Source organism: Lolium rigidum, chromosome 4 (assembly GCF_022539505.1).
Source record: "Lolium rigidum isolate FL_2022 chromosome 4, APGP_CSIRO_Lrig_0.1, whole genome shotgun sequence".
In the NCBI taxonomy this organism is placed as follows: Eukaryota; Viridiplantae; Streptophyta; class Magnoliopsida; order Poales; family Poaceae; genus Lolium; species Lolium rigidum.
Window position 1 is genome coordinate 124980879 of NC_061511.1, and position 62924 is coordinate 125043802.

At 44.9% G+C, this 62924-nt stretch overlaps 1 protein-coding gene across 1 annotated transcript; it reads right to left on the reverse strand.

The window, feature by feature from the left end:
• Positions 1-31296: 31296 nt before the first annotated feature.
• LOC124705542 (long-chain-alcohol oxidase FAO2-like) lies at positions 31297-36613 on the reverse strand. Its single transcript, XM_047237243.1, has 3 exons — positions 36254-36613; positions 35567-35848; positions 31297-33195 (listed from the first exon to the last, which is right to left on the reverse strand). The coding sequence occupies exons 1-3, from the start codon at positions 36539-36541 to the stop codon at positions 31441-31443; spliced, it is 2325 nt and encodes a 774-aa protein (XP_047093199.1). The 5' UTR covers positions 36542-36613; the 3' UTR covers positions 31297-31440.
• Positions 36614-62924: the final 26311 nt, after the last annotated feature.

The window sequence follows — 62924 nt, forward strand, 5'->3', positions numbered from 1 at the left end:
TAGATCGTGTATGTTTTTTCCGACTAAAACCGCAGAGCTGGATGTTTTCCGCCTAGGCGTGTATAAAAGTTGTGATTTCTAAAATCGTCCTTTAGGACGTAAGCTTAAGTTTTCTCGATTAAGTGGTTATCTCGTTGCGAACTCGTGGATTCCTAGTAGCGATTTCCGGCACCTATGCCCGGGGGCTTGTTTCCGCGGTTATGGACGGATTGCCATTGGGCTTCGCTGCCGCCGGCGAGCGTCTCCGGCTAAGGTTTTCCGGCTCGCGGAAGGTCAAGCGGGCAAGCCGGAGAATAACGAGATCAGCACTTGCTTTCCGACAAAAAACGAAACATGCACATAATATTAAACGGATAGCAGGATAAGTTTTTCCGCCCCATGCATAATCGTTTCGTTCCTAGCTACTTAAGAATTTAGTCTTATTACAAACCCTCGCTGGGGCCAAAATGATGCATTGTTTTTCCCGCAGGAATAAAAGTTCTCACTCCCCCTAGCCGGAGAAGTCTTGCCCTCCGGATCCTGTTCCTTGGCGCCTTCGGCCGGAGAAGACACATCTTCTTCACTTTCTTTTTCGAGAAGCAAGACCGGTCTTGGGTTCCTCTTGGGGAGTTTCCTTGGAGCTGGTCCAGGTGAATTGGGTTCCGGATTCCGCAGGTCGCGCCTTGGCAGCAAGCTCCTTCTGAAGTTCAGCTTCTACGAGCTCGTCAGCAGGGAGGACGACCTTGTCGTAGAATTCCTCATGCCGGATCCTGCGCGCGATACGGGTGTCGTAGCCGCTCACTGCATCCAGTAGCGCGTTGACATCCGCATCCGGAGGAACGCCCGTGGTCACTTCATCAAGATCAAGACCCGGAGCATGTGCCAGGCACATGGTTAAGGCCATTGCAGCTGCGCCTCGGGCTGAGGATGCTTGCAGATCTGTCACCAGCTCCGGCAGGACATCCATCTTCCTAATAAGTTTCCGGACGTCGCAAGTGCGGCTCCTCTTGATGGATAAGTTGTAACATATCTTGCGGGAGGCGGAGATAAGATCTTTGCAGTCATCGCCTGCAAGTTGAAGAAGGTCGTCACGGGGGTACAAATTCCGGCGCTCTTCAGAATAACCAAGCGGCTCTGCATAAAACAGTGAGGATATAAGCATACAGTTTTGAGCATAAAGAAAAACGTCGGAGCAAATATCTGGGCAAGGTGCTAGTATTGGTACCCATGATGTTCTCATTGAGCAAGTCCCAGTGCTGTTCCGCCGTCCTCATAAATTTCCGGAGTCCATCAATCTCTTTCTGTTGCCTCTTGATGGTCTCGCTATCAGCATTCTTTTTTAACACCAGCTCGCCCTTTTCCCTGGCATGCTCGGAGTTTTTCTCCGCCAATTGCTTTTCGGCTTGCTCCCTCTTAAGTTCCGCCTCCTTTAGCTTCGTCTCCAATTCTTGGAACGAGGAGCGCAGGTTCTCAAGTTCGGTTGAGGCTGTAGCAAGGGAAGAGGATGCGCCTATAATGGTATAAGTTAATAATAAGTTCAAAGTCGGAAATTGGTTAATGAAGAAGAAGGCGGAAACCAACCTTGGGCGTCCGCCGCTTGTTTAGCCAATTCTCGCTTTTTCATCCTTCGTGGTCCGGATGTTCTCCGCCCGACTCGGAGTAACGCGGCGCCGCAAGGCAATGTTCTTGTGCAGCTCGTAGTGCAGCGCCTGTTGTTCCCGTAAATTTTAAATAGTGCAGGAGTAAAAATTCCGCCTCGAAACAAGTGGTTTCTCTTAAAGCATCATTGCCGGAACCTTTCCGCCATGATGCTTGGGGGCTACTGGTTCATTCTAAAAAACTTTCCCGGAAGTAATCTTTCTCTAAGCATTTAAGCGCTAACTACTTTTTCAGTTTCCGCTTACATGCTTGGGGGCTACTGGGGAGTACCTTTTGTTTGCAGATGAGTTGGTCGCAGAACTGGCCAACATTTTTCTTGAAGTCCTGGATTTCCGACGTCCTGGAATCAGCTTCCCCGTGCATTGTTCAGCATGGCGTTAGCAGGTCTTGTTGAAGTTCCCACTTTTCCGCCTCAGTCAGCTTGTTGAAAAATTTAGTGGCGTAGGCCTTTGGGGTGGAAGTGATGTCAGCCGGATCTCCAAAGTTCTTCGGAAAAACGACCATGTCGCCAGCACCTTCTCCAGCTTTCTCAGAAGAAGTTACTTCCACCTCTCCTTGTACTTGTTTTCCCGCCTCCTCTTGGGCTGGGCCTTTGGCCTTAGGATCTTCATCACCCACATTCTCGCTGCTAACCGGAATTATTTCTGGTGGAGTGTTTGCAGCAGGTGGGGGAGACGGATCCGCCTGAGGGGGCGACGGTTGGGGAGTTGGGTGGGTGACGCTTGGTGGAACTGGGGTAGAGGGACCAATAGCCGGAGATTTCTTCATATATTTAGTGATGGGCTCTTGGCTGGTGGTCCGCGTGGCAGTGACTTTCGGATTCCTGCGAACAAGTGAAAGGGTTTAGACAAGAGATAATTTCGTTAAGTTAAAATCGCGTCATGACTCGGAAACTTACGGGGCGCCGGGGATGATGGGGCGCGTGCCTTGGCCGGCCGTCGAAAGCATCCTTATGCGTGCACGCTCCGCTTTCCTTGAGTCTAGCGGAGGTGGTTTTACCGTCTTCGGTTTCTTGGCGGAGGCCTCGCCGCTGGCTCCGGCTTCGTAGCCGGAAGCCTTGGCGCGGGGACGCTTTGTAGGACGAGGGGCCGCCTTGCGAGGGTGCCTCGTTCCTCTTCCTCCTCATCGTCATCCGGAACCTCCTCCGCCGTGTCTTCGGTGACGGGGACGCGGAGAATGGCGCGAAAGTCCTCCTCCGCCAAAGCGTTGAGCTGGAAGGAGGATGGGTAAAAGCTAAGTTAAAACATCTAAAAACTTGTGAAGTTTGAAGCACTGAAAGGAGCAAAGCTTACCGGAGGGCATTGGTCGTTTGTAAAGATGTCTTTGGTCAGTTCCGGGACTTGTTGGCCCCTCGGAATCTTCACCAGTGTCTTGATCCTTCTTTTCAGAGAATCGGCCGGAAGGTCGTGGCGGGTTACTCGGAGAAGATCATCCGCCCCGGTATAGGCGCACATCGGCGCGCGTTATAGCGTAGAGGCTGGATTCTCCGAGAAAACCAGCCGAGTGTGAGCTGGGCTCCGGTTAGTCCGTCGTGGACTAGCCGAGAGATTCTCCGCGCAGCCTTCTCCGAATTGGGGTCCGGGCGAGCGAAGGGACGAAACTCCAGCCTTGCAAGCTCTTCCGGAGGCTCGTTGACAAACCGGGGAGGCCTTCATGGACCTTCGGAACCGAGGCGTTCCTCTCATAAAACCATCCGGCGTTCCAGAGACCGGACGGATTCGTGTGAGTCGTGAGGAGGGTACATGCGACTAGGGCGGAGCATAAAAGTCATGCTTCCGCTAGCTCACCATAGCTTTCTCCTTGGTTTCTTTCTTCACCCGGAAAAAGAACTGCCACAACTTGACGTCCGGCCGGATCCCAAGATGTCCTTCGCGAGAGTCACGAAGTTGGACAAAAGAAGATATGAGTTCGGGCAAATGTTGTGTGGCTGGAGCCCGTAGGTGCTGAGGATGGAGAGGAAAAATTCCGAACAGGGGAGTGAAAGTCCGCGTTCCACCCAAGCCTTAGTCATAACAACTTCTCCGGCTTCTGGCTTGGGGACGACGGAGTCACGTGTGAAACTCCAATGAGAGGAGATCATTCCTTCGTTCTGGAGCTCTCTAAGCTCCACGTCGGTGGTTTCGCAAGGCCACCATTGACCCCGTTCTCCCTCACGGATCCGGGCCTTGGACGCCTTCTTGTTTTCCGCCTCCTGTACTTTAGCTGCCATCCGAGCTTGCCCTTCGAGTTCTTCTTGGAGCTCTTGGAGGGTAGGAATCCGGCTTGGAGCGGTGCCGGAAGATGCGGAAAAAGGTTGAGCTAGTCCGATGTCGGAAACATATGGTGGCAGTGAATGATATGGGATCCGGGCATATGGGTTCTATCTCGATTGGGATCCGGGCTACTCGAAGAGCTACCAGTGCAAAGTGAAGATTCGAGTGGCATGCTTCCGGCTGCACCCATACAAAGTATTTGAGTACCCGGATCACTAAGCCTAACCTCTACACTAGGTTGTCTTCTACAAGGCCGGCGTACTTACCGCTAATGGCGCGGTGGCTCGACGGAGCTCCGGCGGAGAAGAGGTCGCCGAACTTGGAGGAAATCAACCCGCGTGACCACGAATCGGCGGCGGAGCAAGTTTCTCGTTCAACCGTGAGGATCTTGGTGCGAGGGGAGCCTTGGTTCGGCGGCGCGCGAAGTTCGCTGTAGCGAAGGTCGCCGGAGTTGAGATCTGGCGAGCGGCGCTGGCGCGAGGAGGAAGACGATGTGGTGAGAGGGGGTGAAAGAATGATTTTTCACCGAGCCGCGGGGTATTTATAGGCCGCGCTCGGAGATTCGGGATCCGGATCCAACGGTGGAAACTGAACGGTCACGCCGTTGGATGGATGACACGTGTTTAGGTCAAATGCGGTAAAACGACGTGGAGGTAATTTAACCATGCACTCCCGAAAATTCCGGCTGAAAATTTGCGTCTGCGAAAATTTAGCGCGGGAAACAAGGAAGTTGTGCGCGGGAAATGCGGAACTTCCGTTGTTGCGTGTGATCTGAAGATGAAGGATTTCGGAAACCGTTTTGAGTCTCTTAAGATTCCGGGTAAATAAGTTGTCTCTCATTCGAGCAGGGAGTAACCCGGAGATGTTCATTTGAACGTCGATGGATGAAGTCCCGCGGGGTGGGAACATTTTTCGACTGTAAGTTGGAGAAAAGAAGAAAATGCAAAGTTGGAGCTCTTCAAGTTTCTCCGCGTTACCAACGTTTGCCGGAGATTATTATGAACCAGCAAGGCGGAAACTGCAGGTGAAACTCGGAGAACTCGGGGGCTACCGTTGTGGGTATACTTCATAGGTGTACCATCGACGGTGCCTAGATCCGGCAAGCCCGGGTGGCCCACGGACGGTGGTGAGGCATGTGGCCCATCGGGCGGCCCAGGCTGCCGTTGATCATGAAGGAAGAAGGCCAGCCCAGGATCAGCAGGCCGGATCCGTACCGACATAGGAGTAACCCGGATCCATGGAGGCCCATGAGGAACCCGGATCCAGTACGACGTATATGGAAGGCGGATCCGTGACGTGCACGGCAAGATATTGTACCGTAATTAGGCTGTCTGTAATCCGGCTAGGACTCTCCATGTAAACCCTAGATCCGTGCGCCTTTATAAGCCGGATCCCGGGAGCCCTAGAGGCACAACCACAACTCATTGTAACAACGCGAAAGCGCCCAGATAATTCCAGACAAGCAGCAGTAGGCCCCCGTCATCGTGCAGGTGTTCCGAAGCTGGGTAACTCGCGTACCACCGTCCCGTGTGCACTCCGCCCTATGGCCCCTACTTCTTCTTCCCCTCGTGAGGATCCCTCCTCCGAGGTACCGTCGATTAGGCAACGACAACGGAGATGCAGGAGCTCGCCGACCTTGAGAGCGATCTCAAGGTCTTCTTTGCTAAGCACAAGGACGTGCGCCAGGTAACACTAGCCCCCAAGCATTGGGTTAGACATTTTTTCCGTGTAACATGTGTTAGCCGATGCTTTCTTCAATATGTACCTTAGGCGGAAATTTAAAATTTTATTCCTCCAAGACTTTGAACTCCTCGCCAGCCCCCAGAATTTTGAATATCCGACTAACTCCCGTCCGCTTCTCAGAACACGCGGAAGCTGCATGAAGATCTGCGCATTCACGTGCTGGAGCAACTAACGGAGATTGAGGGGCTGCGCCAGAACGCGGAAAATGGCCAGAAGGCTACTAAGCACTTGGAGACCCGCCTTCAGGGTACGAACTCCGAGTTGGATTTGTATCTTGCTATAATCTTTCATGATGCATAACATGTTGTGACTTTCTGCCTGCAGAAGAAACTGCCAAGCATTCCGCCTTCGATGACCTGTCCGCCAAAGTCAAAGTGCTCGAGGCGGAGAACGAATCCCTCAAGGCCTTTATCAAAGATTCCTCCGACAAGGAGAATTTGGCGAGGAAGGAGCTCTCCGAGAAGCACGCCCGCGACGTGGCGGAACTCACTTACAAACTGAAGAGGAGCCAACAAAGGCTAACTTCCTTAGTGGCCAAAACAAGGTTCAAGAAGCGGAGGCGAAGGCTATCGACAAGATGATCTTCCGTAAGCGTCCTTTTATGTTGTAATTCCGACTTCGTCATGTATTGCTTTGTCCACGAGGAAACTGACCCCCAATCTCTCCAGCGAGCCTTGGCTTCGAGTGGACCAAGGAGTCAGCCCTGAAGAGGATGGAGGCATACGATGAAGCGCGAAACTCCATCGACGAGCTGTTCGCAGCGTGTCGTGGAATTGCCAAGACCATGTCCTTGAAGAGGGCCAAGACCACAGTGATTGACACTATGTCAAAACTGATGAAGCAAGTGCCGAAGTTCATCAAGGACTGGCAAGAATCTTCCGCTCGCGGAGTCGCCTCCCTTGTCCTAGCCACCTGCAAGGCGCACTTCCCTTCCCTGAACTTCGCGGATATTGCGCGCGACACTCCCAAGGGTGCCAACATGCGCTCTATTCCGGCGGAGACCAAAGGGTATGATCAGCTGTTTGTCAGGTGAGTTAACCACTCGTTCTGGTACCACAAGTATGATCTGCCCAAGGGTTTCTCCGACGCGGAAGATGAGGAGGAAGGCGAGCCGGAATACTATGCGGAGGGCTCCGGGTCGAGCGTTGAGCTATCCGAGGAAGGCTCTGACGAAGACTCCGACATGGGCTCCGGCGACGGCGACGGCGATGGCTCCGCCTATGTGGAATCTGAGGAAGAGCAGTCCTCCGAGTAGAATTCATGTGAAACAATGAAACAGTGTTGCATCATTTTGGCCCCGGAGTGGGTTTGTAATATAACTTATATTCTTAAGTAGCTAGGGACGAAACAGCTATGCATGTGCGGAAACAACTTATCCTGCAATCCTTTAATATTATTTCATGTTTCGTTTTGTTGGAAAGCAAGTGCTGATTTCGATGTTTTCCGGCTTACTCGCTCGACCTTCCGCGAGCCGGAAGACCTTTAGCCGGAAACGCTCGCCAGCGGCGACGAAGCCCAATGGCAATCCGTCAATAACCGCGGAAACAAGCCCCCAGCCAAGGTGCCGGAAATCGCTACTAGGAATCCACGAATTCGCAACAGAAAATATTTCCACCAGAAAACTTAAGCTTACGTCCTAAAGGACGATTTTTGAAAATCACAACTTTCATACACGCCTAGGCGGAAATATCCAGCTCCGCGGTTTTAGTCGGAAAACATACACGATCTAAAAATGAACAATTAAAGGAGGTAAAAGACTCAAAGAGTGAACCAAAAGCTTTATTTCATTGATCATGTATAACTATTACAGAGTATATAACTCGGAAAATTGAGCTAAGTGTGGAAAGGATGTAGCTGTGCAATATTCCAGGGGCGATCTGTTTCGTCGTAGATGTCATCCGGATCCTCTCGCTTGCGTTTCCGGTACCAGTTAGCAGGTCTATCCTTTAGCTCCCGGAAATCGACAAGGTAGTATGATCCGTTGTGAAGTACTTTGCTAACGACAAAGGGTCCTTCCCATGGAGATTGCAGCTTATGGTCTTTCACCTGACGGAGGCGGAGGACCAAGTCTCCGGTCATGAAAGAGCGATTTCTAACTCGACGGCTGTGATAGCGTCTGAGTTTCTGCTGGTATATGGTGGAGCGTTGGTCAGCTAGGTTCCGAGCTTCTTCTATCAGGTCCACAGATAGCTGTCTAGCCTCGTCAGCATTTTCTTCATTATAGGCGGAGACTCGCGGCGAATCATGGATGATGTCAGAGGGGAGCACGGCTTCGGATCCGTATACCAGAAAAAACGGGGTAAATCCAGTTGACCTGTTAGGGGTAGTTCGCAAACTCCACAGAACAGAGTCTAACTCCTCCGCCCAAGCTCCGACTGCGCGTCGCAGCGGTTCTTCAAGGCGTGGTTTAATTCCGGATAGTATGAGGCCGTTTGCTCTTTCGACCCGACCATTGGATTGTGGATGAGCCACCGATGCTAGGTCCAATAGGGATCCCTACGTCATGGCGGTAATCCTTTAATTCTCCCCGTGCGAAGTTTGTGCCATTATCCGTGATTATGCTGTGTGGGATGCCGAATCTCGTCACGAGGCTGCAGACAAATTTTAGTGCCGTAGCACCGTCGGCCTTTCTCACTGGCTTTGCCTCGATCCACTTACTGAACTTGTCAACATCGACCATTAGGTACTCAAAACCGCCAGGAGATGATTTCTTTAGTTTGCCAACCATATCGAGCCCCCAGACCGCAAATGGCCAGGTGATAGGGATGGTTTTCAGCTCTTGGGCTGGAGTATTTGGTTGAGTAGCGTAGTACTGGTAACCTCGGCAGATCTTAACAAGCTTGTCAGCATCTTCTTTAGCTGTGAGCCAGTAGAACCCAAGCCGAAAAGCTTTTGCAACGAGCGACCTGGGAGCGGCATGATGCCCGCAATCCCCTGCATGGATCTCTCTTAGTATCTCAATACCATCTTGGTTAGAGACGCATTTGAGAAATACTCCTGTTGCGCTTCGTTTGTAGAGCTGTCCGTCAACGATTGTGTAGGATCTTGCTCGTCTGATGATCTGTCGCGCGAGGACCTCGTCCTCAGGCAACTTCTGATCGATGAGATAGTCCAGGAAAGGCTGCGTCCAGGCTGGGGTGATTGCCATCACTTCTCTAGCCGGAGATACTGCCACATCTGGGTTTTCCTGGTTAGCGCCCTTCACCGAGGGTATCCGTAGATGCTCCAAGAAAATATCGGGCCGAATTGGTTTCCTGCCGGATCCGAGCTTGGATAGCATGTCTGCCGCTGCGTTGTCATCTCTCCTGACGTACTTGACTTCGTATCCGAGGAAGCACTTGGCGATCTCATCAACTTCATCTCTGTAAGCCGCCATGACGGAGTTTCTGGCGTTCCAGGTTCCGGCTACTTGCTGTGCCACCAGGTCGGAATCTCCGCAGCAAATAATTTGCTTGATCCCTATCTCCTTAGCGATGCGCAGACCGTGTAGTAGAGCCTCGTATTCCTCCATGTTGTTTGTAGCTTCGAAGTGGATCTGCAGAACGTACTGCAGTTCTTCTCCGGTAGGGGACTTCAGGGTGACTCTGGCTCCTGAGCCTTGATGCTGTTTGGATCCATCGAAGTGCATAACCCATGTCTCCGGTTCCGGCTCCGGATTTATATCCGGAGCTTCGTCCAATCCGCAACAAAATCCGCCAAGATTTGGGATTTAACCGCAGTCCTGGCTTTGTAGTTGATGTCGAAGGCGGATAATTCAATGCCCCATTTTGCTGTGCGTCAGCGTTATTGAGAATCGTTGACAGCGGAGCTTTGCTCACGACTGTTACTGGATGCTCCTGGAAGTAATGTCTCAGCTTCCTGCTACCCAGGAATACTCCATAGGCTAGCTTTTGAAAGTGAGGGTATCTTTGTTTGGATTTCGTCAGAAATTCACTGATGTAGTAGACTGGTCTCTGGACTCCATACTCGTGTCCTTCTTCCTGTCGCTCCACCACGATGACGAGGCTGATGACTCTGTTGGTAGCTGCCAGGTAGAGGAGCATAGGCTCTGACTCTCCTGGCGCTGCTAGAATAGGTGGGGAGGTGAGTATTTCCTTCAACCCTTGAAGCGCTGCATCTGCTGCCTCGTCCCAGACAAACTTGTCTGTCTTCTTCAATAGATTGTACAGGGGTAGCGCCTTCTCGCCAAGACGGCTAACAAACCTGTTGATTGCTGCAACACAACCAGTTAGTCGTTGCACATCTTTGAGACAAGTTGGCCTTTTGATGCACACGATTGCCTTGATTTTCTCCGGGTTAACTTCAATGCCCCTATTAGAGACGGTGAAGCCAAGGAGTTTTCCGGCTGGAACGGCAAAGACACACTTCAACGGATTTAACATCATCTTGTACCTTCGGAGATTCTCAAAGGTTTCTGTAAGGTCGCTGATCAAGTCGGATCCTTTCCGGGTCATGACCGCGATGTCGTCGACGTAGGCGTGTACATTCCGACCAATTTGGTCCTTCAGGCACCGCTGCATCGTACGTTGGTAGGTGGCACCTGCGTTTTTCAAGCGAAAGGGCATAGTAACATAGCAGTAAGTGCCAAATGGGGTGATGAACGAGGTCGCCTTTTGGTCGGACTTCTTCATCCAGATCTGATGATACCCGGAATATGCGTCAAGAAAACACAGAAGTTCCGCCCCTGCCGTCGAATCAATGACTTGGTCAATGCGCGGCAGGGGAAACGGATCCTTCGGACAATGCTTGTTCAAGCCGGAGTAATCGATCCACATTCTTAGTATTTCAGAATTCTTTTTGGGTACAAGGACGGGGTTTGCGACCCAATCAGTATGGATAACTTCTATTACAAAACCTGCCTCTAGTAACTTTGCTAATTCCATTCCTATGGCGCGGCACTTCTTATCTCCAAAGCGTCGCATAGCTTGCTTCACCGGTTTAGCCCCCGGGTTTATGTTGAGGTAGTGCTCGGCGAGTTCCCTTGGTACTCCGGACATGTCAGAAGGCTGCCATGCGAAGATATCCATGTTAGCACGGAGGAACTCGACGAGCGCGTCTTCCTATTTGGGGTCCATGTTGGCTCCGACCGAGACCTGTTTAGCAGCATCCCCTTCCTTGAAGTTCATTTTCTTGGTCTCTATCGCGGCCTTGAAGGAGTTTTTCTGTTCGGAGATCTGTTTCTTGGTGGTCTGCATCTCAGTCGGATCCACCGCGGCTCTATAGCCTTTCAGCTCCTCTCCAGATATCACAGACTCTGCGAAGGCGGCTTCGCCCAACTCGCACTCATGAGCCTTCTTGTAGTCTCCGGATACGGTAATCATACCATTTGGACCCGGAATCTTGAGCTTGTTGTAGATGTAGCACGCTCTTGCGTGGAACTTGTGGTAGGTGGGCCTGCCGAAGATGACGTGGTAGGAGCTCTTGAAGGGCACGACCTCAAACGTGATCATCTCTTCGCGGAAATTATTGATGTCGCCGAAGGCCACGGGAAGTCTGATGCTGCCAAGGGAATTCGCCTTTTTACCCGGAACCAGACCATGAAATTCAGTGGTGCTATGCTTAAGATGCTCATTGGTAAGGTTCATCCGCTCCAGAGTCTCCAGGTACATGATGTTCAAGCTGGCTCCGCCATCCATGAGGCACTTGGAGAAGTCATACCCGTCAATGCGGGGACTTACAACCAAGGCGTAGCATTCTTTTGGCGCAATTGTAGGGTGATCCTGCCTATCAAAAAGTGCACGGGACTTCCGACGACCTGACATACTGCGGCACAGCCGGAACTGTGGCGTTCAGGATACGGAAAGCTGATTTTCTTGCGCGGACTGTTGGGGTTCCGAGGAAGGTGTGGTACGCGCCGACACTCTTTTTGCCAAAGGGGTTAGATTTAGCTGCGGATCCCTCTTTAGGTTCCGGCGAAGCGTCATCCTCATCCATCGCCTCGGAACTGTCTTCCTCTTTGTCCTTGTTCTTGCCCTTGCCTCCTTTGCCGCGTGGGCGGTGCTTCCGGGCTCGCTTGTATCCTGCTTCCGGGTCGTTTTTCAGATCATTGACGCACTTGCAGTTGCGGTTAGTATGAGTGGACTTCCCTGTAGCCGGATCCAGGTGGGCCAGGCAGGGCATGTCTCTGTACTCCTCGTATGTTTGGGGAGCGCGGTTTCCGGCAGCGGTGACCTCGTCACCACGCTGCTGGCCCCTGCCGGCTCCGCCTCCGCGGCCGCGGTCTCTTCCGCCTCCTTGACCTCCGCGTTGGAAAGCCATGGCGACCATCTCGGATCCGCCAATCTTCTGGTCATCAGGTGGATTTTTCCGCTTAGTGCCGCTGGTGTTGCCGTTATCATGATTCTTCTTCTGCTGGTGCAGGGGAATTGCTGTGGCTGCGAGGTCTCCGCCTGCGTCGTCATCGGCGGCGGTGTGGTCACTGGCAATGGAGATCATGTCATCCAAAGTCAATTTGTTTGCGTTAGCCAAGCAAGTGAGCTTGTGCCGCAGCAATCCTCCCCTCTGCAGTCCACCTATAAAGGCGTGCATAGCAGTCGTATGATCGACATTTTCACACTCGTTTCTGCATGCCAACCAACGGGTGAGGAAGTTCCTTGATGTTTCTCCCTTCTTCTGGATACATGCCTGTAAGTCGCTTGTCGTGGCAGGTCTCTTGTAGGTGCCCCTGAAGTGCTTTTCGAAGGCGGTCTTCAGGTCAAACCAACAAAAGATGGAATTCTTCTCGAGGTCGCTGAGCCAGATCCGGGCTGGACCCACAAGGTACAGCTGACGCATGCGGCAGGCGATATTAGGGGTTCCTCCGGCAAAGGTTACTGCATTATAGTAATCCTCAATCTAGGTATCCGGCCTTTCCGTGCCATCATAGGTCTTCAGATCCGGGTAGCTTGAGGTTCATCCTTGGCGTTGGTTCCTCTCGAATCATCCTGCCGAAGCACTTTGGGCCTATGTAATCAGTTCTGTATTCATTGAGACGTTCCCGTGCGTCCCGCGAGCCGTGGCGGGGGGATTTTGAGCGTGAGCGAGATCTCCGGCCGCCGCCTCCGCCTCCACCTCCGCCTCCACCGCTAGGTGGTGGTGAGGGAGACCTGCGAGGGGGCCGATGTGACCTCTTGCTTCCGCCATCCGATTCTCCCCGTCCTTCGCGGTGTTGACTCCGGCTTCGATGGCTGCCTTCACCATGGTGCTGGTTGCCTTCATCGTTCCGGCTTCTGCGAGGCTCCGGGTCACGCTCCTCGTTCCGACTCCTCCTAGGCTCCGATTCTCGATCGTTGTTCCGGCTTCGGCGGGGTTCCGGCGTACGCTCTCTATTCCTCGGAGGCGGCACGTTGTCGCGGATGTTGATTCCACCTGGACCGTGAGGCCTGGTGTTTCCGACTGGACTACGGCGGCGAGGGAGTGGAGGACGCGGGTATCCGTTGGGTGGAGGTGATGGATTCTGATACTTGTTCCTACCAGTGTACATTGCATCCTTTCCCTTTCTCGGATCTGACGGAGGTGTCTTTGATGGTACGGGGATTGGATTTGGGTGTTCTCTGGTTTTCCTTCTGCGTTCCGAGGATCCGGTTCTCGATTCGTCATCGCGATGGCGATTGTCGTAGGCGTCCTTCGCGCGAGCGAGACGCAATGCTCCGGGTTGGATTCCAACCTGCGCGAAGTGTCTGCCTTGCTCTGCTGCTTCATTGCTGAGGTAACGAGCGTACGGACGTATTCGATGTCAATCTCCTCGGTCTTTTTCTTCAAGATCTCCGCAGCCTTCTTCATGTTATCCTTTGGAGTTGCGAGTGGCTGTTGCTCAGTGGGGGTCGCGAAGGTGACCTTTGGAGGAACCCGGATCCATGAAGGCCCAGTAGGAACCCGGATCCAGGACGACGTATAGATGCAACTAAGTGGGGGTCGCGAAGGTGATCTTGCGGTTCTGGCGAATTTCTGGGCTGTTGCCAGCATCTCCTGTCTTTTAGCTTCTAGAGCCTCTGGATCTGCGGCATCGTCAGGGGTTATGGGTTTGTTGAGAATATCCGAGTGTGCGATTGCCTCCATGCCTGCTTGCTCAACCAGCTCTTCTGGGGACAGTACTTCCTTGTGCGGACGTTCCCGCGAGAGCGGAGATCCCGCACGAGATGGTTGTGGATCGGAGTAGGTGTTGTCATCCTCTGATTCCCGTTGATCCAGCGCCGCCAAGGTTGCAAGAACCTGTTTAGGCTGGGCGGATTCAACTTCGGGTTGATCACCGTATCCGTATTCCTTCACCTTGCGATCGAACTCCTCAGTATCCATGGAGGGGGCATCCCCGGAAATTGGGCTTAGCTTACCCAGGATCGACTCTTCAACCGGATTTCCGCTTTCTCCGACAGCCTCTTGCTGATCCGGAGCAGCGTTGTTTTCCGGTGCCTCGACCTGCTCGGGACCAGCTCCGGCTTCTTGAGGGGCGGTTCCGGCGGTATGGGCCAAGAAGTGCACGAAGTGACACCTTTGCTTCTCTAACACCTGGGAGACCCAGGCGGATCTGCATTGGTCTTCCACCTTTACTTCCTGCTCAGGGGCGGAATGGGTGGGTTTTGATTTTTTCAGATCTAAGGCGGAATCTTCCTTGGAAAGTTCCTGCGTCTCAGATCAGATCTTCGCGACTGCGTCCCGCTCAGCGGCGGTCGCGTCAGCGCTACTTACCAGTGGGTTTCCATCGGAATCGACGGTTTCCCCGATGAAGATGTGTATGCCGCCAACTGGGACGATGGAGAGCTTGACGGGGTCGGTCTTAGCCGGAATCCAGCACTCATCCAGAGGGACGATTGGCATATTTCTGGCGTAAAGGACGCGCCCCACAGCGATGGTGTCGTCGTAGCTTCCCATGGCGGAACCCTCCCGGTTCCGGCCTCTAGACGCCGCTGGCCCCACGGTGGGCGCCAACTGTCGTTGCCTAATCGACGGTGCCTCGGAGGAGGGATCTGATACGTCTCCAACGTATCGATAATTTCTTGTGTTCCATGCCACATTATTGATGTTATCTACATGTTTTATGCACACTTTATGTCATATTCGTGCATTTTCTGGAACTAACCTATTAACAAGATGCCGAAGTGCCAGTTCCTGTTTTCTGCTGTTTTTGGTTTCGAAATCCTAGTAACGAAATATTCTCGGAATCGGACGAAATCAACGCCAAAGATCTTAGAATCCCCGGAAGCATCCAGAACACACGAGAGGGACCGGAGGGGGGCACGAGCCCACCACACCATACCCCGGCGCGGCCTAGGGGGGCCCGCGCCCCCTAGGGTTTGGCCAGCCCTTCGACCCCCGGCGCCGCCTCTTCGCCTATAAGAAGCCCCCGGATCAGAAAACCCGATACCAATTGATGAAACCCACGAAACCTGCCGGAGCCGCCGCCATCGCGAAGCCAAGATCCGGGGACAGGATCTCTGTTCCGGCACGCTGCCGGAGCGGGGAAGTGCCCCGGAAGGCTTCTCCATCGACACCGCTGCCATCTCCACCGCCATCTTCATCACCGCCGTTGCTCCCATGAGGAGGGAGTAGTTCTCCATCGAGGCTCGGGGCTGTACCGGTAGCTATGTGGTTCATCTCTCTCCTATGTGTGTCAATACAATAATCTCATGAGCTGCCTTACATGATTGAGATTCATATGATGATGCTTGTAATCTAGATGTCATTATGCTAGTCAAGTGAGTTTTACTTATGTGATCTCCGGAGACTCCTCGTCCCACGTGTGTAAAGGTGACAGTGTGTGCACCGTGTGGGTCTCTTAGGCTAGATTTCACATAATACTTATTCACCGTTGAATGGCATAGTGAGGTGCTTATTTATATCTCTTTAAGATTGCAGCATGTTGTATCACAATTTATCCATGTGCTACTCTAGTGATTTGTTATTAAAGTAGTTTATTCCTCCTGCACGTGTGTAAAGGTGACAGTGCGTGCACCGTGTTAGTACTTGGTTTATGCTATGATCATGATCTCTTGTAGATTATGGAGTTAACTATTGCTATGATAATATTGATGTGATCTATTCCTCCTACATATGCATGAAGGTGACAAGTGTGCATGCTATGCTAGTACTTGGTTTAGTCTCGTTGATCTATCTTACACTAAAGGTTACTTAAACATGAGCATTATTGTGGAGCTTGTTAACTCCGGCATTGAGGGTTCGTGTAATCCTACGCAATGTGTTCATCATCCAACAAAAGTGTAGAGTATGCATTTATCTATTCTGTTATGTGATCAATGTTGAGAGTGTCCACTAGTGAAAGTGTAATCCCTAGGCCTTGTTCCTAAATACTGCTGAGTTACTACCGCTTGTTTACTGTTTTACTGCGTTACTACTGCTGCAATACCACCACCATCAACTACACGCCAAGCACTTTTCTGGCACCGTTGCTACTGCTCATACTTATTTATACCACCCGTATTTCACTATCTCTTCGCCGAACTAGTGCACCTATTTGGTGTGTTGGGGACACAAGAGACTTCTTGCTTTGTGGTTGCAGGGTTGCATGAGAGGGATATCTTTGACCTCTTCCTCCCCGAGTTCGATAAACCTTGGGTATCCACTTAAGGGAAACTTGCTGCTGTTCTACAAACCTCTCGCTCTTGGAGGCCCAACACTGTCTACGTGAAAAGGAGGGGAACGTAGACATCAAGCACTTTTCTGGCGCCGTTGCCGGGGAGGAAAGGTAAAAAGGCACTCATACTACGGTCTCATGTAAAGTATTTTTCTGGCGCCGTTGTGTGTGTGCTCAAAGCTATTTCCTTTAGATCCTGCAATTGCATCTTGTTGTTTCTTGTTTACACTAGTTTGGCATAATGTACAAGAGTGAGCTTCTTATTCTATTTCCTGATTTAAAACATGGATTGTTTGATGCGAAAATTAAAAAACCTATGAAATCTTATTTGCATGCTGGTAGTAATATTAGTATGAACGCTTTGAACACCATTGTTGATAATGATATAGAAAGTTCTAAGCTTGGGGAAGCTGGTTTGCATGATATTTTTAGTCCCCCAAGCATTGAGGAGAAAATTTTCTTTGATGATACTTTGCCTCCTATTTCTGATGATTATAATGATAGTGGTCTTTTGGTGCCACTTACTGCTGAGAGTAAATTTTGTTGTGATTATACTATGCCTCTTACACTTGATGAGAATAATAATGATAGCTACTTTGTTGAATTTGCTCCCACTACAACTAATAAAATTGATTATGCTTATGTGGAGAGTAATAATTTTATGCATGAGACTCATGATAAGAATGCTTTATGTGATAGTTATATTGTTGAGTTTGCTCATGTTGCTACTGAAAGTTATTATGAGAGAGGAAAATATGGTTGTAGAAATTTTCATGTTACTAAAACACCTCTCTATGTGCTGAAATTTTTGATGCTACACTTGTTTTATCTTCCTATGCTTGTTACTTTGCTCCTCATGAACTTGTTTATTTACAAGATTCCCATGCATAGGAAGCATGTTAGACTTAAATGTGTTTTGAATTTGCCTCTTGATGCTCTCTTTTGCTTCACATACTATTTCTTGCGAGTGCATCATTAAAACTGCTCGAGCCCATCTTAATGGCTATAAAGAAAGAACTTCTTGGGAGATAACCCATGTGTTATTTTGCTACAGTACTTTGTTTTATATTTGTGTCTTGGAAGTTGTTTACTACTGTAGCAACCTCTCCTTATCTTAGTTTTGTGTTTTGTTGTGCCAAGTAAAGTCTTTGATAGAAAAGTAAGTACTAGATTTGGATTACTGCGCAGTTCCAGATTTCTTTGCTGTCACGAATCTGAGCTCACTGCCCTGCAGGAAGCTCAGAAAATTATGGCAATTTACGTGCATGATCCTCAGATATGTATGCAACTTTCATTCAATTTGAGCATTTTCATTTGAGCAAGTCTGGTGGCCTAATAAAATCCATCTTTACGGACTGTTCTATTTTGACAGATTCTGCTTTTTATTTCGCATTGCCTCTTTTGCTATGTTGGATGAATTTCTTTGATCCATTAATGTCCAGTAGCTTTATGCAATGTCCAGAAGTGTTAAGAATGATTGTGTCACCTCTGAACATGTGAATTTTTATTGTCCACTAACCCTCTAACGAGTTGTTTCGAGTTTGGTGTGGAGGAAGTTTTCAAGGGTCAAGAGAGGAGGATGATATACTATGATCAAGGAGAGTGAAAGCTCTAAGCTTGGGGATGCACCCGGTGGTTCACCCCTGCATATATCAAGAAGACTCAAGCGTCTAAGCTTGGGGATGCCCAAGGCATCCCCTTCTTCATCGACAACATTATCAGGTTCCTCCCCGAAACTATATTTTTATTCCATCACATCTTATGTGCTTTTTCTTGGAGCGTCTCGTTTGTTTGCTTTTGTTTTTGTTTTTGTTTGAATAAATTGGATTACATCATGCTTGTGTGGGAGAGAGACACGCTCCGCTGGTTCATATGAACGCATGTGTTCTTAGCTCATAATATTCATGGCGAAGTTTCCTCTTCGTTAAATTGTTATATGGTTGGAATTGGAAAATGATACATGTAGTAATTGCTATAATGTCTTGGGTAATGTGATACTTGGCAATTGTTGTGCTCATGTTTAAGCTCTTGCATCATATACTTTGCACCCATTAATGAAGAAATACATAGAGCATGCTAAAATTTGGTTTGCATATTTGGTTTCTCTAAGGTCTAGATAATTTCTAGTATTGAGTTTGAACAACAAGGAAGACGGTGTAGAGTCTTATAATGTTTTCAATATGTCTTTTATGTGAGTTTTGCTGCACCGGTTCATCCTTGTGTTTGTTTCAAATAACCTTGCTAGCCTAAACCTTGTATCGAGAGGGAATACTTCTCATGCATCCAAATACTTGAGCCAACACTATGCCATTTGTGTCCACCATACCTACCTACTACATGGTATTTCTCCGCCATTCCAAAGTAAATTGCTTGAGTGCTACCTTTAAACAATTCAAAATTTATTACCTCTTATTTGTGTCAATGTTTTATAGCTCATGAGGAAGTATGTGGTGTTTATCTTTCAATCTTGTTGGGCAACTTTCACCAATGGACTAGTGGCTTCATCCGCTTATCCAATAATTTTGCAAAAAGAGCTGGCAATGGGATTCCCAGTCCCAAATTAATTAACAAAAATAGACACTCCTCCATGGTATGTGATTGTTGGACGGCACCCGAAGGATTCGGTTAGCCATGGCTTGTGTAAGCAAAGGTTGGGAGGAGTGTCATCATAATAAAACTAAAATAAAAAGGCACTCCTTCATGGTATGAGATTGTTGGCAGGCACCCGAGGATTCGGTTAGCCATGGTTTGTGAACGAAAGGTTGGAAGGAGTGCCATCCAAAAATAAAATAAAATGGGAGCCGCTCTTTGAAGGTTTGTCTGGCAAGGGGGTTAGAGTACCCGCTACCATTCGTTGACAACAACATACACCTCTCAAAACTTTATTTTTATGCTCTCTTTATGTTTTCAAAATCAAAGCTCTAGCACAAATATAGCAATCGATGCTTTTCCTCTATGAGGACCATTCTTTTACTTTCAATGTTGAGTCAGTTCACCTATTTCTCTCCACCTCAAGAAGCAAACACTTGTGTGAACTGTGCATTGATTCCTACATACTTGCTTATTGCACTTATTATATTACTCTATGTTGACAATATCCATGAGATATACATGTTACAAGTTGAAAGCAACCGCTGAAACTTAATCTTCTTTTGTGTTGCTTCAATACCTTTACTTTGAATTATTACTTTATGAGTTAACTCTTATGCAAGACTTATTGATGCTTGTCTTGTAGTGCTATTCATGAAAAGTCTTTGCTTTATGATTCAGTTGTTTACTCATGTCATACACATTGTTTTGATCGCTGCATTCTCTACATATGCTTTACAAATAGTATGATCAAGTTTATGATGGCATGTCACTCCAGTAAATTATCTTTGTTATCGTTTTACTCGCTCGGGACGAGCAGTAACTAAGCTTGGGGATGCCGATACGTCTCCAACGTATCGATAATTTCTTGTGTTCCATGCCACATTATTGATGTTATCTACATGTTTTATGCACACTTTATGTCATATTCGTGCATTTTCCGGAACTAACCTATTAACAAGATGCCGAAGTGCCAGCTCTCGTTTTCTGCTGTTTTTGGTTTCGAAATCCTAGTAACGAAATATTCTCGAATCGGACGAAATCAACGCCAAAGATCTTAGAATCCCCGGAAGCATCCGGAACACACGAGAGGGACCAGAGGGGGGCACAGGCCCACCACACCATACCCCGGCGCGGCCTAGGGGGCCCGCGCCCCCTAGGGTTTGGCCAGCCCTTCGACCCCCGGCGCCGCCTCTTCGCCTATAAGAAGCCCCCGGATCAGAAAACCCGATACCAATTGACGAAACCCACGTAAACCTGCCGTAGCCGCCGCCATCGCGAAGCCAAGATCTGGGGGACAGGATCTCTGTTCCGGCACGCCGCCGGAGCGGGGAAGTGCCCCCGGAAGGCTTCTCCATCGACACCGCTGCCATCTCCACCGCCATCTTCATCACCGCTGCTGCTCCCATGAGGAGGGAGTAGTTCTCCATCGAGGCTCGGGGCTGTACCGGTAGCTATGTGGTTCATCTCTCTCCTATGTGTGTCAATACAATAATCTCATGAGCTGCCTTACATGATTGAGATTCATATGATGATGCTTGTAATCTAGATGTCATTATGCTAGTCAAGTGAGTTTTACTTATGTGATCTCCGGAGACTCCTCGTCCCACGTGTGTAAAGGTGACAAGTGTGTGCACCGTGTGGGTCTCTTAGGCTAGATTTCACAGAATACTTATTCACCGTTGAATGGCATAGTGAGGTGCTTATTTATATCTCTTTAAGATTGCAGCATGTTGTATCACAATTTATCCATGTGCTACTCTAGTGATTTGTTATTAAAGTAGTTTATTCCTCCCGCACGTGTGTAAAGGTGACAAGTGCGTGCACCGTGTTAGTACTTGGTTTATGCTATGATCATGATCTCTTGTAGATTATGGAGTTAACTATTGCTATGATAATATTGATGTGATCTATTCCTCCTACATATGCATGAAGGTGACAAGTGTGCATGCTATGCTAGTACTTGGTTTAGTCTCGTTGATCTATCTTACACTAAAGGTTACTTAAACATGAGCATTATTGTGGAGCTTGTTAACTCCGGCATTGAGGGTTCGTGTAATCCTACGCAATGTGTTCATCATCCAACAAAAGTGTAGAGTATGCATTTATCTATTCTGTTATGTGATCAATGTTGAGAGTGTCCACTAGTGAAAGTGTAATCCCTAGGCCTTGTTCCTAAATACCGCTGAGTTACTACCGCTTGTTTACTCGTTTTATTGCGTTACTATCGCTGCAATACCACCACCATCAACTACACGCCAAGCACTTTTCCGGCACCGTTGCTACTGCTCATACTTATTTATACCACCCGTATTTCACTATCTCTTCGCCGAACTAGTGCACCTATTTGGTGTGTTGGGGACACAAGAGACTTCTTGCTTTGTGGTTGCAGTGGTTGCATGAGAGGGATATCTTTGACCTCTTCCTCCCTGAGTTCGATAAACCTTGGGTATCCACTTAAGGGAAACTTGCTGCTGTTCTACAAACCTCTGCTCTTGGAGGCCCAACACTGTCTACAGGAAAGGAGGGGGAACGTAGACATCAGGATCCTCACGAGCGGGAGAAGAAGTAGGGGCCATAGGGCGGAGTGCACACGGGACGGTGGTACGCGATTTACCCAGCTTCGGAACACCTGCACGATGACAGGGCCTACTGCTGCTTGTCTGGAATTATCTGGGCGCTTTCGCGTTGTTACAATGAGTTGTGGTTGTGCCTCTAGGGCTCCCGGGATCCGGCTTATAAAGGCGCACGGATCTAGGGTTTACATGGAGAGTCCTAGCCGGATTACAGGTTTGCCTAACTACGGTACTATGTCTTGCCGTGTACGTCAAGGATCCGCCTCCCTCTATACGTCGTCCCGGATCCGGGTTCCTACTGGGCCTTCATGGATCCGGGTTCCTCCAAAGGTCGGTCGGATCCGGCTCCCTTCTCCTGGGCCGGACTTCATCCTTCAGGATCAACAACAACTGGGCCGCCCGATGGGCCACATGCCACATCACCATCTATGGGCCACCCGGGCTTGCCGTATCTAGGCACTGTCGATGGTACACCCATGAAGTATACCCACAACAGCGGCCGCGATGGAACTTTTTGTGGATGGAGGCTCGGGTATTTAGTTTTTTCCCGAGATTGTGAATAAATAGGCGGAAGGGTGAGGTCGGTGGGTGCCTAGGGGGCCCACACCACCCCATGGCGTGGCCAGGGCCTGGGCCGTGCCATGGCCTAGTGTGGCCGCCTCGTGGCACCACATCCTCTCTCCTCCGGACTCCGCCTTCGTTACAGTAAAATAGGAACTTTGGCTTTTGTTTCGTCCAATTCCGAGAATATTTTTTGTATAACTTTTCTGAAATACAAAACAACAGAAAATAGGGAACTGGCGCTATGGCATCCTGTCAATAGATTAGTTCCGGAAAATGTATAAAAGTGCAACTAAGTGTAAACAAAACATATATACATTGGTGTAAAACAAGCATGGAGCATCATAAATTATAGATACGTTTGCAACGTATCAGCATCCCCAAGCTTAACTCATGCTCGTCCTCGAGTAGGTAAGTGATAACAAAAATAATTTTTGAGGTGACATGCAGCCAACACAATCTTGATCAAGTTATTGTAAAGCATTGTGAGCTAGGATCAAATTAATCTAAACATATGCATGATAGATATAATTCTAACAATAGAACTTAGCAACTATGATACAACATGAAAAGTAACTCAAACAAAGGATCATGAATAAAGTGCACTGAAAGCAAATGTTTGTTTTTGAGCATAGAGAAAACATAGCAAAGTGGTACTCAGCTTGTCCTTTAAGAAATAGAAAAACATAAATGCTAGGACACCTTTAAAGTTCAAAGGGTGACTAGATACAAGTAATTTAAGAACAAGCAATAGCATAATCACGAATCAATCAATAATAAATTTTGGGACTATGCACATAATACTCAGAATGACAACTATGCTCTCTTAATTGTTGCCTAAAGCAAGAAGATGAATACTCAACATAAAAGTAAAAGAAAGGCCCTGCACAGAGGGAAGCAAGATTACTCATGTGTTAAATCTTTTTATTTTGAATGTAATAGAGGTGAAAATATATTTTGAGAGGTATGGATGTCTATGTCAACGAATGGCATCAAATGATCTACCATCCTTTCATGTTTAGTGGCTTCAAGAGCGGCTCCCATAGAGAGAACAATAAAGTTGCTCTTCTCCTTTGTTTGAACAAGCAAGTTTCATGATTTCTCAACTACATACTGTTAGGACATTTAGATTATTGGTTCAATTTATATTTTGTGGGTGGGCACCCGCGCCTGCTCTTTTGCAAAATGAAGAACTAGCACATGATGCATGCTAGTAAAAGATTGAAGCCATAATAAACATGAAAAATATGATAAAGAATTCAACACTTACTCATGAGATAAAACAAAACACAAAAATGTAATAATCTTTGAAGGTTTAAAGGTAGCACTCAAGCAATTCACTTTGGAGTGGCGGTGAAATACCACATATAGGTAGGTATGGTGGATACAATTGGCAAACTTTGGTTTTTGGTGGTTGGATGCACGAGTAGAGCTCATACTCAGTACATGCGAAGGCTAGCAAAAGACTAGGAGCGACCAACTAAGAGAACAATAATGGCCATAATCATGCATAGCGACAAAACATTATTAATCAAAGCATGAAGTGATATTACAAGTAAAAAAATAAATGATCATAGGGGCTTTAGGTGACTAGTTTGTAGTCATAACATGATGTAAACATGTGCCAAGTCAACCCAATAAAGCATGAAAGGAGAATACCACAATATTATGCTTTTTATGATGGAAACAACACATGATTCTTTCAATGACACATTAAGAACTCTCAGCTATTTGAGGAAATTCATGCTATAACAATAAATACTAAGAATATGATAAAAATAACATCCAACATGACATGCCAAAGTCTATCCCACAGTCTAGACAAGCTTGCGTTTGCACCACTATAAGCATGAAATATTTTACTCGTCTCCAACACCAATCAACTTATTTGAAACAAATCTCATAGATAATAATTAATAATTACCAGAGAGCTAATCATACCTTACTAAAGAAAACTAACAAGCTCTGAACAAAATTCGAGTGGAAAAACCAGAGCTAAATGCATTACTAGCAAAAGAGAACACTCATAGAACAATAGGATTGAAAACTAGAGTGTTCTATGCAATTAAAATGGAGTGTGTCATTCTCCAAAACAAATATGTTGGGATCCAACCATATGCTACATAAAACAAAACAAAATAAAACTAAAAACAAAAATAAAGACGCTACAAGAACAACACAAAGCATATGAAGCAATAAAAATATATTGTCTAGAAAAATGACCTGATGCTTTGTTGATGAAGAGGAGATGCCTTGGGCATCCCCAAGCTTTCACGCTTGTACCTTTTGGATATTTCTTGGGGTGACATGGGCATCCCCAAGCTTGAGCTTGTGTCCATACTTCAACTCATTACATTATTCTTCTCTCAATACACTTGAAAACTTCCTTCATACAAAACTTCACACAATTCTCATTAGCAGCATTATTGCAATCAAAATAATAAATCCACTTGGGTTCAGTTCTAATATATATCAAACATCCATTAAAACATTAGCTACTATAGCAACTTCTTAAAAAAGCTATTCCCTCAAAAGAACTAAAAAAGAAATAAATTAAGAGGCAAATGCAAATAGTGACAGAAATCTGTCAAAACAGAACAACAAGTAAAGATAGATTTTTTAGAAACTCTTATGCTACTCAGATCGAAAAGTTCTCAACCAACGAAAGTTATATAATAACCTGGGTCATATGCACAAAAATTGGCAGCTCAAAATTACGTTCTTGTTGGGAATACGAATTTTTTTGGTGACAACACTGAATCTGTTTCAGGACAGCAATTTCTCCAAATCTTACTTTCTTCCTATTAAAGGCTATTCTTGGCACAAAAATAAAATAAAAATGATAAGGAGAGGTTATTACAGAGGTAATAACTTCCAAGACTCAAAAAAATAAAAATTACAGAAATAAAACATGAGTTATCTCCCAAGAGTGCTTTTCTTTAGCGCCTTTCAGCTAGGCGCAGAAAAAGAGTTGGCATCAAGTATTTTCAAGTAGAGAAGAATCAAGATCAATGCCAAACGTTTTTTCAACAAGGAATTGTATTTTATCCATATAAGTTTTAGAGTACCCTCTCTCAACACTCTTAGGTTCACTACTTTCATCAAATGGGTTTTCAGGGACAATCCAATCAAAATTCTTTTCCAAAGCTTCATGCATTCCTACGAGTTTAACATGTATTGGTATTTTGATTTCCTCCCTATTTCAGGTTTGGTTTTGTCTATCTTTTAAAGTGTATCAATAACATCTACGCATGAGCCAAGCATCTTAAACCGAACAAAGACTTCCCTAGCTTCTATAACAACATCTCTAAATTCTTTAAGCAAAGTTTTCAGGATAAAATCTCTCTTTTCATCATCCTCAACTTCTTGAAGTTTAAGAAACATTTGCTGCATTATGGGGTTAAGGCTAACAAACCTAGCCTCTAATATTTAAACTAAATAAGCTGCAGCAGTTTCATAATTAGGAGCAAGTTCTACTAAGGATCTATCCTCAACATCTTTATGCTTACTAACATGATTAAATAATTCTTCAATGTTATCTCTCCCAATTATAGAAACACTACATATTGGTAGGTCTTTCAGAACGTACTTAGGGATCAACATAATGAGCTAAAAATAAGGCAACGGAAATAAAAGCTATAATAGAAACTACTTTTTGTGTATTTTTGACAATGTTGAGGAAATCGCTTATCGGTGTCAACTCGGTTGGCTGGCGATTAGGGATTAGTAGGCAAATCGGCCGATTAATCGGGCGATAAATAAGTTAATCGGGTGCTAAATGAGTTTATCGGCTAATCGGTGACTATCAAGTAGCGATTAATCGGCAATTAATCATTGAATCGGACGATTTTTAGAACAGTGGTTTTTGATATAATGAAGCAAACAAGATAAAGTAAAATAAACTAAGCAAAACAATAACAAAGTAAAGAGATTGGAGATGGGAGCCTTTGAAGAAATCGTCTTTCTCCCCGGGCTTGATGACGCAGATTGCACACCGTTGGGGAACCTAAAGAGGAAGGTATGATGAGCACTGTAGCAAGTTTTCCCTCAGTAAGAAACCAAGGTTTAATCGACCAGTAGGAGAAAGGAGTGACTTATGAAGGTGTTGGTAGCTGAGTTGTGACAGGACGCACTACCGACGTCAGCAACAACGTGGAATCTGTACACAACACAACCAAAATACTTTGCCCCAACTTACAGCGAGGTTGTCAATCTCACCGGTTTTGCTGAAAACAAAGGATTAACCGTATAGTGTGGAAAGAGATGTTTGTTTGAAGTGGAATTAAAGAGAACATTGCTTGCAGTAAGTAAACAGAATATGATGATTTTATCAGTGTAAAAGAAAGGACCGGGGTCCACAGTTCACTAGAGGTGTCTATCCATAAAGATAAATAACATGTTGGGTGAACAAATTACAGTTGGGCAATTGACAGAATAAAGACCATACATGACAAGATGATTACTATGAGATTCGTTTGGGCATTACAACATAATACAAAGACCGTAATCCAATTGCGTGTATGTTTAATAATGCACCTTCCGGTTATCATCCGAACCCCTTCCAGTATTAAGTTGCAAGCAACAGATTATTGCATAAGACAATGTGTGTAAAGTAAACAATAGAATTACCCTTAGATAAAGCATTGTTGTTTTCTCCCTAGTAGCAACATCACATCTACAATCTTAGAAGTTATTGTCACTCTTCCAGATTACTAGAGGCATGAACCTACTATCGAGCATAAATACACTCTCTTGGAGTTACAAGCATATACTTGGCCAAAGCATCTACTAGCAACGGAGAGCATGCAAGATCATAAATAACACATGACAAGTATATAATCGATATCAACAATAGTATTCAATATTCATCGGATCCCAGCAAACACAACATGTGGCATTACATAAAGATGATCTTGATCATGATAGGAAGCTCACAAGATCTAAACATGAAGCATAAATTGGAGAAGACAACCATCTAGCTACTGCTATGGACCCGTAGTCCAGAGATGAACTACTCACGCATCACTTCGAATGTGGGCATGGCGATGTAGAGGCATCCGGTGATGATCTCCCTCTCCGACAGGGTGCTAGGAAAAGCTTCAGAACCCTCCCGAGCTAGGGTCGGCGATGGCGGCCGCGACGGAACTTTTCGTGGATGGAGGTTCGGGTATTTTGGTTTTTCCCAAGATCGTGAATAAATAGGCGGAATGGCAAGGTCACTGGGTGCTGAGGGGCCCACACCACCCCATGGCGTGGCCAGGCCTGGGTCGCGCCATGACCTGGTGTGGCCGCCTCGTGGCACCACTTGGTCTCTCCTCCGGACTCCGTCTTCGTTACAGTAAAATTGGAACTTCGGCTTTTGTTTCGTCCAATTCCGAGAATATTTCCTGTACAACTTTTCTGAAATACAAAACAATAGAAAACATGGAACTTGCACTGTGGCATCTTGTCAATAGGTTAGTTCCGGAAAATGTACAAAAGTTCAACAAAGTGTAAACAGAACATATAGAAATCGGTGTAAAACAAGCATGGAGCATCAAAAATTATAGATACGTTTGCAACGTATCACTGATCCCGGGCGCATGTAACTCTCCCTCTCTCTTCCTCTCTCTCTGTCTCTCTGCACTCTCCTTCTCCATGTTGCTATCTGTACTACCATGTTCATCTAGTTACTCTGCTAGGGTTCCTGTTTTGGGATTCCTTGCTTGATCTACTAGGGCTAGTAGTGTTGCTGCTTATTCTGGCTTTTTGGGTGCTCTAACTGATCATGTTATGTTACTGGTTCCTGTTAATGTTCACTAATTCAACCACTATACTACCACTGGGATGCTCATCTCCTACTGTCTTGGGCTTTCTCTAGTTCAATTAGCTTGCGATGCTCATGTTCAGTAATTGAATCATTACTTTGATTAACTGCAGATGAAGTAAATTGGTTTCAAACTATGGTGGCACTCTCTTTACCTGTTCCATATGGTGTGCTCCACTAAATGATACATCTATTTTGGGAAACTATTGCCTAGTTTTTAAACCAAGGCCATATGCCTCTACTGGTGTTGTGCTTTTGGAGTGATTAGATGATTCATTTAGCTGTTGATGATCCAAAGTTTGGTATGTGGAATTTTGCTTCCTAAATATGAGCTCTATTGAGTAATGATGCATTGGTTATTGATTTTACTGAAATGGATAGAGTTACACCATCAGCTTGAATTTTTTTAATTCAATAAAAATGTCATATCATGATATTTGAGCCTATGATCGACTACAAGCACCCGAACATAGCCTCAGTGGCTACTCCCATCGGAACCGCTGGACGCGCACCCGATTGAAAGGATAATTTCATCTAAAAGGTAATTAATTTATATCAAGAGTACTGATGAGTGCATTTTTAGCATGTTTTTGCATTATTATTTTATCAAGATATCATCGAGTAGTGGTAGGATTTTTTTATTTCACCGCGCTATCGCGCCCTTTTATGCTTGTCTACACAAGATCTCAAAATAATAAGTCAATAATGAAATATCAATGAAAACTATCATTTTCTAGCATTTTGATGTGATAGAAATATTTTTTGCACTTAATAATGCACCTGGGCGAAAGGACAACACGAGGACAGCTTCCAGCAGCTTTAACGGGCATCGGTACGGGCAAAGCTCGCCCGTACCGTTCGCCCGTACCACGCTCCAGGAGCACCGCCTCGTCAAATACTTTCACCTCCCGCGGGCGGATTAGAGATCAGACACACACAGCTCCGCGAAACCGAGAAACACTGCTCCAGATCAGATCTTAAGAAGGAACTTGGAGAAGACAAGATCCAGGCTGCTACGTGGATCCTCGGAGGACAAGGCATCATCCCCTTCATCATCATCAACCGCTGCACCTCCACCATCATCATCCTCAAACCATAGTTGTAATCTTGATTGCTATTGTGGATTTGTATTCGAATTCGCTCCATTCCTTTAATTCCTTCCACAAGATTATGATGATGTTCTTGATTGTTTACATGTGTGAGTAGTCCTATTAGTTCTTGGGGAGATGGAGAAACCCTAGCATGAATATGAGATGAATCTAAGATGATCTATGGTTTTAAGTATTATTGTGTGTTAGTTTTGTCTCTTGATATTACGTGTTGTACACCATGTAATATATGCCTATTGGTCTTGAGAGGGAACTACTCTTTGAAGTGTGGTAAAGTGAACGGCGGGACGTGACATTAGCGTATCGGTGCTTTGACACATGAATAAGGGGGATAAGAGGGATTCACAAAGCTCATATCGATAACCGCGAGGTACACCCCTTAATAGCAATAGTCCATATGTGGCTTGCAGAAGGCTAGATGATGTGGTTATTTGGAGATGCGATGAACGATGGCTTTCTGGGCACATATTATTATGGAGCTCTCCCACACACAACATGCTTGAAAGCATATTTTATCTTAATTAACATGAATCCTAGTGCTAGAGGTGGATCCAATAATCCCTGAGAACACTTTGTCTTATTAAGTTTCAACCATTTTCTTACAATGATTTTACTACTTTATTTACTTTATTTGAAACCATTTACAACACCCCTCTTTAAGCATTTTAAAATTAGAAAACAATTATTAAGTAATCTTTAGTAGAAAGTAGCAAGGACCATTAAGACCCTAACCAGTGGCTCTTCGTGGTTCGATACTCTTATTTCGAAACTAGCTACAACTGATATGTGTTCTTGCAGTTATCAAGTACCAAAAGTCAAATAAATACTCGGGTGCGTAAGTTACTTTGAACCGATGTTCGACTACAAGTACCAAAACATAACCTCGGGGTCTACTCCCTTCTGGAGTGTTGTTCGTGCACCCGACGGAAAGAAATTTAGAGAAGCATTCGACAAAAATAGAAGAACAAAAATCTTCGAGTCCATTATACATGGCAAAGATTGGAAATATAGACTCATCAATTACTCCCATCGGGAGCGCCGATTGCACACTTGACGAAAGTGTCAAATTTCGAGTAAACAAGAACCCAACAACTTCAGTCATTGCATCAACCAAACAAGGGAGTCGATGTAAAGTTCATATTCTCATACCACGTCCCGCGATAAAATGCCTGAATGACATGTTCATAAACATGAAGATAAGACCCCAGGATCCATCATGTGTGGTCTGGCACTCGCACAGGCTGTGCTCTGCTAGAAAATTTCCATATCCACGATATGATGCAGAATCCCAACGGACGCGTTCGGTACCCAAAGTAAGAAAAATTGGAATTCATAACTCGATAATACCTCCGCGGCCCGAGCTGAATTACACCACCATATCCCGGTTTCGAGTCCGGAGACTCGAGTTTCAAGTAGGTTTACGATGTTTTTTTGTCCAGGAACAATTAACCGGTTCCTGATCCATCAAAAGCACCAGTCTCGTTTATAATATCCCCGTGACAAAATATATACCGAAGTTAATAAATCAGTCACCCAAAACTTCGGGTTCACCTTTGCAAATGAATGAGTCATGATTTGGAGATTCAACCCGAGTGTGCGACTTGAATAGAATTTCGGGGCTGCTGACATGGGTATACCTTATTGGACATGTTACTTGGGTACATATTCGGGAAGAAGCCCATGAAGCTAGAAGACTGGAAGCATCCGAAGCCCAGGAACTAAGCGCGTCGAATAAAGAAAGGCTCATCTAGGAGCCGACGTAAACATAGCCTTGTATGATTACTTGTATACCGACCCGAACTGATCTCTGAGATCTAGCCTCCTATATAAAGGCTAAGAGGATCTAGCGGGAGGGAGATATGGAACTCCTATATAAAGGCTAAGAGGATCTAGCGGGAGGGAGATATGGAACCATTGGTGTAACCCTAGATCTATTCTAGTATTACGATGACTTTGCCTCATAATCAATATACCGTCGAACCACCTTGTTTGTTTGACTAGCCGACAGAATCGCGAGCACACCTCATTCCCTAAAACCCTAAGTCCATATTCATGGACATTGCCGAGGTAAACCCTCATTAGGGCCTTTTCTAAATACATCTAAACCATTAGATAGCCCGATCGAAGTTTAGAGTCATAAATGGCTGTGGCGGCTCCTAGGTAGCTAAGTTATACTGTTAACTAATTCCCACGTATGAAACGTGTGCCCAAAATGTTTCAGAGCAGCACACATATGAGGCCCAATGCACGTCCTGTGAAACACCCAATTTCATTAAAAAAATAACCCAACTTCTTATATCCCTAAAAATCCCAAGAACACCCTTAAAATCCCTAAAAAAAAGAGCACCCTTAAAATGACTCTGATCTTTTAATTTTACTCAAACTAGTCGATGGGTTTAGCGTGAGGACTGCGATTTATTAAAATGTCAGTGTTCCGAACCATAGCAAATTCGAATCAGCAAAAAGGACCTATATTTATGGACTCAAGGAGTAACAAACAGAATCTAGTATTACGATTGACGAATCATATGTACAGTGGAGCAGTTTAGGAGATAAGTACACCTGAGCAACTGACACGCAGAGCTGCCGTCTAGCCTGACTAGTGTTTCTTGGCGTGCGCCAAGGACTGGGCGATTTCCTTGGAGAGGCAGTAAGCGAGGGACTGTATGGTGATCATGGGGTTGACGCCAACGGCGGTGGGGAGGAGGCTGCCGTCACAGACGTACAGGCCCTCTGCCTCCCAGCTCTCGCCACTGCCGTCCACGGCGCTGTCCTTGCAGTTGGAGCCCATCCGGCAGCTGCCCATCTGATGCGCGGAGGAGAAGACCCCCCACTTGTCCGTCGTGGAGTGCATGGGGCCCTTCTCGATGCTCACCTCGTCCAGGAACGCCTCCAGGTCCTCGTCGCGCACGCCCTTGCACCGCAGCCGGAGCCCGTCGCTACGGTGCGTGCCCACCTCCGCCGCGCCGGCGGCCACCAGGATGCGCAGGACGCGCCGTAGGCCATTGCGCAGCTCGCGGGTGTCCTCGCGGCTAGGTGTGAAGCGCAGGCGGCCCTCGCAGTCCACCGTCCCCGCGCCGCGGTCGCGAACGAGCGCGAACGCGTGCGCCGTGCGCGCGAACCGGCGCATGCGCTCCTTCATGTCGCGGCCCGACTCCCAGGGCACCATCGCCGCGAAGCCTCCAGGACTCAGCGCCGGCGTCTCAATGATGGTGCGCTCGGTGACGCGATGCATGCTCGTGATGATGCCGCCCTCGTAGGACTTGCCGGTGATCGGCGGCCCCTGCTTGTTCTCCGGGAAATAACCCCACGCCATGGACACTGGGTGGAGGTGCAGGTTCTGGCCGATGTGCCGGTTCCTGAGCCCGCTTCTGTGCAGAAGAGGCGGCGTCATGAGCGCCCCGCAAGCCGAGATCGACACCTTGGCCTCGATGCGCAGCTTCTTGGTGATGCCATTGCTCAGGCACGTCGCCATCAGCCCGGCGCACCTCTTGCTCCGGCCGTTCTTGCCGTTAGTCCTCTCGAGAATGAAGCGTTCTGCCTTGCACCCTGTCAGGACCACCGCGCCGTGCTTGACGGCGTCGACGAGCCACGTCGTGTCGGTGCCGCGCTTGTCGCCGGTGGGGCAGCCAAAATTGCAGCTCCCGCAGTAGTGTCCCTTGGACGAGTTGCGCGGCACGGCATCAACGGGCAGCCCGAGCGCCTCGCACCCGCGGCGCACCACCTTGTTCTGGAACCCTTCCTCCAGGCACCCGTTGGTGACGCCGAGACGGGCGCACACCGCGTCCATGGCCTGCTGGTACCCGGGGCTGGCGAACAGCGGGAGCCCGTGCTCTCGGGACCACTCCTGCAAGACCTCCCCCGGCGTGCGGATGCTTGCCGACCAGTTCACCGCCGAGCCGCCACCCACGGTCGTGCCCGTGAATAACATTGTCGTCACGTTCGACGTGCAGAAGATGCCGCCGTTCTCGAAGAGGCGTTCCATGGACGGGCCCTCGATAGAGCTGTAGTCATCCGCGGTGTAGTAGTCGCCCTTCTCAACGACGACCACCTTGTAACCCGCGGACGCGAGCATCGCCGCAGCGACGCCACCGCCGCAGCCGGACCCGACGATGACGACGTCGCACTCCACCGTGTGATGCGTGTCCGATGAGCCCGGCTTTGCGGCGAGCCCCTTGTCCGCGAGTGACCTGAGCAGGGTGGTATCGTTCAGTGCTCTGGTTTCCACGACGCCACTGTCCAGTGGCCGCGACCGTGCTGGCGCTGGCGCCACTGGTTCTTCTGGCTCTTCCCGCCATTCTTCCACTCTGTACCCAATGGCATTCCAGTGTGGATTCTTTGATTTCTCGTTCACCTGCACGCCGGGCAAACGGGTTTAAAGAGCTTGCTAGTACAGTACAGTCTTCTGCAGAGTGAAGATACAGAGGTTTCGTTCAACCATTTTCAGATATAAATTGCAATTGTGTTGGACTTTCTGTACTTCAGATCAACAATCTTAATTCCACCATTTCATGTGATGGTTTAGACAAACTGCAGTGCTTTGGTGAATAACTGATCACTAAGTTGTTTCCTATGGAAAATTGCAGGAAAGTATTACTACCATATTATAGAATCTATCAAAATTACAAAACCTAAAAAAATATACATATTATAACGTATTCTTTAATAACCATCTAACCATAGGATTTTCACACATCCTAGCAAAAATATTCAAAAAATTAATTGATTGGCAAATGGATGAAACTTCAACTATGTCCAAATCGGTGTCGTTTTAAAGACTGAACGGAGTATAAGGCATAACATTGCCATTTCACCAATCGATTGTAATCTTGACAAGTGTATCATCTGTGTGTCTCATCTTCTTATCCAAACAGTGACACAGCCACATCGGTGTTCCCTTCAGTTATTTATACAAGATCGGTAGATCATTATATAATATATAATACCCAGTACTTTTTCCCTGTAGGCAATAAACATTCTGGTGGTCAAATTTCAGTTTTGACAGACTAGGCCAAATCAGCACAGTCCTGTCTATCCCCAAAGTCCTGAGATTTTTCAGTGTACTATCCTGATGGCAGTCAAACCGTCTTGAATCGACTGTGACCGGAGAAAAGTTGCTATCGGAAGAGCACAGCCATTTCCAGCTTCCAGCAGTGAATGTCTTCACCACGGAAGGAGAAGATGTGATTAGTTTATTCTTTTGATCATGAAAGATGCGTCTAAATACGTGAGAAATATAATTGTGATGGCTGACAAGGATCTTGCCCTTTTCAAGAGGGCGCCTTACGCAATGTCTAACTAATTAACTAGACGGTGACTGCCCGTAGGATATAGTCTCTCCACCCGAAAGAGTGATAGGAACAGCAAGTGTTTTATCAACTCTAAGAAGGTTCTGTCTCTGTCTCTCCGGCCATGTTTCAAAATCAAGACCCACTCCTCGGTTTCAGGCAACACAACAGTTCTTTCCTTGCACAAATGTTTCGACTTGCAAACACAAGTAGTGTGAATGCCGGATTCAGTTAGTAAGCAGAGTAGTAGCAAATCAAACGATTTCTGGCCAGGAATTTAGAGCTCTATGCAGGCAGGCCCCTCTCGCCAATCTGTCCTATTAATTCCAAGTAGTAGGCACGGCGAATTTAGCACCAAGTAGTGGACGCAACCAAGTTGTACTAGGTAACTGGGAGTACTTTCACTTTCAAGCTTAAGGTGGTGTTGGTACAATTCTGCACGTCGTGTACTGCAAGGTTTTTGGCTCCCAGTTTTGCTAGGCTACAAGTTCATGCCTTTTATGGCAAAAATGAAAGCAATAGTAAGTTGATTTCTATACTCAATCTCAGCCCTTTTTTGCTTCAGTTTTTAGCGCAAATGGTGTGGGAAATTCAATTCGGCTCCCGGGCGCGTATGCTCCCTCTACCAAAAAAATCATATTTCCAACTGTCGAAAATATTTAACAAAAAATTCTACATGTATATCTGCATAATATATGTGCGTTCATCAGTTTCCCGAAAAAACAACATTTTTTGTGGTCTATGCAAAAAAGAGAAAATTTATCTTGTGAAAAGCAATATTTTTTGCACTGAAATTTGTCTTTTTTACACACGTCACATAATAAGTCGATTTTTTATGAAACAACTTTGTAAGCGCGTAGCACGTGAAGATGTACGTACAAATTTTTCGTTTCAATTTTTCTGAAGTTTAAAATGTGTGTAACATGCATTTCAAAATAGTGGGAGCATATGCACCCATGTTCCAAAACAACACTCCCAAATGGTGTATTCTTCTACACGTTCCCGACAAATAGAGTACTACTCCCTCCATTCACTAATATATACTACTATAAGATGTTTTAGGTTTTAGTATGTAGCGGCATCTAATTTTATATGTATCTAGTCTACTTTTAATTAATGTGTAGATATAGTGAGTATCTAGTTTACTTTGCGGTGTTTAAAACATCTTATATTTGCAAACAGGGGGAGTATAAGAAACCATGGCCCTGTTGTATATTTTTTACGTTAAAACAAAACATGGCCAGGTGTTTGATTCCCCTGAAGCCTGTACAAAGGGTCCAGAATCACACGACACTGGTCGGAATGGCCGATTTATTGAGAGTCAGTGACCATGATGGCATGTCAGCATGTCAGACCCTTGGCAAACTATAGTAAAATACCAAGAAGCTGTAGAAACACAAGTACCATACCAAGAACAGATGACAAGCAGAGGCTTACCATGGCGTAGAAGACGTAGTGCGAGAGGATCTTGACGAGGGCGAAGACGATCCTGAGCGGGAAGAACCAGCGCGCCCTGTTCCACCGCTGCAGCGCCGCCTCCCGCCGCTCCAGCGGCATGTCGGCGAACCGGCGCAGGGAAGGGAGCTCGCCGGCGGCGCCGGAGAGGCTGAGGGTGCCGCACAGCAGCAGCGTGCCGACCCTCGTGCCCAGCATCCACAGCACCACCCACCCCAGCAGCACCGCCTCCCGGATGCAGCGCGTCACCATCAGTTCGGCAACCTTTTTCGTTGGGAAAAGAAAAAAAGACAAAACAGACGAACGGACTAGACGTCGTCAGCCACCTCGATTCCACGTGAAGGTGAGTACAGAAATCTAGCTGCTGATGCAACGAAAACAAAATGGCAGTGTTTTTTTCTTCTCGATGATTGATGGATGGATTGTTAGAAGTGGTCCGTCCGTCCGTTCGTGAGGTGAGTGAGAGTGAGAGCACAACAGTGCTGGCATGGCTGGAAGATCAATCATCGAGGAGAAGCGGACGGACGGACGAATCTAGTGGTGATTAATTGTGTGAACGCCAGAGAGAAGTACTACTGAGTACATGGTTAAACCAAGGCTAACTGGCCCAGGAACGAGCACGTGATGTGCGGCGCGCGGAGCAGGAGGATAGAAGAGAGATTGGATCACCTCGTCGGGGATGGCGGCGTCGGCGGCGGAGGCGAGGTAGAAGCGCTCGAGGTCCTTGCCGCCGGGCGGGTCGGCGCGTCCGCCGGCGCCGGCGGCCTCCTCGGCCGGCAGCGAGGGGATGAAGGCGCCGCACATGGCACGGAGCGCCTCCATCTGCGTCGGGTGCAGCCCGTGCGTGTACTTGCGGCCGTCCCGCCTCCACCCACACAGCTGCGGGTGCGGCCCCGGGCGGCTCCCCTTCCCCTCCTCCTCCTCCTTCCGCTGGCCGTCGCTGCCCTGCACCGCCATTGCCGCGCCTCACGCAAGATCACTTCTCTGCTGCGTGTACTATGGAGTACTTGTATTCTCTTCTTGGTCTTTGGTTAATTCGTCTGTGGCGACGTGTGGGTTTGTGCGCCAAGGGCGCGCGTGCTTATATAGAACTCTGGGTCCGGCTGGGGCTGGCCTCTGGCTCGACCAGCTGATCTGGTGCACCCGTCCGGTTTGCAACTTGGCGCGCGGGAGACGACGACGAGAAGCAGTAAATAGGGATCGATATATGTCGACGACATGATGTTCATCTTCATCCCCTTCCGTGTGTCTATATCTCCTCATTTAACACGGCACAACAACTGAAGAGAGATAGAGGGATGATGGCCAGCATGGCCCATGGACTCCTCCTGTGTCATGCTAATTTTGACGTCCAGCCTTTGCTACTATTGTGTCGCCACTATCTTCGTCTGCGGATATAAAAATCCTAGGTTTTTTTTACCTTCGAAAATTTTCCTCATCTACTGTTTCGAAAGAGATTTTCGTTGTAAGAGTATCTTTAGCATCCCTTGCATACGGGTCAAATCCATATAATAACCGATTTTGGCCAAAAATAAAGCCAGACTAAGTACGGCAGCCAATATGCAGGCCCATCTGTGTGCAAAGCATGCATGCAGGCACGAGGGTGCCTATGGATGAACCTTGTTCCTAATCTTGTCACTACCGTCATATGGCTGACCAGTGTAGGAGGTGTTATTTCTGAATAAAGCATCGAGGTTTCCACGCAAAAAAAGGTCGCTAAGCCTATAAAATTGTATGCAGGTGTCGACATACACGGCCTCGCAACCCGGAGAAGAGCGGATTCTGGGGCCAAATCGGATGCAGCCTCTTTCCTGTACGGGGCGTTGACGCGAAGTCCATTTCAGCCTGCGCCCGCTCCAAGCTTCTCCGCCGCCACCGTGGGCCGCCGCAGATCCCGGCCGCATTCTTGCTCCCCCCCCTCCCGATTCTAGCCAGTAGAAACACCTTCGTCGCGCCGCTGCCGGTACCCCAACCACGAGAGGCCATTCGTCACCGCAATCGACGCGGTCAGAGCCACCATGGATCCCGCTCGGAGCTTCAATGTGTAAGCGTGGTAGGCACTCTACCCGTCGCCGGTGTACACGAAGCTCCTCGCGCTCGCCCCAATCAAAGTGTCGCACTGAATCGACCGTTGCCGTGAAGGTATGCCAATTTTCGTTCTTTTGATGCATTCATTTGGTCGTTGTGCCACAGATAGCTTGTGGTTTTGCCGATTAGTTTGTAGATGTCGCTGAGACCGTGCACCCTGCTTTTGATGGAGGATTCGTCGTCGTCGAATGACTCGGATTTGGATGAACTATTCGACGATGACATCGAGCAAAGGGTGATCTTGCTCGCTGCGAAGGAGCTTGAGACTAGGATAGAAAGTCGGAAGGCTTTTTCTTCCTCAGAACTGCGATCTTGGCCACAACATGCTAATGCGAGATCACCTCGCCGAAGTACCGACCTATCTGATACCGAATGCATCAATCTCTTTTCAATGAGATCATCAAAACTTGCGAGGCGAAGAAAACAAATTATGTTAAGCGTAAGAGAAATGCAGCCGATTTGCTTTGATTTAGCGCACATCAAAGGATATCCGTGGTGATAAGAGCCCTCGCTTATGGCATTCTGGCCGACTAGGATGATGAGTATCTTCACATTGGCGAAGATACGACCACGTGTCCATTTGTAGGATTTACAAGGTTATGATCTGTATCTACGGTCCGAAGTATCTTTGAGCCCCCACTGAAGAAGATACGGTGAGGTCAACGACGCAAAATGAGGCTCGAGGATGGACTGGATTGCTCGACAACATTGACCGTAGAACTGCCCCAAGGCTTGGCAGGGGATGTATTGCGGCAAGAGTCATGATCCAACAATGGTGCTTGAGCCAGTTGCTTTCGATGAACCATTATTTGTATTCCAAACCATTTTTTATTTGTTTCATTATTTGGATTTGAACTATTGTCGTAATATTGATTGTTCTTGTATTGAGTGATTTTTCAAATTATCAAATTTTAGTATACATTGCAGTCATACTTACATTCATATAAACACTATCACACATATGTGCTGAAATGACGCAAAACACTGTGTTGGGATTTACATTCAGGTTTTGGGAGGGTTGCGCAGATTAGATCCCGCAATAGCAGTATGTTGTTATGTTGTCTCCTTTTGAGAGATCATGTCTACGTGAGCCGTTTTCAGCTGAAAAAAAGTCGTAGCCTACATTCGCTCATATGCGGAATACGGGACATGTTAGAGATGCTCTTTTAACATTGGATAAGATATTCATATGCTATATCCACATGCAGAACCAATCATATATAAGCCCGGGCACGCGTTCAGGCTTTCGACCGGTGGTGCAGCTTATTTTGATCAAAATTTAATAAAAAAATAAATAATTTTTTAACAGGGTTTACAGTATGGTTTAGGCTTGATTAAAATCTTGGATCTGCCACTGCCTATATCGACTTGTTCAGTCTTTCGCGTATAGGATACACCAGATTGGTTATGATCCATATCTCCTATCTTGTCGTTAAAAGAAATCAGTGCTACACTCATGTAGTACTTAAAAATCATATCAGCCGATTTGCAAATAGAGGCTTATATATTTTTATAATACATATATATTATGCTGCTAGCCGATTTTTTAAGAGGCTGACCTCATGGATCCCACAAGAACCCATATTTGGAGACAGTGGAGTACTTTCCGGAGTGATTATTAGTTAGCAAATCCTTGTATTCAAATGTGTGAGCGGGCCATGTTACAGTAAGTCATCATCTGTGACTCTAAACAAAAAAAACCTCAAAAAAAAAGTCATCATCTGTGACTCCGCATTAATTTAGAAGCAAGAATATAAGTTACGCTGACATCTGAAGGTGATATTTTGGACTAGTTTTATTGGAGGGACAGCGCTTACAGCTCCAACCTGAAAATAGGTGGCGAGCGCTGCTAATTGAATGGCAGATAGATGGGTCTTGGTCCACTTGTCGTTGTGATGAGCTGCGCATTAGGTGTTGCGTTTCCGTGTACGGAAGGGCTCTTTGATTCAAAAACATACGCATTTTAAACGACACAATGCCACGGAAATACTACAACGCCACATTATCCACACAACGTTTTTTATCTTACACCAACGCACTTCCACTACAATCACGAGGCAAGACTCCTCCGCAGCCCGGGGCGACTCTGGCGGTGATTCCACTCCAATCGTTGGTTGTTCCGTTTAGGTTTCATGGTTTCTCTGTTCGTCGGCCTCGCAAATTCGCGAACTCCGGGACTTATATAGATGATTTTCGCTCAAAACGAAGGCACATGCATTGGAATCGGGACATCATACGGTCAAGATCCCTATATGGAACGGTCAGGCCTTGTGATCACGCCATGGGGTCCATCTGGGCCTCCTCGTAGCTTCAAAGTCTCTCGGTCTTCGTTTCAGATAAAAACTTTGCCAGAAAAAATTCGAGTTCCTTTTGAGTTCGGGAAGCTTTCTGAAAGTAAAGAAAATATACGCAAATATATGAAATCCTCCAGCGCAGAGTTGCAACCCAAATTATGAAATTTCATGAGAAATCACATGAAACATTAAAATACATGGTGGAAACTCTAATTATGGTGCAAATAAGTTGGAATATTATACACTCCAATATAAGGCGCATAATTTTAGTCAAAAGTAAAAACCCTACTAAGTTTTACCAAATATTTACGGAAAAATATCAACATCTATAATATTGAATGGCCATATTGAGAAAATATATTTTACGGTGAGTCTATTGATATTGATTTAGTATTCTAGATGTTCATATTTTTTTGTATGAAATTGATTAAACATAGAAGATGTTGATTTTGAACTAAACCTACATGCCTTATATGTTGGGACGAAGGGAGTAATAAATTACAAAGTTCATGGATACGTCATCCATGTATCAGATCTCCTCTTTCTATTCCCACAAATAGATGTAAGATTTATGGGAGGGATGGGTTGATAGCCCAACTCAAGAGGGTTAAAAATTGCACATAAAACATGTTTCGCCCCTCCCACCAAAACTTCTGGTCCATCCAGACGAGCCGGGATGCTGGGCGCCAATTGTGCAACTCTCTGATACCCACCGAAAGTTTTCCAGAAGGTCAGGCCATGGCCACCGAAATTTTCCGGTCCTTGAAAATTAGACAAAAACACAAATACTAAAATGGGACACAACTTTAGTATGCATACTCTGAATTTAATGAACTTGGGCTCGTCTTGAAGATAAAAATTAGCTATAGAAGATCATGCATAGAAACATCATATTCCATCCGATGTTTGACCTCTCTATAAAACATGAAGCAGTGAAATCTCGTATATCAACAACACAAGTGCACAACTATTTTTTCATAGGAAATCCATTTGGAACATTAGCAACTTTCGGTCTACGAGGGTACGTCACCGAAACCTTTACCGTTACTGCATTACTCCTATATAGATTTGTCCAACTAGGTTGCGTTAGTTAATTTTTTTTGTTTTCTGCTACAAATCCCCAACAATCCAGACCCCCGTCCCCGCTGCCGATGAAGTCCAGGCCCCCGTCCCCGCTAGCGATGAAAAAGAAGGTAGCGGGAAGCGGCTGTTGGATTAGGACCTATACGAGGAGGAGCCCTACATCGCGTCATCGGAGCCCTACGACACGACCATCATCGACGATCGGTCAGAGATAACTAGAGGTTGGTCTCTTTACTTTCTATTGATTTCGGTCAGCTGTGTTCGCATCTAGTACCTAGGGTTAGGCCATATGGTGCCTAGGGTTATTTCTAGCGCGGATCTGTAATTTCCCCGCATCTGCTCCACTTTTTAGATTTGGGGACTTAAACTCGCTCGGTTAATTTATGCAAGTAATTAAACTTACTTGGTTTATATATGCAAATAACTAAACTCACTCAGTTAATTTATGCAAGTTAGACATGCAAATAATTAAACTCACGCTGTAATTTTTTTAGATTTGGGGATTGTGGTTGTGCCTTTGATGGTTTTTCGCCGATGATGAATTGTTGGGCAATCAAATGATTCATATGTTCAGAGTGGTCTTAGTTAACCATTGGTGTGTAGAAATTCTTTGTATATGATCTTTGGTTGCAACTTTTAACATCCAAATGGGTAAAAACATTGTACTTTATTTAGAAACCAGAGAGTAAACAAAAAAGGAAAACTAGCATGCTACAGCAAGCATGCATATGAAAAACCAAAATCGAAGAAAGATAAATAAAAACATGGTTACAGCAAATATTCAAAGGGATCATGAAGATAAAACTAGAACATGAGTTTAAAATGATTTACTCGATATATTTGAAAGAAGAGGGGGATGCATGGGAATCCCCAAGCTTATGATTGCTGGGCGCGAAGTTGATGAAGGAAATTTATGCGCAACGTTGAGTGAAACCCCAAGAGGAAGGTATGATGAGCACAGCAGGAAGTTTTCTCTCAGTAAGAAACCAAGGTTTATCGACCAGTAGGAGAAAAACATTCTCTCCCAAGGTGTTGCGAACCAACTCGTGGCAGGGCGCACTGCCGGTGTCAGCAGCAACGTGGAGACCTGCACACAAACAACCAAGTACTTTGTCACCAACTTTCAGCGAGGTTGTCAAACTAACTGGTTTTGCTGAAAACAAAGGATTAAACGAACCGTGTGGAAAAAAATTGTTTGCAGAGAACAGAACAGAAAAATGCTATAGAAGATTGCAATTAAAAGAATAAGGACAGGGGTCCACAGTTCACTAGATGCGCCTCCCCAATAAAATAAATATGTTGGGTAAACAAATTACAGATGGGCAATTGACAAACTTAGATTCTACGCTAATGGTTGGTGCAGAATACATGCTATGAAAGTATGCGGGCATTACAACAATATACATAAACCGTAATCCAACTGCATCTATGACTAATAATCCACCTTCAGGATTGCATCCGCGACACCCTCCAGTATTAAGTTGCAAGCAACGGACTATCGCTTTAAGCAATGTATGTAAAGTAAACGATGAAACTACCCTTGAATAGAACACCGTTGTTTTCTCTCTAGTAGCAACAACACATCTACAACCGTAGAGAACAAGGTCACTTTCCATGGTTAAATAGAGGCATGAACCCACTATCGAGTATAAATACTCCTTCTTGGAGTCGCTAGCATCTACTTGGCCAGAGCATCTACTAGAAACGGAGAGCATGCAAGATCATAATAACATAATACATAATCTCAACCAAAGCAATCTCTCTATAAATCGGATCCACATCAAACCAACATTTAGCAATTACAAATAGATGATCTTGATCATGTTAGGCAGCTCACAAGATCTATACATGAAGCACAACAAGAAGAGGACAGCCATCTAGCTACTGATATGGACCCATGGTCCCGTGGAGGACTACTCACGCATCACATCGGATGAAGACATGTCGATGTAGAGGCCTCCGGCGGTGATTTCCCTCTCCGGCAGGGCGCCGGGATGGACTACAAAACCCTCCCGAACTAGGGCTTCGGTTGACGGTGGCGTCGGAACTTTTCGTGGATGGAGGCTCTCGTCTCTGGGATTTTCCTGATACGAGGAATAAATAGGCGGAAGGGCGGAGCAAACGAGGCGACGAGGCGCCAGTACATGGGCCAGGCGCGGCCAAGGGTGGGGCCACGCCTGCCCTATGTACTGCCACGTGGCAGCTCTCCTGCGCGTGTCCTTCTGGCTCCGTCTTCGTCCCGGAAAAATAAGACTTTGGGATTTTGTTTCATCCAATTCCGAGGAACTTTCATGTACAATTTTTCTGAAACACAAAAACAGCAGAAAACAGGAACTGGCACTGCGGCACTGTGTTAATAGGTTAGTCCCAGAAAATACTAAAAAGTGTGGAAAAGTGCACATAAAACATATAAGAATTGTAACAAAACAAGCATGGAGCATCAAAAATTATAGATACGTTTGGGACGTATCAATGATCTTACTACTTCTGGTCCCCTACTTCTTCCTCGTCATATCATGTTACTCATCTCAAACAAAGAAATATTTTTATCTCCATGATACTCCAATACCTACAAAATTATTAGTTCTCCAAACAAATAATATAGTAATTTCTACCAAGATGGGAACTATAGGAATAATTGGGAAACCATTTTATTCAAGAGTCTAACATATATAAAGAAAGGAAACACTCTTTTTTATTATGTTTTACTGTAGAAAGAGTTGTAATGATATAGACTTTGCAATGGTTCCATTGGCATGAACAACACATGCTCATGGTCGACCCCAATTTTTTCATTGCTCATCCTTCTCATTTACTCTTCCATACTTTATTTTTCCTTTTATTAAAACTTATAAAGTCATTAATATGTAATAAGAAGTAAAGCTATTTAATAATTACATAAAGGTGTGCTCAAATTAAAAGTTACTTGAAAGCATATGGAGCACATCACAAGATTTGAAAGCATTAACTTTTAAATCTCACTCTCTTCCTATGCATTGGTATTTTATATATGAATAAATAAAAGCAACTAAATGATAGCCAATGAATATAATGACCAGTAGCTTGCATCTTAAATAACATGAAAACATAAAGCGGGCGCTTATCTCTTCCTCTTTCATAATATTTGCAAGCATCAAGAGTAAACTCAACAACATAATTGTGAATAGAATCACCACATAAAGACAAATCATCTAATGAGCTTATGGTATCATCTATTTCTTTTAAATAATCATGATCCTCCCATAAATTAGACAAACTTATATCACATTGAGGATCATCATCAATATTATAAGAAGGGGTGTTCATAGGAGTTTGTGTGTTACCATTGTTGGGAGTTAGAGATGGGTAGCTACTCCATTCTTCCACCTCTTGTTCTTCTTCATGCTCTTTTTGGGGTTGCGTGGGCATCCCCAAGCTTATGTTTTTATCATTCTCTTCCTCCTTCTTTCGTTCTTCTTTGTATTCCTCTCGGGGTTGCATGGACATCCACAATCTTATGTTTTCCTCTTCTTCTTCCTGCAAAAAATAGTGCTCTCTTGGGCAGCCATGCCCCTCTTTTTAAAGTCAAAAACATAGATATTTTCATGGTAGTTTGTTATACAACAATTAATGATACCTATGAGCGATTTTGAGAACTAAAAGATATAGAGCCAGTTTCATGTTCGCAAATGAAGGTGTATAATTCACATGCTGCCATATAAGTAACACATTGCTCAACTTGTTCCATCCCTAAATGAGCATAATCGCAACTATGCTGAGATGCAATAACATATTATTTATGGGAGACCTTCCAAGCACAATTCTAATCTCATGCCTTCTTTCGATTCTCTATATTTCTTAGCAATCTCAGCACATTCAAGTACATAAGCAAAGTGTCATTAATATTCATACTTGTGCTCATAACAGGAGTATTTTTTTTGGTATTTTCCATTTTCTAAAATAAAGGTACTAAAAGTAAACTAGCAATACAAGCAAGAATAGAAGCCTAGCCCTACGCTCTCGTGCGACGACGCCAGAAAAGTATCTTAATAACCCTAAGTGCAGGGATCACCGCAGTACAATTCGATAAGTATTTGAGTGTCGAACAAATTGAAAGGAGACTTTATGCAGTAGCATCCTATGTATATATATATGTGCAAGCAGTGCGGTGAGCTATCTAGTGAAATCCCACGCTGGCCAATCAGCAATACATGGAACTACGGTTTCACGGACAGCTGCCGGTATAGCGGATTCCAAGGACAATGCATATCCTCTCGTGTCAGCCGGAATAATTTGGATGAATTACCCAGATTCGTTTGCATGCAGGACGCGTAGGTATAGTTTTCACTGCTTACATGTAGTAAACACCTGACAATATCAGTTTGTAAGACTACTCATAGTGGGGAGTAACATAAGTAGAAACATCAACAACATGGAATACCAACTAAGTATTTGATGACATGACATGTCATTAATTGAGGAAAGAGAGAGTAGTGGTAACTAGCTATGTTACCATCACATCACACATTTCAAGAAAGAATGGGTCTACCAAATAATTAATATGTAGTATGATATTATATGTTACTACTGTTGATACTCGTTTTGGACCGATGGCTAATCAAGAACATAATTCGGTGTTCAGCGTGACATATATATTGCTCAATTAGGAGACACCATGTCCACCATTCCAAGTTGTGCCATGATCCGGCTTGATAGCCGATTATGCTAGAGTCAGAGGTGATCTCAAGGATCGATATATGAAGGCTTCCACTAGAGCACCTTTAACATGACCTCAAACGAAGAAGTGATATAAACGAAAGTTGTGCGTCTCGTCGAAACAAGCAACTTTGGTTTTTGAGTCATCGCGATCCGAGTTAGTATGCAATTTGTGGAGCTAAAATACTGGTGGAACTCAAATTACCCGAGGTAGGGCGCCCGACCATAGAGGCCTCTAGGGTAAGGCGCGAGTAAATTGGAAAAGAGACGAAAACGTCAAAATTGATATATTTTCTTGCGACCTTGACGAGACGCTCAAGATGAACTCGGATGGAAAAGTGGTCAACATGAAAGTTCTTCGCTTTTTCGAGACGAACAACTTTGTTGTTTACGAGATTTTCATTTGAGGTCGTTTACTGCCTCGAAAAGAGCCCGCAATGTGCAGATACGTTTTTGACCGAACAGTTATAGAAAGTTCGGACCAAACCATCCGAATTGGACCCAATCTAGGGTTTTGGACGTGAATCCAACCCTTCATCTTGCACGGAAAGTCCAGCCGCCCTTTATATACATGAGGGGTGACGGCCGATTGAACCAACACCAATCGAACAAACACATAAACTACTTTTTCGTGTTCATCTACTTTTATCTCTCTTCCCTTGTATCTTTCTTCTCGTTCTTCGTTGTTCTTCAGGATTGGAGGCTGCGAATCCACGAGGTCCTAGGAGAGGTAAGGCCGACCTAGGGCAGCCCATAGCCGCCGCAAGCCCTGACGGGGTCCCTCCCGGGCGAGCAGGGTTTCGGGTCTCAAAAGAGCCCGCCGGACTGTCTTGCGTACCGCGCTTCCGGCGAGCCTCCCTCGGCGCGTGCTTCCGCGCATCGCGCTCGGCGTCGAGGGTACACGGTGATGTGTTCGTGTGCGAACACACTTTTTGGCGACTCCGCTGGGGATGAAGCTTCGAACGGTCTCCAGCCCGTTCTTGCTACGAAAAGATCGTCATCAAGAGGCTGTAATCTACAACGGTATCATGAATCCCCGATCTCCTTATGTAGATGCAAACAACTCTTATATTGATGTTGCTAGATCCTCTGATATCTATACTGTATCGGCTAACCAATGATTTTACTATGTGCAAAAGCGGATGCGAAATAATATCCATACTCTTAGCAACTTGCAACATGTAAATTCGAGTTCTCATGCATCGGCATCCCCAGAAGTTCATATGCCGATGAACAACATGATGACTTCAGTTAATCAATATGAAACACCCAATGTTAAAAATTTCAGTAGCTTGCAAGATAGTGTTTTATCGTTTTATTCATCGGTAGATAGTTCAGAATATATTGTTTCACCTGCATACATGCCGATGGATAGGGAAATTGGACATGCTACTACTAGCTATTTGGCCAATTACCCTGAACCGTCATATGATGCACCTTATGTTACTAACTTTTCAGCACCATATGCAACTGGAGATATCCATAATTCGGCTCCACACCATTGATAACCCACAAGTATAGGGGATCGCAACAGTCTTCGAGGGAAGTAAAACCCAAATTTATTGATTCGACACAAGGGGAGGTAAAGAATACTTATAAGCCTTAACAACTGAGTTGTCAATTCAGCTGCACCTGGAAAAGCACTAGTAACAGGGGTGATGTGAAAGTAGCAGTGATATGAGAGCAATAGTAACAGTAACACAGCAGCAGTAATAGTAATATGAGAGCAATGGCACCAGAAAATAGTTGATACTACTTCCAATGACATGTAGAACGAGTATATGATGATGAAAGATGGACCGGGGTTCCCAGCTATCTACACTAGTGGTAACTCTCCAATAACAAGTGTTGGGTGAGCAAATTACAGTTGGGCAATTGATAGTATTGAAATAGCATTAAGACAGAACATCAAGATCATTAATCATGTAGGTATGTTTTCCATATATAGTCATACGTGCTCGCAATGAGAAACTTGTACAACATCTTTTGTCCTACCAGCCGGTGGCAGCCGGGCCTCTAGGGAATCTACTGGAAATTAAGGTACTCCTTTTAATAGAGCACCGGAGCAAAGCATTAACACTCCGTGAAAACATGTGATCCTCATATCTAAGCCTTCCCCTCCAGTTGTCCCAATTTCTATCACTTTGGGGCCTTTGGTTCCGGACATAGTCATGTGCATACAATTTGTAGATACAATCTAAGCAATAAGTATAGAGCTTAAATCTAAGATCATGCCACTCGGGCCCTAGTGACAAGCATTAAGCATAACAAGATTGCAGCAACAATAACTTCATAAACTTTGTAGATAGACAATCATAATGTAACAATCCATCGGATCCCGACAAACACAACACCGATTACATCAGATGAATCACAATCATGTAAGGTGATACGTCTCCGACGTATCGATAATTTCTTATGTTCCATGCCACATTATTGATGATATCTACATGTTTTATGCATTCTTTATGTCATATTTATGCGTTTTCCGGAACTAACCTATTGACGAGATGCCGAAGGGCCAGTTGTTGTTTTCTGCTGTTTTTGGTTTCAGAAATCCTAGTAAGGAAATATTCTCGGAATCGGACAAAATCAACGCCCAGCATCCTATTTTTCCACGAAGCATCCAGAACACCCGAGAGCCACCGGAGGGAGCCACGGTGGGCCCAGATGATAGGGCGGCGCGGCCAGGGCCTGGGCCGCGCCCCCCTATTGTGTCACCGCCTCGTCGCCCCTCCGACTCCGCCTCTTCGCCTATTTAAGGGTCCCTGACCTAAAACTTCGATACGGAAAAGCCACGATACGAGAAACCTTCCAGAGCCGCCGCCATCGCGAAGCCAAGATCTGGGGACAGGAGTCTCTGTTCCGGCACGCCGCCGGGACGGGGAAGTGCCCCCGGAAGGCTCCTCCATCGACACCAACGCCATCTTCATCAACGCTGTTGTCTCCCATGAGGAGGGAGTAGTTCTCCATCGAGGCTAAGGGGCAGTACCGGTAGCTATGTGGTTCATATCTCTCCTATGTACTTCAATACAATAATCTCATGAGCTGCCTTACATGATTGAGATTCATATGATGATGCTTGTAATCTAGATGTCATTATGCTAGTCAAGTGGGTTTTACTTATGTGATCTCCGGAGACTCCTTGTCCCACGTGTGTAAAGGTGACAGTGTGTGCACCGTGTGGGTCTCTTAGGCTATATTTCACAGAATACTTATTCACTGTTATGAATGGCATAGTGAAGTGCTTATTTATATCCCTTTATGATTGCAATGTGTTTTGTATCACAATTTATCGTGTGCTACTCTAGTGATGTTATTAAAGTAGTTTATTCCTCCTGCACGGTGTAATGGTGACGAGTGTGTGCATCGTGTAGTACTTGGCGTAGGCTATGATTGTGATCTCTTGTAGATTATGAAGTTAACTATTGCTATGATGGTATTGATGTGATCTATGCCTCCTTTCGTAGCGTGAAGGTGACGAGTGTGCATGCTATGTTAGTACTTGGTTTGGTTATGTTGATCTGTCGTGCACTCTAAGGTTATTTAAACATGAACATCGAATATTGTGGAGCTTGTTAACTCCGGCATTGAGGGTTCGTGTAATCCTGCACGATTAGTGGTGTTCATCATCCAACAAGAGAGTGTAGAGTCTACCATCTATCTATTTATTCTGTTATGTGATCAATGTTGAGAGTGTCCACTAGTGAAAGTATGATCCCTAGGCCTTGTTCCTAAATATCGCTATCGCTGCTTGTTTACTTGTTTTACTGCATCTGTACTTCCTGCAATATTACCACCATCAACCACACGCCGGCAAGCACTTTTACAGGCGCCGTTACTACTCGCTTATATATATTCATACCACCTGTATTTCACTATCTCTTCGCTGAACTAGTGCACCTATTAGGTGTGTTGGGGACACAAGAGACTTCTTGCTTTGTGGTTGCGGGGTTGCATGAGAGGGATATCTTTGACCTCTTCCTCCCCGAGTTCGATAAACCTTGGGTGATCCACTTAAGGGAAACTTGCTGCTGTTCTACAAACCTCTGCTCTTGGAGGCCCAACACTCGTCTACAAGAATAGAAGCACCCGTAGACATCAAGCACTTTTCTGGCGCCGTTGCCGGGGAGGAAAGGTAAACGGCACTCACACACCGGACCCCGGCAACGAAGCACTTTTCGGGCGCCGTTGCCGGGGAGGAAAGGTAAAAGGCACTCATACTCCGGTCCCAGGTAAAGTACTTTTCTGTTACCGTTGTGTGTGTGCTCGAAGCTATTTCCTTTAGATCCTGCAATTGCATCTTTTTGTTTCTTGTTTACACTAGTTTGGCATAATGGACAACAATGAGCTTCTTATTCTATTTCCTGATTTAAGACATGGATGGTTTGATGCGAAAATTAAAAAACCTATGGAATCTTATTTGCATGCTAGTAGTAATATTAGTATGAACGCTTTGAACACCATTGTTGATAATGATATGGAAAATTCTAAGCTTGGGGAGGTCGGTTTTGATGAAAATGATCTCTTTAGCCCTCCGGGTATTGAGGAGAAAGTTTATGTTGATTATGATATGCCTCCCATATATGATGATTATAATGATAGTGGTCTTTTGGTGCCACCTATTATGGAGAGTAAATTTTATTATGATTATACTATGCCTCCTACACTTGATGAGATTAATAATGATAGCTACTTTGTTGAATTTGCTCCCGCTACAATTAATAAGAATGACTATGCTTATGTTGGGAGTAATAATAATTTTATGCATGAGACTCATGATAAGAATGTTCATTTGATAGTTATATTGTTGAGTTTGCTCATGATGCTACTGAAAGTTATTATGAGAGAGGAAAATATGGTTGTAGAAATTTTCATGTTACTAAAACACCTCTCTATATGCTGAAATTTTTGAAGTTACACTTGTTTTATCTTTCTATGCTTGTTGCATCATGCTTCATGAATTTGTTTATTTACAAGATTCCTTTTCATAGGAAGCATGTTAGGCTTAAATGTGTTTTTAATTTGCCTCTTGATCCTCTCTTTTTCTTCAAATACTATCTCTTGCGAGTGCATCATTAAAACTGCTGAGCCCATCTTAATGGCTATAAAGAAAGAACTTCTTGGGAGATAACCCATGTGTTTATTTTACTACACTAATTTTGTTTTTTATTTTGAGTCTTGGAAGTTGTTACTACTGTAGCAACCTCTCCTTATCTTATTTTATTGCATTTGTTGTGCCATGTAAAGTCTTTGATAGTAAGGTTCATACTAGATTTGGATTACTGCGCAGAAACAGATTTCTGTCTGTCACGAATTTGGGCAGTGCTTTCTGTAGGTAACTCAGAAAAATCTGCCAATTTACGTGCGTGATCCTCAGATATGTACGCAACTTTCATTCAATTTGAGCATTTTCATTTGAGCAAGTCTGGTGCCTCAATAAAATTCGTCTTTACGGACTGTTCTGTTTTGACAGATTCTGCCTTTTATTTCGCATTGCTTCTTTTGCTATATTGGATGAATTTCTTTGTTCCATTACCTTCCAGTAGCTTTGTGCAATGTCCAGAAGTGTTAAGAATGATTGTGTCATCTCTGAATATGTGAATTTTTGATTATGCACTAACCCTCTAATGAGTTTGTTTCGAGTTTGGTGTGGAGGAAGTTTTCAAGGGTCAAGAGATGAGGATGATACAATATGATCAAGAAGAGTGAAAAGTCTAAGCTTGGGGATGCCCCCGTGGTTCATCCCTGGATATTTTAAGAAGACTCAAGCATCTAAGCTTGGGGATGCCCAAGGCATCCCTTCTTCATCGACAAATTATCAGGTTTCTTCTCTTGAAACTATATTTTTATTCGGTCACATCTTATGTACTTTACTTGGAGCGTCTGTTTGTTTTTGTTTTTGTTTGAATAAAATATGATCCATCATGCTTGTGTGGGAGAGAGACACGCTCCGCTAGTTCATATGAACACATGTGTTCTTAGCTCATAATGTTCATGGCGAAGGTTGAACTGCTTCGTTAATTGTTATATGGTTGGAAACGGGAAATTCTACATGTGGTAATTGATAAAATGTCTTGGATAATTTGATACTTGGCAATTGTTGTGCTCATGTTTAAGCTCTTGCATCATATACTTTGCACCCATTAATGAAGAAATACATAGAGCTTGCTAAAATTTGCTTTGCATAATTGGTCTCTCTAAGGTCTAGATAATTTCTAGTATTGGTTTGAACAACAAGGAAGACGGTGTAGAGTCTTATAATGTTTACAATATGTCTTTTATGTGAGTTTTGCTGCACCAGTTCATCCTTGTGTTTGTTTCAAACAACCTTGCTAGCCTAGCCTTGTATTGAGAGGAATTCTTCTCGTGCATCCAAATCCTTGAGCCAAAAACTATGCCATTTGTGTCCACCATACCTACCTACCACATGGTATTTCTCCGCCATTCCAAAGTACATTACTTGAGTGCTACCTTTAAAATTTCTATTATTTGCCTTTGCAATATATAGCTCATGGGACAAAATAGCCTTAAAGACTATCGTGGTGAAGAATATGTACTTATGTGTCTTATTTCTTAATAAGTTGCTTGTTGAGCGGTAACCATGTTTTCTGGGGACGCCATCAACTCTTTTACCTTTGTTGAATATCATGTGAGTTGCTATGCATGTTCGTCTTGTCCGAAGTAAGGGCGGTTCTCACAATTAAATGGTTTGAGTATGCATACTTGTTAGAGAAGAACATTGGGCCGCTAACTAAAGCCATGATTCATGGTGGAAGTTTCGAGTGTGGACAACTAATCCTCAATCTCTTATGAGAATATTAATTGTTGTTGAATGCTTATGCATTAAAGAGGAGTCCATTATCAGTTGTCTATGTTGTCCCGGTATGGATGTCTAAGTTGAGAATAATCAAAAGCGAGAAATCCAATGCGAGCTTTCTCCTTAGACCTTTGTACAGGCGGCATAGAGGTACCCCTTTGTGACACTTGGTTGAAACATATGCTATGCAATGATAATCCGTGTTAATCCAAGCTAATTAGGACAAGGTGCAAGCACTATTAGTATACTATGCATGAGGCTTGCAACTTATAAGATGTCTTATACATAACACATATGCTTTATTACTACCGTTGACAAAATTGTTTCTTGTTTTCAAAATGAAAAGCTCTAGCACAAATATAGTAATCAATGCTTCCCTCTGCGAAGGGCCTTTCTTTTACTTTATTGTTTAGTCAGTTCACCTATCTCTCTCCACCTCAAGAAGCAAACACTTGTGTGAACTGTGCATTGATTCCTACATACTTGCATATTGCACTTGTTATATTACTTTACATTGACAATATCCATGAGATATACATGTTATAAGTTGAAAGCAACCGCTGAAACTTAATCTTCCTTTGTGTTGCTTCAATACCTTTACTATGAATTTATTGCTTTATGAGTTAACTCTTATGCAAGACTTATTGATGCTTGTCTTGAAAGTACTATTCATGAAAAGTCTTTGCTTTATGATTCAGTTGTTTACTCATGTCATTACCATTGTTTTGATCGCTGCATTCATTACATGTGTTTATAATAGTATGATCAAGGTTATGATGGCATGTCACTCCAGAAATTATCTTTGTTATCGTTTATCTGCTCGGGACGAGCAGAAACTAAGCTTGGGGATGCTGATACGTCTCCGACGTATCGATAATTTCTTATGTTCCATGCCACATTATTGATGATATCTACATGTTTTATGCATACTTTATGTCATATTTATGCGTTTTCCGAAACTAACCTATTGACGAGATGCCGAAGGGCCAGTTGCTGTTTTACTGCTGTTTTTGGTTTCGAGAAATCCTAGTAAGGAAATATTCTCGGAATCGGACGAAATCAACGCCCATCATCCTATTTTTCCACGAAGCTTCCAGAACACCCGAGAGCCACCAGAGGGGAGCCCTGGTGGGCCCAGATGATAGGGCGGCGCGGCCAGGGCCTGGGCTGCGCCCCCCTATTGTGTGACCGCCTCGTCGCCCCTCCGACTCCGCCTCTTCGCCTATTTAAGGGTCCCTGACCTAAAACTTCGATACGGAAAAGCCACGGTACGAGAAACCTTCCAGAGCCGCCACCATCGCGAAGCCAAGATCTGGGGGACAGGGGTCTCTGTTCCGGCACGCCGCCGGGACGGGGAAGTGCCCCCGGAAGGCTCCTCCATCGACACCAACGCCATCTTCATCAACGCTGTTGTCTCCCATGAGGAGGGAGTAGTTCTCCATCGAGGCTAAGGGGCTGTACCGGTAGCTATGTGGTTCACCTCTCTCCTATGTACTTCAATACAATAATCTCATGAGCTGCCTTACATGATTGAGATTCATATGATGATGCTTGTAATCTAGATGTCATTATGCTAGTCAAGTGGGTTTTACTTATGTGATCTCCGGAGACTCCTTGTCCCACGTGTGTAAAGGTGACGAGTGTGTGCACCGTGTGGGTCTCTTAGGCTATATTTCACGGAATACTTATTCACTGTTATGAATGGCATAGTGAAGTGCTTATTTATATCCCTTTATGATTGCAATGTGTTTTGTATCACAATTTATCCGTGTGCTACTCTAGTGATGTTATTAAAGTAGTTTATTCCTCCTGCACGGTGTAATGGTGACGAGTGTGTGCATCGTGTAGTACTTGGCGTAGGCTATGATTGTGATCTCTTGTAGATTATGAAGTTAACTATTGCTATGATGGTATTGATGTGATCTATGCCTCCTTTCGTAGTGTGAAGGTGACGAGTGTGCATGCTATGTTAGTACTTGGTTTGGTTATGTTGATCTGTCGTGCACTCTAAGGTTATTTAAACATGAACATCGAATATTGTGGAGCTTGTTAACTCCGACATTGAGGGTTCGTGTAATCCTACACAGTTAGTGGTGTTCATCATCCAACAAAAGAGTGTAGAGTCTAGCATCTATCTATTTATTCTGTTATGTGATCAATGTTGAGAGTGTCCACTAGTGAAAGTATGATCCCTAGGCCTTGTTCCTAAATACTGCTATCGCTGCTTGTTTACTGTTTTACTGCATCTGTACTTCCTGCAATATTACCACCATCAACCACACGCCAGCAAGCACTTTTCTGGCGCCGTTACTACTGCTTATATATATATTCATACCACCTGTATTTCACTATCTCTTCGCCGAACTAGTGCACCTATTAGGTGTGTTGGGGACACAAGAGACTTCTTGCTTTGTGGTTGCAGGGTTGCATGAGAGGGATATCTTTGACCTCTTCCTCCCTGAGTTCGATAAACCTTGGGTGATCCACTTAAGGGAAACTTGCTGCTGTTCTACAAACCTCTGCTCTTGGAGGCCCAACACTGTTGATACGTCTCCGACGTATCGATAATTTCTTATGTTCCATGCCACATTATTGATGATATCTACATGTTTTATGCACATTATATGTCATATTTATGCGTTTTCCGGAACTAACCTATTGACAAGATGCCGAAGTGCCAGTTCCTGTTTTCTGCTGTTTTTGGTTTCAGAAATCCTAGTAACGAAATATTCTCGGAATCGGACGAAATCAAGACCCGAGTTCCTATTTTTCCGGAACCATCCGGAACACCCGAGAGCCGCCAGAGGGAAGCCCTGGGGGCCCCACACCACACCCTGGCGCGGCCAGAGGGGGCCGCGCCGCCCTATGGTGTGGTGGCCCCAGGCCCCTCCGAGGCTGCCCTTCCGCCTATTTAAAGCCTCCGTCGCGAAAACCCTATTACGGAGGACGAAACCCACAGAAACCTTCCAGAGCCGCCGCCATCGCGAAGCCAAGATCTGGGGGACAGGAGTCTCTGTTCCGGCACCTGCCGGAGCGGGGAAGTGCCCCCGGAAGGCTTCTCCATCGACACCGCTGCCATCTCCATCGCCATCTTCATCACCGCTGCTGCTCCCATGAGGAGGGAGTAGTTCTCCATCGAGGCTCGGGGTTGTACCGGTAGCTATGTGGTTAAGCTCTCTCCTATGTGCTTCAATACAATAATCTCATGAGCTGCCTTACATGATTGAGATTCATATGATGATGCTTGTAATCTAGATGTCGTTATGCTAGTCAAGTGAGTTTTACTTATGTGATCTCCGGAGACTCCTTGTCCCACGTGTGTAAAGGTGACGAGTGTGTGCACCGTGTGGGTCTCTTAGGCTATATTTCACAGAATACTTACTCACTGTTATGAATGGCGTAGTGAAGTGCTTATTTATATCTCTTTATGATTGCAATGTGTTTTGTATCACAATTTATCTATGTGCTACTCTAGTGATGTTATTAAAGTAGTTTATTCCTCCTGCACGGTGTAATGGTGACGAGTGTGTGCATCCGTGTTAGTACTTGGCGTATGCTATGATCATGATCTCTTGTAGATTGTGAAGTTAACTATTGCTATGATAGTATTGATGTGATCTATTCCTCCTACATAGCGTGAAGGTGACGAGTGTGCATGCTTTGTGTTAGTACTTGGTTTAGTCGTGTTGATCTTTCTTGCACTCTAAGGTTATTTAAATATGAACATTGAATTGTGGAGCTTGTTAACTCCGGCATTGAGGATTCGTGTAATCCTACGCAATGTGTTCGTCATCCAACAAGAGTGTAGAGTATGCATTTATCTATTCTGTTATGTGATCAAAGTTGAGAGTGTCCACTAGTGAAAGTCTATTCCCTAGGCCTTGTTCCTAAATATCGCTATCGTTGCTTGTTTACTTGTTTTTACTGCGTTACTACTGCTACCATATTACCACCATCAACTACACGCCAGCAAGCTATTTTCTAGCACTGTTACTACTGCTCGCATTTATTCATACCACCTGTATTTCACTATCTCTTCGCCGAACTAGTGCACCTATTAGGTGTGTTGGGGACACAAGAGACTTCTTGCTTTGTGGTTGCAGGGTTGCTTGAGAGGGATATCTTTGACCTCTTCCTCCATGAGATCGATAAACCTTGGGTGATCCACTTAAGGGAAACTTGCTGCTGTTCTACAAACCTCTGCTCTTGGAGGCCCAACACTTGTCTACAAGAATAGAAGCTCCCGTAGACATCAAGCACTTTTCCGGCGCCGTTGCTCGGGGAGGAAAGGTAAAAAGGCACTCATACTCCGGTTCCAGGTAACGAGTGCTTTTACGGCGCCGTTGTGTTTGTGCTCGAAGCTATTTCCTTTAGATCCTACAATTGCATCTTTTTGTTTCTTGTTTACACTAGTTTGGCATAATGGACAACAATGAGCTTCTTATTCTATTTCCTGATTTAAAACATGGATTGTTTGATGCGAAAATTAAAAAACCTATGAAATCTTATTTGCATCTTTGGTAGAAATATTAGTATGAACGCTTTGAACACCATTGTTGATAATGATATAGAAAGTTCTAAGTTTGGGGAAGCTGGTTTTCATGATCTTTTTAGTCCCCCAAGCATTGAGGAGAAAATTTTCTTTGATAATACTTTGCCTCCCATATATGATGATTATAATGATAGTGGTCTTTTGGTGCCACCTACTATGGAGAGTAAATTTTGTTGTGATTATACTATGCCTCCTACACTTGATGAGAATAATAATGATAGCTACTTTGTTAAATTTGCTCCTACTACAATTAATAAGAATAACTATGCTTATGTTGGGAGTAGTAATAATTTTATGCATGAGACTCATGATAAGAATGCTTTATGTGATAGTTATATTGTTGAGTTTGCTCATGATGCTACTGAAAGTTATTATGAGAGAGGAAAATATGGTTGTAGAAATTTTCATGTTACTAAAATGCCTCTCTATGTGCTGAAATTTTTGAAGCTACACTTGTTTTATCTTCCTATGCTTGTTGCATTATGCTTCTTGAACTTGTTTATTTACAAGATTCCTATGCATAGGAAGCATGTTAGACTTAAATGTGTTTTGAATTTGCCTTTTGATGCTCTCTTTTGCTTCAACTACTATTTCTTGCGAGTGCATCATTAAAGCTGCTGAGCCCATCTTAACGGCTATAAAGAAAGAACTTCTTGGGAGATAACCCATGTGTTATTTTGCTACAGTACTTTGTTTTATATTTGTGTCTTGGAAGTTGTTTACTACTGTAGCAACCTCTCCTTATCTTAGTTTTATGTTTTGTTGTGCCAAGTAAAGTCTTTGATAGTAAAGTAAGTACTAGATTTGGATTACTGCGCAGAAACAGATTTCTTTGCTGTCACGAATCTGGGTCTACCTCCCTGTAGGTAGCTCAGAAAATTAAGCCAATTTACGTGCATGATCCTCAGATATGTACGCAACTTTTATTCAATTTGGGCATTTTCATTTGAGCAAGTCTGGTGCCCTAATAAAATCCATCTTTACGGACTGTTCTGTTTTGACAGATTCTGCCTTTTATTTCGCATTGCCTCTTTTGCTATGTTGGATGAATTTCTTTGATCCATTAATGTCCAGTAGCTTTATGCAATGTCCAGAAGTGTTAAGAATGATTGTGTCACCTCTGAACATGTGAATTTTTATTATGCACTAACCCTCTAATGAGTTGTTTCGAGTTTGGTGTGGAGGAAGTTTTCAAGGATCAAGAGAGTAGTATGATACAATATGATCAAGGAGAGTGAAAGCTCTAAGCTTGGGGATGCCCCGGTGGTTCACCCCTGCATATTCTAAGAAGACTCAAGCGTCTAAGCTTGGGGATGCCCAAGGCATCCCCTTCTTCATCGACAACATTATCAGGTTCCTCCCCTGAAACTATATTTTTATTCCGTCACATCTTATGCACTTTGCTTGGAATGTCGGTTTGTTTTTGTTTTTTGTTTTGTTTGAATAAAATGGATCCTAGCATTCACTTTGTGGGAGAGAGACACGCTCCGCTGTAGCATATGGACAAGTATGTCCTTAGGCTCTACTCATAGTATTCATGGCGAAGTTTCTTCTTCGTTAAATTGTTATATGGTTGGAATTGGAAAATACTACATGTAGTAACTCTAAAATGTCTTGGATAATTTGATACTTGGCAATTGTTGTGCTCATGTTTAAGCTCTTGCATCATATACTTTGCACCCATTAATGAATAAACACTTAGAGCTTGCTAATTTGGTTTGCATATTTGGTTTCTCTAGAGTCTAGATAATATCTAGTATTGAGTTTTGAACAACAAGGAAGACGGTGTAGAGTCTTATAATGTTTACAATATGTCTTTTATGTGAGTTTTGCTGCACCGTTCATCCTTGTGTTTGTTTCAAATAACCTTGCTAGCCTAAACCTTGTATCGAGAAGGAATACTTCTCATGCATCCAAAATCCTTGAGCCAACCACTATGCCATTTGTGTCCACCATACCTACCTACTACATGGTATTTCTCCGCCATTCCAAAGTAAATTGCTTGAGTGCTACCTTTAAAATTCCATCATTCGCCTTTGCAATACATAGCTCATGCGACAAATAGCTTAAAAACTATTGTGGTATTGAATATGTACTTATGCACTTTATCTCTTATTAAGTTGCTTGTTGTGCGATAACCATGCTTCTGGGGACGCCATCAACTATTCTTTGTTGAATATCATGTGAGTTGCTATGCATGTCCGTCTTGTATGAAGTAAGAGAGATCTACCACCTTAATGGTTGGAGCATGCATATTGTTAGAGAAGAACATTGGGCCGCTAACTAAAGCCATGATTCATGGTGGAAGTTTCGATCTTGGACATATATCCTCAATCTCATATGAGAATAATAATTGTTGTCACATGCTTATGCATTAAAGAGGAGTCCATTATCTGGTGTCCATGTTGTCCCGGTATGGATGTCTAAGTTGAGAATAATCAAAAGCGAGAAATCCAAAATGCGAGCTTTCTCCTTAGACCTTTGTACGAGGCGGCATGGAGGTACCCCATTGTGACACTTGGTTAAAACATGTGCATTGCAATGATCCGGTAGTCCAAGCTAATTAGGACAAGGTGCGGGCACTATTAGTATACTATGCATGAGGCTTGCAACTTGAAAGATATAATTTACATAACTCATATGCTTTATTACTACCGTTGACAAAATTGTTTCATGTTTTCAAAATAAAAGCTCTAGCACAAATATAGCAATCGATGCTTTCCTCTTTGAAGGACCATTCTTTTTACTTTTATGTTGAGTCAGTTCACCTATCTCTCTCCACCTCAAGAAGCAAACACTTGTGTGAGCTGTGCATTTATTCCTACATACTTGCATATTGCACTTGTTATATTACTCTATGTTGACAATTATCCATGAGATATACATGTTACAAGTTGAAAGCAACCGCTGAAACTTAATCTTCCTTTGTGTTGCTTCAATACCTTTACTTTGATTTATTGCTTTATGAGTTAACTCTTATGCAAGACTTATTGATGCTTGTCTTGAAGTACTATTCATGAAAAGTCTTTGCTTTATGATTCACTTGTTTACTCATGTCATTACCATTGTTTTGATCGCTGCATTCATTACATATGTTTACAAATAGTATGATCAAGGTTATGATGGCATGTCACTTCAGAAATTATCTTTGTTATCGTTTTACCTGCTCGGGACGAGCAGAACTAAGCTTGGGGATGCTGATACGTCTCCGACGTATCGATAATTTCTTATGTTCCATGCCACATTATTGATGATATCTACATGTTTTATGCACATTATATGTCATATTTATGCGTTTTCCGGAACTAACCTATTGACAAGATGCCGAAGTGCCGGTTCTCGTTTTCTGCTGTTTTTGGTTTCGAAATCCTAGTAACGAAATATTCTCGGAATCAGACGAAATCAAGACCCATGTTCCTATTTTTCCCGGAACCATCCAGAACACCCGAGAGCCGCCAGAGGGAAGCCCTGGGGCCCCACACCACACCCTGGCGCGGCCAGAGGGGGGGCCGCACCGCCCTATGGTGTGGTGGCCCCAGGCCCCCTCCGAGGCTGCCCTTCCGCCTATTTAAAGCCTCCATCGCGAAAACCCTATTACGAAGGACGAAACCCACAGAAACCTTCCAGAGCCGCCGCCATCGCGAAGCCAAGATGCGGGGGACAGGAGTCTCTGTTCCGGCACCCTGCCGGAGCGGGGAAGTGCCCCGGAAGGCTTCTCCATCGACACCGCTGCCATCTCCATCGCCATCTTCATCACCGCTGCTGCTCCCATGAGGAGGGAGTAGTTCTCCATCGAGGCTCGGGGCTGTACCGGTAGCTATGTGGTTAATCTCTCTCCTATGTGCTTCAATACAATAATCTCATGAGCTGCCTTACATGATTGAGATTCATATGATGATGCTTGTAATCTAGATGTCGTTATGCTAGTCAAGTGAGTTTTACTTATGTGATCTCCGGAGACTCCTTGTCCCACGTGTGTAAAGGTGACGAGTGTGTGCACCGTGTGGGTCTCTTAGGCTATATTTCATAGAATACTTACTCACTTGTTATGAATGGCGTAGTGAAGTGCTTATTTATATCTCTTTATGATTGCAATGTGTTTTGTATCACAATTTATCTATGTGCTACTCTAGTGATGTTATTAAAGTAGTTTATTCCTCCTGCACGGTGTAATGGCGACGAGTGTGTGCATCAGTGTTAGTACTTGGCGTATGCTATGATCATGATCTCTTGTAGATTGTGAAGTTAACTATTGCTATGATAGTATTGATGTGATCTATTCCTCCTACATAGCGTGAAGGTGACGAGTGTGCATCGTTGTGTTAGTACTTGGTTTAGTCGTGTTGATCTTTCTTGCACTCTAAGGTTATTTAAATATGAACATTGAATTGTGGAGCTTGTTAACTCCGGCATTGAGGGTTCGTGTAATCCTACGCAATGTGTTCATCATCCAACAAGAGTGTAGAGTATGCATTTATCTATTCTGTTATGTGATCAAAGTTGAGAGTGTCCACTAGTGAAAGTCTATTCCCTAGGCCTTGTTCCTAAATACTACTATCGCTGCTTGTTTACTTGTTTTACTTGCGTTACTACTGCTACCATATTACCACCATCAACTACACGCCAGCAAGCTATTTTACGGCGCTCATTACTACTTGCTCGCATTTATTCATACCACACTGTATTTCACTATCTCTTCGCCGAACTAGTGCACCTATTAGGTGTGTTGGGGACACAAGAGACTTCTTGCTTTGTGGTTGCGGGGTTGCTTGAGAGGGATATCTTTGACCTCTTCCTCCCTGAGATCGATAAACCTTGGGTGATCCACTTAAAGGAAACTTGCTGCTGTTCTACAAACCTCTGCTCTTGGAGGCCCAACACTGTCTACAAGAATAGAAGCTCCCGTAGACATCAACTGTCTACAAGAATAGAAGCACCCGTAGACATCATAAGGCAGCTCATGAGATCATTGTATTGAAGTACATGGGGAGAGAATACCAACTAGCTACAGCTAGAACCCGTAGTCCATGGGGGAACTACTCACGAAGCATGATGGAGGCGATGGCGTTGATGGAGATGGCTTCAGGGGCACTTCCCGGCCCGGCGAGGTGCCGGAACGAGGACTTCGCCCCCGAAACGGAGTTTCGCGATGGTGGCGGCGCCCCTGGAGTCTTTCTGGAGTTTCGTCAATTGGTATCGCGTTTTTAGGTCGAAAGGACTTATATAGATGAAGAGTCGGAGTCGGAAGGGCGCCAGGGCTCCCTCCCCATAGGCCGGCGCGGCCAGGGTGGAGCCCGCGCGGCCCTATCGTGTGGGGCCCTCCTGGCCCATCTTCGTCTCCCCTCTGGTGTTCTGGAATCTTCCGGGAAAAATAAGGTTCTGGGCGTTGATTTCGTCCGATTCCGAGAATATTGCCCGAACAGCCTTTCTGAAACCAAAAATAGCAGAAAACAGGAACTGGCACTTCGGCATCTTGTTAATAGGTTAGTTCCGGAAAATGCATAAAAACATTATGAAGTGCGAGCAAAACATGTAAGTATTGTCATAAAACAAGCATGGAACATCAGAAATTGTAGGTACATTGGAGACGTATCAGCATCCCCAAGCTTAGTTCCTGCTCGCCCTCGAGTAGGTAAACGATAAAAAGAATAATTTCTGTAGTGACATGCTACTTACATAACCTTGATCATACTATTATAATGCATATGAGATGAATTAAGTGACTCAAGGCAATGATCTATAGTTGCTAACAAATAGATAACATATAGCAAAACTTTTCATGAATAGTACTTTCAAGACAAGCATGAA

Excerpts from the sequence above, each read along its gene's own strand:
- LOC124705542 (XM_047237243.1), bottom strand. The coding sequence starts at position 36,541 with ATGGCGGTGCAGGGCAGCGACGGCCAGCGGAAGGAGGAGGAGGAGGGG. Across the intron at positions 35,849-36,253 it reads ACGCCGCCATCCCCGACGAG|GTTGCCGAACTGATGGTGAC; the intron begins GTGATCCAATCT and ends CCAACGAAAAAG. Across the intron at positions 33,196-35,566 it reads ACTACGTCTTCTACGCCATG|GTGAACGAGAAATCAAAGAA; the intron begins GTAAGCCTCTGC and ends CCCGGCGTGCAG.